This window comes from Ranitomeya variabilis, chromosome 1 (genome assembly GCF_051348905.1).
Source record: "Ranitomeya variabilis isolate aRanVar5 chromosome 1, aRanVar5.hap1, whole genome shotgun sequence".
Taxonomy (NCBI): Eukaryota; Metazoa; Chordata; class Amphibia; order Anura; family Dendrobatidae; genus Ranitomeya; species Ranitomeya variabilis.
The window spans coordinates 235,953,504-236,025,592 of NC_135232.1; the positions used below are offsets into that span (position 1 = coordinate 235,953,504).

A 72,089-nucleotide genomic window follows, 5' to 3' on the forward strand; every position below is an offset into this window, starting at 1 on the left:
CACACACAGCTGGGGAACAGCTGACGTTACTGAACCCCAATAACAGAGGAGGGACTGTTGACTGTGCGCACAGCACTACCAGGCAACAACTAGCGGTGTTGGAGCCCAGGGACAGGAGGGGGAGGTGGAGGTGGAGGAGATAGGAGGGATTGCCACACACACAGCAGGGGAACAGCTGACGTTACTGAACCCCAATAACAGAGGAGCGACTGTTGGGACTGTGTGGACAGCACTTCTGGACGGCAACTAGCGGTGTTGGAGCCCAGGGACAGGTGGAGGAGGAGGAGGTAGGAGGAGGTAGGAGGGTGTCATGGTTCCCAATGGCAAGGGAACGTCAGAGAACATAAATAACAGAACAGCTCTTGGGTGATGGAATCTCGAGCTGACCGTGAGCTAAACCTACCACACAACTAACAGTGGCCGGGTGGCGTACCTACGTTTTATGCCTAGACGCCTAGCGCCAGCCAGAGGACTAACTAACCCTAATAGAGGAAAAGACAGACCTGGCTTACCTCTAGGGAAATTCCCCCAAAAAGGAGACAGAAGCCCCCCACATATATTGACGGTGAGTTCAGAGGAAAAGACATAAGCAGTATGAAGGTAGGTTCAGCAAAGCGAGGTCCGCTTACTAGATAGCAAGAAGATACAATAGGGAACTTCACGGTCAGCTGAAAACCCTATTAAAATACCATCCCGAAATTACTTTAAGACTCATGTGTCAACTCATGACACCAGAGTGGCAATTTCGGCCCACAAGAGCTTCCAGCTACAGAAAAATAACATAACTGTGAACTGGAACAAAAATGCAAAACAAACTTAGGACTAAGAGTCCAACTTAGCTGATAGTAGTCTAGAAGCAGGAACATGCAACAGAAAGGCTCTGGTTACATTGATGGCCGGCACTAGAATAACTGAGCAGCAAGGCTAAATAGGATACACCCATATCCTGATGGAAACAGGTGAACAGAGAAAGTGAAGCACACAAGTCCAGTACCACCAGTGACCACTGGGGGAGCCCAAAAACCAAACTCACAACAGTACCCCCCCCCCTCAAGGAGGGGGCACCGAACCCTCACAAGAACCACCAGGGCGATCAGGACGAGCCCTATGAAAGGCACGGACCAAATCAGAGGCATGAACATCAGAGGCTGTCACCCAAGAATTATCCTCTTGACCGTAGCCCTTCCACTTGACCAGATACTGAAGTTTCCATCTGGAAACACGGGAGTCCAAGATCTTCTCCACAACGTACTCCAATTCACCCTCAACCAACACTGGAGCGGGAGGCTCAACGGAAGGCACAACCGGTACCTCATACCTGCGCAATAATGACCGATGGAAGACATTATGGATAGAAAAAGATGCTGGGAGGTCCAATCGAAAGGACACGGGGTTAAGAATCTCCAAAATCTTATACGGGCCGATGAACCGAGGCTTAAACTTAGGAGAAGAAACCCTCATAGGGACAAAACGAGAAGACAACCACACCAAGTCCCCAACACGAAGACGAGGACCAACACGACGACGGCGGTTAGCAAAATGCCGAGTCTTCTCCTGGGACAACTCCAAATTGTCCACCACCTGTCCCCAAATCCGATGCAACCTATCCACCACAGTATCCACTCCAGGACAATCTGAAGACTCCACCTGACCGGAAGAAAAACGAGGATGAAACTCCGAATTGCAAAAGAAAGGAGAAACCAAAGTGGCAGAACTAGCCCGATTATTGAGGGCAAACTCCGCCAACGGCAAAAAGGCAACCCAGTCATCCTGATCCGCAGACACAAAACACCTCAAATAAGTCTCCAAGGTCTGATTAGTTCGCTCAGTCTGGCCATTAGTCTGAGGATGGAACGCAGACGAAAAAGACAAATCAATGCCCATCCTAGCACAGAACGCCCGCCAAAATCTAGACACGAACTGGGTCCCCCTGTCAGAAACGATATTCTCCGGAATACCATGCAAGCGAACCACATTTTGAAAAAACAGAGGAACCAACTCGGATGAGGAAGGCAACTTAGGCAAGGGCACCAAATGAACCATCTTTGAAAAACGGTCACACACCACCCAGATGACAGACATTTTCTGAGAAACAGGGAGATCAGAAATAAAATCCATAGAGATGTGAGTCCAAGGCCTCTTCGGAATAGGCAAAGATAACAACAATCCGCTAGCCCGAGAACAACAAGGTTTGGCCCGAGCACAAACATCACAAGACTGCACAAAAACTCGTACATCTCGAGACAGGGAAGGCCACCAGAAGGACCTAGCCACCAAATCCCTGGTACCAAAGATCCCGGGATGACCTGCCAACACAGAAGAATGAACCTCCGAGATGACTCTACTGGTCCAATCATCAGGAACAAACAGTCTACCAGGCGGGCAACGATCAGGTCTATCCGCCTGAAACTCCTGCAAAGCCCGTCGCAAGTCTGGGGAAACAGCAGATAATATCACCCCATCCTTAAGGATACCTGTAGGTTCAGAATCACCAGGGGAATCAGGCTCAAAACTCCTAGAAAGGGCATCCGCCTTCACATTTTTAGAACCTGGTAAGTATGAGACCACAAAATTAAACCGAGAGAAAAACAACGACCAGCGCGCCTGTCTAGGATTCAGGCGCCTGGCAGACTCAAGATAAATCAAATTCTTGTGATCGGTCAATACCACCACCTGATGTCTAGCCCCCTCAAGCCAATGACGCCACTCCTCAAAAGCCCACTTCATAGCCAAAAGCTCCCGATTACCAATATCATAATTTCGCTCGGCGGGCGAAAATTTTCGAGAAAAGAACGCACAAGGTCTCATCACGGAGCAGTCGGAACTTTTCTGCGACAAGACCGCCCCAGCTCCGATCTCGGAAGCATCGACCTCAACCTGAAAAGGAAGAGTAACATCAGGCTGACGCAACACAGGGGCGGAAGAAAAGCAGCGCTTAAGCTCCCGAAAGGCCTCCACAGCAGCAGGGGACCAATCAGCAACATCAGCACCCTTTTTGGTCAAATCAGTCAAAGGTTTAGCAACATCAGAAAAACCAGTTATAAATCGACGATAAAAATTAGCAAAGCCCAAAAATTTCTGAAGGCTCTTTAGAGAAGAAGGTTGCGTCCAATCACAAATAGCCCGAACCTTGACAGGATCCATCTCAATGGAAGAAGGGGAAAAAATGTACCCCAAAAAAGAAATCTTTTGAACCCCAAAAATACACTTAGAACCCTTCACACACAAGGAATTAGCCCGCAAAACCTGAAAAACCCTCCTGACCTGTTGGACATGAGAATCCCAGTCATCCGAAAAAATCTAAATATCATCCAGATACACGATCATAAATTTATCCAAATATTCACGGAAAATGTCATGCATAAAGGACTGAAAGACTGAAGGGGCATTTGAAAGACCAAAAGGCATTACTAAATACTCAAAATGGCCCTCGGGCGTATTAAATGCGGTTTTCCACTCATCCCCCTGCTTAATTCGCACCAAATTATACGCCCCACGGAGATCAATCTTAGAGAACCACTTAGCCCCTTTTATTCGAGCAAACAAATCAGTCAGCAGTGGCAGAGGATACTGATATTTGACTGTAATTTTATTCAAGAGTCGATAATCAATACACGGCCTCAAAGAGCCATCTTTTTTAGATACAAAGAAAAAACCGGCTCCTAAGGGAGATGAAGAAGGACGAATATGTCCCTTTTCCAGGGACTCCTTAATATATTCTCACATAGCAGCATGTTCAGGTACAGATAGATTAAATAAACGACCCTTTGGAAATTTACTGCCCGGAATCAGATCTATGGTACAATCGCAATCTCTGTGAGGAGGTAGTGAACCAAGCTTAGGCTCCTCAAAAACATCACGATAATCAGATAAAAATTCCGGAATCTCAGAGGGAATAGATGACGAAATGGAAACCAAAGGTACGTCCCCATGAGCCCCCTGACATCCCCAGCTTAACACAGACATTGCTTTCCAGTCAAGGACTGGGTTATGAGATTGTAACCATGGTAATCCGAGCACCAAAACGTCATGTAGATTGTACAACACAAGGAAGCGAATCATCTCCTGATGGTCTGGATTCATACGCATAGTCACTTGTGTCCAGTATTGTGGTTTATTACTAGCCAATGGTGTAGAGTCAATACCCTTCAGAGGTATAGGAACTTCCAGAGGCTCTAGATCAAACCCACAGCGCCTGGCAAAGGACCAATCCATTAGACTCAAAGCGGCGCCAGAGTCGACATAGGCATCCGCGGTAATTGACGATAATGAACAAATCAAGGTCACAGACAGAATAAACTTAGACTGTAAAGTGCCAATTGAAATAGACTTATCAACCTTTTTTGTACATTTAGAGCATGCTGATATAACATGAGTTGAATCACCACAATAGAAGCACAACCCATTTTTTCGCCTAAAATTCTGCCGTTCGCTTCTGGACAGAATTCTATCACATTGCATATTTTCTGGAGCCTTCTCAGAAGACACCGCCAAATGGTGCACAGGTTTGCGCTCCCGCAAACGCCGATCAATCTGAATAGCCATTGTCATGGACTCATTCAGACCTGTAGGTGCAGGGAACCCCACCATAACATCTTTAATGGCATCAGAGAGACCCTCTCTGAAATTTGCCGCCAGGGCGCACTCATTCCACTGAGTAAGCACAGACCATTTACGAAATTTTTGGCAGTATATTTCAGCTTCATCTTGCCCTTGAGATAGGGCCATCAAGGCTTTTTCAACCTGAATCTCTAAGTTAGGTTCCTCATAAAGCAACCCCAAAGCCAGAAAAAACGCATCCACATTGAGCAACGCAGGATCCCCGGGTGCCAATGCAAATGCCCAGTCTTGAGGGTCACCCCGCAGCAAGGAAATTACTATACCTAACCTGCTGTGCGGGATCTCCAACGGAGCGAGATCTCAGGGAAAGAAATAATTTACAATTATTTTTGAAATTCAGGAAACGAGATCTATCCCCGGAGAAAAATTCTGGTATAGGAATTCTAGGTTCAGATATAGGAGCATGAATAACAAAATCCTGTAAATTTTGAACCTTCGTAGCAAGATTATTCAAACCTGTAGCCAAACTCTGAGGATCCATTTTAATCAGGTGAGATCAGAGCCATTCAAGGATTAGAAGGAGACAGAGAGACAAAGGCTGCAATTAGAGCAGAAATGCAACTAAGTCAACTATAGAGCAAGCTCAGAGGAAAAAAAAAAAAAAAAATTTGCAGACTTCTTTTTCTCTCCTTTCTTCTGCCAACGGTTTTAACACTGGGCCGGCCATACTGTCATGGTTCCCAATGGCAAGGGAACGTCAGAGAACATAAATAACAGAACAGCTCTTGGGTGATGGAATCTCGAGCTGACCGTGAGCTAAACCTACCACACAACTAACAGTGGCCGGGTGGCGTACCTACGTTTTATCCCTAGACGCCTAGCGCCAGCCGGAGGACTAACTAACCCTAATAGAGGAAAAGACAGACCTGGCTTACCTCTAGGGAAATTCCCCCAAAAAGGAGACAGAAGCCCCCCACATATATTGACGGTGAGTTCAGAGGAAAAGACATACGCAGTATGAAGGTAGGTTCAGCAAAGCGAGGTCCGCTTACTAGATAGCAAGAAGATACAATAGTGAACTTCACGGTCAGCTGAAAACCCTATTAAAATACCATCCCGAAATTACTTTAAGACTCATGTGTCAACTCATGACACCGGAGTGGCAATTTCGGCCCACAAGAGCTTCCAGCTACGGAAAAATAACATAACTGTGAACTGGAACAAAAATGCAAAACAAACTTAGGACTAAGAGTCCAACTTAGCTGATAGTAGTCTAGAAGCAGGAACATGCAACAGAAAGGCTCTGGTTACATTGATGGCCGGCACTAGAATAACTGAGCAGCAAGGCTAAATAGGATACACCCATATCCTGATGGAAACAGGTGAACAGAGAAAGTGAAGCACACAAGTCCAGTACCACCAGTGACCACCGGGGGAGCCCAAAAACCAAACTCACAACAGGAGGGATTGCTACACACACAGCAGGGGAACAGCTGATGTTACTGAACCCCAATAACAGAGGAGGGACTGCTGGGACTGTGCGTACAGCACTACCAGGCAACAACTAGCGGTGTTCGAGCCCAGGGACAGGTGGAGGAGGAGGAGGTAGGAGGAGGTAGGAGGGATTGCCACACACACAGCTGGGGAACAGCTGACGTTACTGAACCCCAATAACAGAGGAGGGACTGTTGACTGTGCGCACAGCACTACCAGGCAACAACTAGCGGTGTTGGAGCCCAGGGACAGGAGGGGGAGGTGGAGGTGGAGGAGATAGGAGGGATTGCCACACACACAGCAGGGGAACAGCTGACGTTACTGAACCCCAATAACAGAGGAGGGACTGTTGGGACTGTGCGTACAGCACTACCAGGCAACAACTAGCGGTGTTGGAGCCCAGGGACAGGTGGAGGAGGAGGAGGTAGGAGGAGGTAGGAGGGATTGCCACACACACAGCTGGGGAACAGCTGACGTTACTGAACCCCAATAACAGAGGAGGGACTGTTGACTGTGCGCACAGCACTACCAGGCAACAACTAGCGGTGTTGGAGCCCAGGGACAGGAGGGGGAGGTGGAGGTGGAGGAGATAGGAGGGATTGCCACACACACAGCAGGGGAACAACTGACGTTACTGAACCCCAATAACAGAGGAGGGACTGTTGGGACTGTGCGTACAGCACTACCAGGCAACAACTAGCGGTGTTGGAGCCCAGGGACAGGTGGAGGAGGAGGAGGTGGAGGAGGTAGGAGGGATTGCCACACACACAGCAGGGGAACAGCTGACGTTACTGAACCCCAATAACAGAGGAGGGACTGTTGGGACTGTGCGTACAGCACTACCAGGCAACAACTAGCGATGTTGGAGCCCAGGGACAGGTGGAGGAGGAGGAGGTAGGAGGGATTGCCACACACACAGCAGGGGAACAGCTGACGTTACTGAACCCCAATAACAGAGGAGGGACTGTTGGGACTGTGCGTACAGCACTACCAGGCAACAACTAGCGGTGTTGGAGCCCAGGGACAGGTGGAGGAGGAGGAGGTGGAGGAGGTAGGAGGGATTGCCACACACACAGCAGGGGAACAGCTGACGCTACTGAACCCCAATAACAGAGGAGGGACTGTTGGGACTGTGCGTACAGCACTACCAGGCAACAACTAGCGGTGTTGGAGCCCAGGGACAGGTGGAGGAGGAGGAGGTAGGAGGAGGTAGGAGGGATTGCCACACACACAGCTGGGGAACAGCTGACGTTACTGAACCCCAATAACAGAGGAGCGACTGTTGGGACTGTGCGGACAGCACTTCTGGACGGCAACTAGCGGTGTTGGAGCCCAGGGACAGGTGGAAAAGCAGAGGAACACAATGTAGGCGAAGCCTGAGAAAGTCGAAAGGGAACCTTTAACCCCCCCCAAGGCGTTTGTAGCTGAAAGAGCCAGCTTGTGCAGCACAAAAGATGCAAAAGGAAAAGGTGGCTCTTTTCATCATGCTCCTTGCAAACACAGAACTAAACACTTATAAAATGTGTCCCCTGAAACCGTGAAACCGTCCCGGAGGTGGGACTTTCCTTCGTAATATGACGCAGCACAGCCGTCATTCCTCCCCCCCGGGCGCCGTGCCCCGGCTCCTCAGCGTAGTTTGATTCCGTCCCGGAGCCTGCACTGTTATGTTATCCCTTGGCCAGGCACACTTAGCGCTGCCCATCTTCAGACATCATTTGGTGTCAGGCTGGCTGCGCCTGTGCGGCCGCGCTGGCCGAGAGCCCGCCTCGCAGTGTCTTCTGATTTTATCCCACTGGGGGCCTCGCATCGGTGGTGAGGTGGACCTTGCTACTGACGGCGTTCAGTAGCGCGTGTTTTATGTGTCCCTCCACATGCTTGTGCAGGGCAGGGACGGCTTGCCTGCTGAAGTAAAAGCGGCTGGGCACATTGTACTGTGGGACTGCCAATGACATCAAGTCACGGAAGCTGTCAGTCTCCACCAGCCTGAATGACAGCATTTCCAGTGACAGAAGTTTGGCAATGCCTGCAGTCAGAGCCTGTGCTCGTGGGTGGTTTGACGAGAAAGGCCGCCTTTTCTCCCATGCCTGTACTACCGATGGCTGTAGACTGGGCTGGGAGTGTGTGGATGACTGGGAAAGTGGTGCTGCGGGTGGAATTACAGCGGGTCTCTGGACAACAGGGCCAGAGGTTCTTCCACGGCGATCCTGGGAGGAAGCCGAACCAGCTGCGTGTGAGCTAGAGGAAGAGGCAACACGAGCTGAAGAGGTGGTAGCTGCCGCTGTTGGTTGGCCTAGCTCTTCAGTGTGTTTTTCTAACTCCGCCGGGTGCCTGTTGCGCACATGTTTCCACATGTTGGAGGTATTGAGGTTGCTGACATTTCAACCTCTTTTGACTTTTTGATGACACACCTTGCATCTGACATAGCAAATGTCATCTGCAACTGTGTCAAAAAAGGACCAGGCACTGCAAGTCTTGGGAGCGCCCTTTTTGGCTTTTGGAAGAGACATGCTCCTAACGGGTGCCAAAGCGGAGGCTGCAGGATCCGCAGTCTTCCCCCTCCCTCTCCCTCTTTGGGCCGTACGGGGAATCTCTTCCTCAGAGCTGCTCCCACCACTTTCCTGTCCCTCACGCCAAGATGGGTCAAGGACCTCATCATCTACACTACCCTCTGCCCCCAACTGCTCCTCCTGGGTAGTCTCAGCAGCAGAGCACGCACCAGTAAGTGGCACCTGAGTGTCATCATCAGCTGATGTGGCCTGCGATGTGGTGACCGGAGCCACTGGCCCACCCGCCTCTTCAGAGGAAGAGAGAAAAAGCTGTTGGGCATCACTGCACCCTGCCTCTTCTTCCATTTCTCCAATGCTGCTTGGCTGGCCCCCTGTTTCCAAGCCAAGAGATTCAGAGAACAGAAGTAGAGACGGCTCCTGTCCTGGGCTCTCTGTCTGCCTGGGCAATTTGGCAGGTGGTGAAGAGACAGATGGCTGCTCTCCAGTGCTCTGTGTCTGAGAGGATGTGGCACTAATTGAAGTTGATGCATTAGCTGCCATCCATCCGACAACGGCTTCAATTTGTTCTTCACGCAGCAGCGGTGTACGGCGCTCTGACACAAAGCTGCGCATGAATGACTGTTGCCTGGTGAAAGTGGGTGCTGATGAGTCACCGGTGCCCGCAGCAGGCACAGAATCCCCACGTCCCCTCCCTGCTCCGCACCCACGCCCACGCCCACGTGCCTTACTCACTGCCTTCTTCATCTTGGTTGACTGATAAAGATAAGCAGAAAAGTACTAACGGCTTTGTGTGCTTATTCCTGAGCAACTCCTCCTAACAGGTATAAGAAACACTAATTTTCTAAAGTGTGGACTAGACTTTAATATGAGCTAATGTGGCCTACACAAATGTAAAGTGGTGTAACTGGTGTGTTTGGTGAACTTTATTATTTATTTATTTTTTGGGGTCTGAACTGACAACGGATAGAGCTGCAGTCACACGGAGACCGTGCAGACAGACGTAAACGGCGCTGCAAGGCCCAAAAACCCTCCTCTACGTTATCCTATGTAGTGTTTTTCCACAAGTTAGCTGGAGACGGGTGGAAAGACACTAATAGGATTTTTTTGAAAAAATGTGCAGCAGCCTGCACTACTTAAAACAAAATGAAAATTGATTTGGCGGTATGACGCAGTGAACAACCCTGAGCTGGAGACAACCAGGCTATGGCTGCTCACAGACTACAGGGCAAGCTGCAGTCACACGGAGACCGTGCAGACAGACATAAACGGCGCTGCAAGGCCCAAAAACCCTCCTCTACGTTATCCTATGTAGTGTTTTTCCACAAATTAGCTGGAGACGGGTGGAAAGACACTAATAGGAATTTTTTGAAAAAATGTGCAGCAGCCTGCACTACTTAAAACAAAATGAAAATTGATTTGGCGGTATGACGCAGTGAACAACCCTGAGCTGGAGACAACCAGGCTATGGCTGCTCACAGACTACAGGGCGAGCTGAAATCACACGGAGACCGTGCAGACAGCCGTAAACGGCGCTGCAAGGCCCAAAAACCCTCCTCTACGTTATCCTATGTAGTGTTTTTCCACAAATTAGCTGGAGACGGGTGGAAAGACACTAATAGGATTTTTTTGAATAAATTAGCAGCAGACTACACTACTTGAAAAAAAAAAAAAAAAAGAACAGTATGAGGCAATGAACCACCCTCCCTGAACTGAATACAACCAGCTATGGATGGCCTATGTGGCTGCACTCAGACTAGAGAGTGGGCTGCACTCACACACACACACACACAGACCTTGCAGATCGCTGTGAAAACAGCGCTACAAGGCAAAAGCAAGGTGAATAGTAGGTGAACACAGCGGTTGCAAAATTAGCCTTTGGAAAGCACAAAGAAGCAAATCGCTATCTCTAAACTGTCCCTCAGTCAGCAAACAGAGTCCTGTCACTAACTGAATTCACAGCAGAGTGATCGCAAAATGGCGCCAGCGACTTTTAAACTGCATCATGACATCATTTCAGCAGCCAATCACAGCCTTGCCAGTAGTTTCATGCCCTCCATGCTAAACAGGATGTGCCCACACTTGGAATCATTCTCATTGGCTGAATTTCTGCATTTTGAGTCTTGGAACTTCCGATTCCGGTATCCGATACGCGGCAAGTATCGGAATCCCGGTATCGGAATTCCGATACCGCAAGTATCGGCCGATACCCGATACTTGCGGTATCGGAATGCTCAACACTAGTTGTGGAGTCACCCCTATTATTTACAACCAGTCAATTTAAAATACATAGCTGGAGGCTGGTATTTTCAGACTGAGAAGGTGAGAAGGGGACACAGATATTGGCAATCCAGTCTATAAATAGCAGCTGTCAATGTAAGTTAAAAATTCACTGCACACTCTAAAGTATATGTTGCAGAAAATATGTATACATTTATACATACATGAAAAGATTGGGAGCAGATGGTAGCTGGTACAAAAAAGCGACTATTTATTATATTATGACGTTTTGACCCGTCCCTGGTCTTAATCATTTAGTCGCTGAAAGAAAGAAGAAGACATATGAAAATCCAATCCAATTACATGAAAAATAAAAATAAATATTAAAAAATATACAATGCTCAAACTAGAAATGAACAATAAAAGAATGCTGGAAGCAGGATGAATTAGACACAAAAATATAAAGAAAGGACAATACAGAACAATGGTGTTAATAGAATATGATTAGAAACTAAAAAGTATGTTCTTGAAATGTTAAAGGAAATTGGTCGCCCCAAAAATGGTCTATAAACTAAGGCCACTGGCATCAGGGGCTTATCTACAGAATGCTGTAGATAAGCCCCTGATGCCGGTGGCTTTACTTTATAGGCCATTTTTGGGGTGACAGATTGCCTTTAAGGGGTGGCATATAAAGCCGACCGTTATAATGGAGTCTGTGGACAAAGGCTTACATGGCGTTAGTAACAATTTACCTGTTTTGACAGTAAGGTGTTATGTAGAAGGAGGGAAATCCCTTAAAGGTTTCAAATTTGTGGTACTGTGGAGAAAAAAAGTATTAAGATCAATTTCCAACATCATGTCCACTCTCTATCTGAAACTCAACCTCTCCAAAACTGAACTTCTTCTGCTCCCGCCATTTACTAACCTCCCTAAATCTGACATTTCCCTCTCCTTAGGGGGCACCATAATAACACCCCAGCAGCAGGCGCGCTGTCTGGGTGTTATGTTTGACTCCGATCTCTCCTTTGCCTCCCATATACAATCTCTTGCCCACTCTTGCCACTTACACCTAAAGAGCATCTCTAGAATCCGTCCTTTTCTCACCATGGAAACAACAAAAACCCTCACTGTCGCCTTGATCCACTCCCGCCTGGACTACTGCAATGCTCTACTAATTGGCCTCCCCCTCACTCGACTTTCCCCTCTCCAGTCTATCCTTAATGCAGCAGCCAGGGTTGCCCATCTAGCTAATCATTACTCGGATGCGTCCGCTCTTTGCCAATCGTTACACTGGCTGCCTATTCATTACACGATACAATTCAAAGTACTTGTTCTCACCCACAAAGCTCTTCACAGTGCGGCACCCCCTTACATCTCCTCCCTCATTTCGGTCTATCAGCCTAACCGACCTCTGCGCTCTGCAAATGACTTTCGACTAACCTCTGCAATAATCCGTACCTCCCACTCCCGACTCCAAGACTTCTCCCGCGCTGTGCCAATCCTCTGGAATGCTCTACCCCAAGATATTAGGACCATCCACAATTTACATAGTTTTAGGCGCTCCCTCAAAGCACATTTGTTCAAAGCAGCCTACCATGTTCCCTAATCAGTCATTTTTTGTTTGTGTGTGTGTGTATCCCATTAAATATCCCCATCTATCCCCCACCCCCTGAAGATGGCTGGACCATCATTGTAGATACATCATTGTAAATACACACCTGTACTTTGTATTTCCCCCACCTCATTGTAGATTGTAAGCTCTCATGAGTAGGGTCATCTTATTTTGCTTTAATTATTGTGTTGCTAACGTTATTACTTATGACTGTTGTGTTTGAAAATGTTAAGCTGTAAAGCGCTGCGGAATATATTGGCGCTATATAAATAAAGATTATTATTATTATTATTTATATCATCAAAGAAAGGTGGGGCACACCTATAGGCAGTTGGGGTACCTGTGACTTTGTTAGGTGAGGAGTGGTAGCGTATCCTACGGTAGAGATAGAGGGTTGCAGTTAATGAGGATACAGTAAATAAATGCAGCACGCTTCCTGCTGTGCAGGGCTTGTTAGAGGGGTGGAGCAAGTCTCCTGCTACTCTAAGGCTGCTTTCACACATCCGTCGTAGATTGTGAAAAACAAAGGAGAAGGATCCATCGCATCAGTTTTTCATCCGTTTTGTCCGCTTTTTTATCTGTTTTACAACGGACTACGACAGATCCGTTTTTTAAAAACGCCCATGGGAGGCTCCCAAAAGTGATTGGCTACTGAAAACTTATAAATTCAGTGTTTCTACAGCCCATCTTTGACAGGTTGTAGAGCAAGTGGCGAATATGGAAGGCATGATGGCAAACATTCTGAAGATTTCTGTGGATTTCACTTTTGAGGCGAATCGTTTGAAAGTGATTGCTATGGAGAAGGAGCGAGAAAGACAGCGCATCATGCGTCTGTGCAGACAATGTTTTTGGATCCACCCAATCACAGCACAGAGAATGACATGTGGGGTGTATTCAACATTATACTGTACATGGAGTTAAGAGGAAACCTCAAGACATTTTTCAGCTACGTGAGTATGCAAACGGAAAACTTCGATTTTTTTGTGGAATGGATTGAACACCTCATCCAAAGAAGTGACACATATTGCCACTTCTTCGTTTCACCGGCAGAGCGTCTGATGGTGACTCTTCGGTAAGCCATTTTTATTGTATCTCCTATTGTTAAAGCACACTTATAACTGAAATGTTTTTGCTTGTATTTTGTACTAATTATTACTTTGCCTTTTTTCACAGATTGCAACTGGAGAATCACTTTCCTCGCTCCATTATCAATTTAGACTCGGGATTTCCACCATATTGGGGATTGCTAAGCACACCTGCCGTGCATTGTGGGACTGTTTGCATGGAGAATTCATCCCACATCCCACAACGGAGAGTTCGCTGGATATTGCATTAAAATTCCAACAAATTTGTCAGTTTCCCAATTGCTTGGGTGCAGTGGATGGGAAACATATCCGCATCATCAAACCTGCTGCATCTGGCTCAGAAAATTTTAACTACAAGAAATATTTCTCCATTGTGCTCATGGCCATCGCAGATGCAGAATGCAAGTTTATAGCGGTCGATATTGGGGCCTATGGCCGCTCCAATGATTCACAGGTTTTTAAAGTGTCTGCAATGGGGCGTCATCTCTATGGAAACACCTTCCAATTTTCACCCCCAAGACCGCTGCCTCAAACCTCTGGACCACCAATGCCATTTGTATGTGTTGGAGATGAAGCGTTCCAACTTTTGGAACACCTTCTGATGCCATACTCAAGTAGTGGATTGACGCCAACTAAAAGAGTTTTTTATTACCGCCTAACACAAACACAAAGAATGGTGGAGTGCACTTTAGGGATTCTAACAGCCAAATGGCGAGTTCTGTTGACCGCAATAAACCTGAAGACTGACACAGTGGACCAGGTTGTGAAAGCTTGTGTGGTCCTGCACAATTTCATAATAATATGCAAGGAACAGATTGCCATTGATAACCACTTTGAAGAAACCACCTTGAATAATTACCATAACATTACTTTTAGAAGCTCTGTGTCAGTTTCTAGAATAAGGGACAAATTTGCAGAATACTTTATTTCATCTCAAGGATGAGTACACTGGTAGGATGTGATAGTTTGAAAGCTTCGTCTTGGACCTTGGACCTTGTTAACCAAAGTATTGGACCTTCTTTTACTCAAAGTATCAGACCTTGTTGGGTTTTAACCAAAGTATGGTACCTGGTTGGGTTTTACCCAACGTATTGTACCTGTTTTACCCAAACTATTGTACCTGGCTGGGTTTTACCAAAAGTATTGTACCCGTTTTACCCAAAGTATTGTACCTGGTTGGGTTTTACCCAAAGTATTGTACCTGTTTTACCCAAAGTATTGTATCTGGTTGGGTTTTACCCAAAGTATTTAACCTTATACTTAAATAAATGAAAGACAAAAATGTTTAAACCAAAAAATTATTTTTTTATTTACAAATTTTATACAAAAAATTGTAAGTTTAAGTAGTGTGGGGAGGAGATAATACTGGAGGGGTTGTCAGATTGGACCACTTCGACAGTGGGAGTGTGGAGAGAGGATTGTGGTGGTGACAGATCAGAAGGTAAAAAGGAAGGTGAAAGGTTGGAGAAAGAAAGAGACCGGGTGGACATAAAACCGGGAGTAGGGATGGGAATTTGGAGGGTTTGAGGGGTGGAGTAGAGGGCACATTGCTCTTTTCCTGACCCCTCTGGTGCTGCCACCCAGAACCCACAGGTGTTTTACAGGTGGCAGCAGTGACAGAGGGGTGGGGTAAAGGAAAAGCTACATCCTCACCAGCAGCTTCATGTAATGAAGTCTGCCACGATGCTCCAGCACTGGTGGATGGGACCACATGTGAGGGAAGGCGGGGAAGGTGCAGGTGGGTTGGGTCTGTCGAAGTGGCCCGTGATGGCGGACTCCTGTGGGATCTCTTCAGAAGGGTTCAGTGCTGCAGACTCCAGAGTGCTACAGACGGTGCTGTGGAACAAAGGAAAAAAAATGTAATTAATATATTGTTATTGCTTGGCCCTGGCTGAAACAAAAAAAAAGGTTACACATGTAAACATTTTTACTTAATAAATGGGGTGAGGAATATTTACCTTCTGCTTACCATGCTTACCATCGTTGACCAGAGGCATGATAGGGCTCTTGCATAATTGTACTTGCTCCTGCATCCACCCGATCCAGTCAGGGCCTGCATCTCCTTGTTGAACTCCTTGAAGTGATCCCTGAGTGACCACCACCATTTAAAAACTCTTTCACCTGTAAAGTGAAAGCACAAATTGGTTAGTATACAACACAATACATCCAGCAACATAACTTACTGAATTGTGAATACTTACGCGCTTGATTCTGGGCCCGAACATCATAGTCCTCTCAATGGTCCACAACTTCTTGGCATACTTCCTCCCAGAGCCAAGGGGTCACACCAAGATCTGCATGGTGGCGGTCCCCCATATTCCACAGTAGCTCACACTCTCAGATTAGATTGATGAGGAGGTCGATATCTAGACCGGGCTCCTCACCGTCGGAGTCCAGAGCATGCTGTGAAGCCTGTTAAAAAAGACAAAAAGCAAAAACATTACACTAAAATCCTCAACATGAAGTGGGAAAAAAAATATATATAAAAAGGTACTTACTCAATGGCAACCACCCCGATGCTCACGCCGATGACCCTGGGAGGCGCTTTGAGCCCCAGAATCGGAAGACTAAAAAAAAACAAAACAAAAAAACATTATGTGCTTGGATGTAGGCTTATGTGTTGTGTGTGCTGTGATGCCTAATGATCTGTTTTTATGTGTTGTGCGTACTGTAATGTCTGTGATGATGTGGTTCTGCGATGCATGTAAGATACTTACCAATTGTGAGCCCACTCCGGGTATTTCTCCACCCCATCCATCTCCGTCTGGAAGCACCTCAGATGCTGCAGCTTCCTGTTATACAAAAATTATATATTAACAATAACCAGTATATATATTACGTGAACATCACCACAAAGAAAACATTTATTTACCTCACAGTGCTGATGATGCAGGGAAGGGCTCCCAGAAGAACACATGCTGCTGCTGGCTGTAGGCAGTGGCTGGCTGCGGTTGGCTGCTGGCCTGGTAGGCTGTGGCTGGCTGCGGCTGGCTGCTGGCCTGGTAGGCTGTGGCTGGCTGCAGTTGACTGCTGGCAGGCTGTGACTGGCTGCTGGCAGGCTGTGGCTGACTGGCCTGGGGCAGGTTTCAGCTCTGGCAGCATATTTCAGCTCTGGCGGCAGGTTTCAGCTCTGGTGGCAGGTTTCAGCTCTGGTGGCAAGTCTGTCTCTTGCTTGCTTGCTGGCTGGTAAATGGATGAGTGAAGCCCTACCTGGCAGGCTTTGTCACTCCCCTAATTGGGGGCTGGCCAATTGTATCTGAGCATGCGCAGTTAAAAAACGAAATCTGGTGCCGGAATCCTTCATATGAGGGATCCGGCACCTTCCAGCGCCCATAAGCTTCCATTCTAGCAAACGCCGGAGAGCGCCGGATCTGGCGCTGTCCGGCTTTTCAATGGAGACAAAAAAGTTACTTTGTCCGTTTTTTCCCCACCGACGGATCAACAACTTTCTACAAATCCAGCGAATGACGGATGAAACGTGAGGCCATTCGTCGCAATCAGTCGCTAGCACAAGTCTATGAGAAGAAAACGGATCCGGCAGCAAAATTTGCCGGATCCATTTTTTCAAAATTCGCCGGATTGAGCCTGACGGTAAAAAATAGATGTGTGAAAGCAGCCTAAGGGTGCTCAACAAAGTAAATGTGCTGGAAGCACTGATGTTATCAAGTGTGTAGGGCTGGAAGGAGGGGCGGAGCAGATCTCCTGCTATTCAGAGAGAATGACCTAAAGTGTATGCATTAGTTGCTAAATAATTGCTGATGTGAGTATTGGTCTGAGAATTGTGAAACCAGGCTAAGAAGTTATGAGAAAGCTATTGGGGGCAAACTCACTTGTTCATTACAAGGTTTGGCAGCTTACCTGGGATCGAGTTGTCATTCTTTCTCCTCGATCTTCGGGTTGGTCTGTATGATAATGGCCTCTCCTGTGGCCTTTCAGGAAAACAAACATTGTCTGCTTGGTACCATAGAGGTGTCACTTCCAGAACTGAAGGATCTATTTCTGTATGGGCCTTGTTGTCGACTCCATGGATGTGTATTGGTAGACTCGGTCCATCTGTAGACACGGTTACTGGTATAATCTTCTTGTCTCGTTGAAATTTAAGACGTTTCTTCTCCTGGAGGAACTTGCTTCCTATATGCTGGAGAAATGACACAGCACGTTAGAGACTGAATTGCAAGCCACAAGTTGACCATACGTTGCGGAAAGACCTGGCTACCATTACCGGACCACTTCTCCAGAGCCAGACACAACATGGCTCAATTGAGATTTCATGTAATAGAACAGATTCCTAGGCCAAGATGTTGTGAATTTGGATTCTGGGCTCCCCCGGTGGCTACTGGTGGAATTGAACTATGTCTTCATCTTCTCTGTTCACCTGTTCCCATCAAGATGTGGGAGTCGCTATATAACCTTGCTGCTCTGTTAGTTGCTTGCCGGTCAACAATGTTATCAGAAGCCTCTCTGTGCTTGTTCCTGCTCCTAGACAACTACTAGATAAGTTGGACTCTTGTCCATGTTTGTTTTTGCATTTTTGTTCCAGTTCACAGCTGTAGTTTCGTTACTGTGTCTGGAAAGCTCTTGTGAACAGGAATTGCCACTCTGGTGTTATGAGTTAATGCCAGAGTTTTAAAGTAATTTCTGGATGGTATTTTGATAGGGTTTTCAGCTGACCATGAAAGTGTCCTTTCTGTCTTCTGCTATGTAGTAAGTGGACCTCAAATTTGCTAAACCTATTTTCATACTACGTTTGTTATTTCATCTTAATTCACCGCCAATACATGTGGGGGGCCTCTGTCTCCTTTCGGGGTATTTCTCTAGAGGTGAGCTAGGACTAATATTTTCCTCTGCTAGCATTATTTAGTCCTCCGGCTGGTGCTGGGCATCTAGAATCAACGTAGGCATGCTACCCGGCCACTGCTAGTTGTGTGTTAGGTTTAGTTCATGGTCAGCTCAGTTCCCATCTTCCAAGAGCTAGTTCCTATATATGCTGATGCTATGTTCTCTTGCCATTGAGAACATGACAGTTTGACCGGCCCACTAAAGGGTTAAAATCCTTGGCTGAGCAAGGAGAGAAATAAGAAGTCTGCTGAAATTTTTTTTTTTTTTTTTTTTTTCTCCTTCTAATCTTTGAATGGCTCTGTGTCCACCTGTTTGTAATGGATCTTCAGAGTGTTTCTGCAGGTTTGAATAATCTCGCCACGAAGGTACAAAATTTGCAAGACTTTGTTTGTCATGCACCTGTATCTGAGCCGAGAATTCCTTTGCCGGAATTTTTCTCGGGGAATAGATCTGGGTTTCAGAATTTTCGAAATAATTGCAAATTATTTTTGTCCCTGAAATTTCGCTCTGCCGGAGATCCTGCACAGCAGGTCAGGATTGTGATTTCCTTGCTCCGGGGCGACCCTCAAGACTGGGCTTTCTCATTGACACCAGGGGATCCTGCGTTGCTCAATGTGGATGCGTTTTTTCTGGCCTTGGGGTTGCTTTATGACGAACCTCATTTGGAGCTTCAGGCAGAAAAAACTTTGATGTCCCTATCTCAGGGGCAAGATGAAGCGGAAGTTTACTGCCAAAGATTCCGTAAATGGTCTGTGCTTACTCAGTGGAATGAGTGCGCCCTGGCGGCGACTTTCAGAGAGGGTCTCTCTGATGCCATTAAGGATGTTATGGTGGGGTTCCCTGTGCCTGCGGGTCTGAATGAGTCCATGACAATGGCTATTCAGATCGATAGGCGTTTGCGGGAGCGCAAACCAGTGCACCATCCGGCGGTGTCCACTGAGAAGTCGCCAGAGAGTATGCAGTGTGATAGAATTCTGTCCCGAAGCGAGCGGCAGAATTTTAGACGGAAAAATGGGTTGTGTTTCTATTGTGGTGATTCTACTCATGTTATATCAGCATGCTCTAAGCGCACTAAAAAGCTTGATAAATCTGTTTCCATTTGCACCTTACCGTCTAAGTTTATTCTATCTGTGACCCTGATTTGCTCTTTGTCATCTATTACCACGGACGCCTATGTCGACTCTGGCGCCGCTTTGAGTCTTATGGATTGGTCCTTTGCCAAACGCTGTGGGTATGATTTAGAGCCTTTGGAGACTCCTATTCCTCTGAAGGGGATTGACTCCACCCCATTGGCTAATAATAAACCACAATACTGGACACAAGTAACTATGCGTATTAATCCGGATCACCAAGAGATTATTCGCTTTCTGGTGCTGTATAATCTACATGATGATTTGGTGCTAGGATTGCCTTGGCTGCAATCTCACAACCCAGTCCTCGACTGGAGAGCTATGTCTGTGTTGAGCTGGGGATGTAAGGGGGCTCATGGGGATGTACCTGTGGTTTCCATTTCATCATCTATTCCCTCTGAAATTCCTGAGTTCCTGTCTGACTATCGTGACGTCTTTGAAGAATCCAAGCTTGGTTCGTTACCTCCGCACCGAGAGTGCGATTGTGCCATAGATTTAATCCCGGGTAGTAAATACCCAAAGGGTCGTTTGTTTAATCTGTCTGTGCCTGAACATGCTGCTATGCGAGAATATATAAGGGAGTCCTTGGAAAAGGGACATATTCGTCCATCGTCATCTCCCTTAGGAGCCGGTTTTTTCTTTGTGTCAAAAAAAGACGGCTCTTTGAGACCATGTATCGATTATCGGCTTTTGAACAAAATCACTGTTAAATATCAATACCCATTGCCGTTGCTGACTGATTTGTTTGCTCGCATAAAGGGGGCCAAGTGGTTCTCTAAGATTGACCTTCGTGGGGCGTATAATTTGGTGCGAATCAGGCAGGGGGATGAGTGGAAGACCGCATTTAATACGCCCGAGGGCCACTTTGAGTATTTAGTGATGCCTTTTGGTCTTTCAAATGCTCCGTCAGTTTTCCAGTCCTTTATGCATGATATTTTTCGCGATTATTTGGATAAATTTATGATTGTGTATCTGGATGATATTCTGATTTTTTCGGATGACTGGGACTCTCATGTCCAGCAAGTCAGGAGGGTTTTCCAGGTTTTGCGGTCTAATTCTTTGTGTGTGAAGGGTTCTAAGTGTGTTTTTGGGGTACAGAGGATTTCCTTTTTGGGATATATTTTTTCTCCCTCTTCCATTGAAATGGATCCTGTCAAGGTTCAAGCTATTTGTGATTGGACGCAGCCCTCTTCTCTTAAGAGTCTGCAGAAATTTTTGGGCTTTGCTAACTTTTATCGTCGATTTATTGCTGGTTTCTCGGATATTGCTAAGCCATTGACCGATTTGACTAAGAAGGGTGCTGATGTTGCTAATTGGTCCCCTGATGCTGTGGAGGCCTTTCGGGAGCTTAAGCGCCGTTTTTCCTCTGCCCCTGTGTTGCGTCAGCCTGATGTTGCTCTACCTTTTCAGGTTGAGGTCGACGCTTCTGAGATCGGAGCTGGGGCAGTGTTGTCGCAGAAAAGTTCTGACTGCTCCGTGATGAGGCCTTGTGCCTTCTTTTCCCGTAAATTTTCGCCCGCTGAGCGGAATTATGATGTTGGGAATCGGGAGCTTTTGGCCATGAAGTGGGCTTTTGAGGAGTGGCGCCATTGGCTGGAGGGGGCCAGACATCAGGTGGTGGTATTGACTGACCACAAAAATTTGATTTATCTTGAGACTGCCAGGCGCCTGAATCCTAGACAGGCGCGCTGGTCATTATTTTTCTCTCGGTTTAATTTTGTGGTGTCATACCTACCGGGTTCTAAGAATGTTAAGGCGGATGCCCTTTCTAGGAGTTTTGAGCCTGACTCGCCTGGTAACTCTGAGCCCACAGGTATCCTTAAGGATGGAGTGGTATTGTCAGCCGTTTCTCCAGACCTGCGGCGGGCCTTGCAGGAGTTTCAGGCGGATAGACCGGATCGTTGCCCACCTGATAAACTGTTTGTTCCTGATGATTGGACCAGTAGAGTCATCTCCGAGGTTCATTCTTCTGCGTTGGCAGGTCATCCTGGCATTTTTGGTACCAGGGATTTGGTGGCAAGGTCCTTCTGGTGGCCTTCCCTGTCACGAGATGTGCGAGGCTTTGTGCAGTCTTGTGACGTTTGTGCTCGGGCCAAGCCTTGTTGTTCTCGGGCTAGTGGATTATTGTTGCCCTTGCCTATTCCTAAGAGGCCTTGGACGCACATCTCGATGGATTTTATTTCAGATCTGCCTGTTTCTCAGAAGATGTCTGTCATCTGGGTGGTGTGTGACCGTTTCTCTAAGATGGTCCATTTGGTTCCTCTGCCCAAGTTGCCTTCTTCTTCCGAGTTGGTTCCTCTGTTTTTTCAAAATGTTGTTCGTTTGCATGGTATTCCTGAGAATATCATTTCTGACAGAGGGACCCAATTCGTGTCTAGATTTTGGCGGGCATTCTGTGCTAGGATGGGCATAGATTTATCTTTTTCGTCCGCTTTCCATCCTCAGACGAATGGCCAGACCGAGCGGACTAATCAGACCCTGGAGACATATCTGAGGTGTTTTGTGTCTGCTGACCAGGATGATTGGGTTGCTTTTTTGCCATTGGCAGAGTTCGCTCTCAATAATCGGGCCAGCTCTGCCACTTTGGTGTCCCCGTTTTTCTGTAATTCGGGGTTTCATCCTCGATTTTCCTCTGGTCAGGTGGAATCTTCGGATTGTCCTGGAGTGGATGCTGTGGTGGAGAGATTGCATCAGATCTGGGAGCAGGTGGTGGACAATTTGAGGTTGTCCCAGGAGAAGACTCAGCTTTTTGCCAACCGCCACCGTCGTGTTGGTCCTCGGCTTTGTGTTGGGGACTTGGTGTGGTTGTCTTCTCGTTTTGTCCCTATGAGGGTCTCTTCTCCTAAGTTTAAGCCTCGGTTCATCGGCCCGTATAAGATATTGGAGATTCTTAACCCTGTTTCCTTCCGTTTGGACCTCCCTGCATCCTTTTCTATTCATAACGTTTTTCATCGGTCATTATTGCGCAGGTATGAGGTACCGGTTGTGCCTTCCGTTGAGCCTCCTGCTCCGGTGTTGGTTGAGGGTGAGTTGGAGTACGTTGTGGAGAAAATCTTAGACTCTCGTGTTTCCAGACGGAGACTCCAGTATCTGGTCAAGTGGAAGGGATACGGCCAGGAGGATAATTCTTGGGTGAATGCATCTGATGTTCATGCCTCTGATTTGGTTCGTGCCTTTCATAGGGCCCATCCTGATCGTCCTGGTGGTTCGGGTGAGGGTTCGGTGCCCCCTCCTTGAGGGGGGGGTACTGTTGTGAATTTGGATTCTGGGCTCCCCCGGTGGCTACTGGTGGAATTGAACTATGTCTTCATCTTCTCTGTTCACCTGTTCCCATCAAGATGTGGGAGTCGCTATATAACCTTGCTGCTCTGTTAGTTGCTTGCCGGTCAACAATGTTATCAGAAGCCTCTCTGTGCTTGTTCCTGCTCCTAGACAACTACTAGATAAGTTGGACTCTTGTCCATGTTTGTTTTTGCATTTTTGTTCCAGTTCACAGCTGTAGTTTCGTTACTGTGTCTGGAAAGCTCTTGTGAACAGGAATTGCCACTCTGGTGTTATGAGTTAATGCCAGAGTTTTAAAGTAATTTCTGGATGGTGTTTTGATAGGGTTTTCAGCTGACCATGAAAGTGTCCTTTCTGTCTTCTGCTATGTAGTAAGTGGACCTCAAATTTGCTAAACCTATTTTCATACTACGTTTGTTATTTCATCTTAATTCACCGCCAATACATGTGGGGGGCCTCTGTCTCCTTTCGGGGTATTTCTCTAGAGGTGAGCTAGGACTAATATTTTCCTCTGCTAGCATTATTTAGTCCTCCGGCTGGTGCTGGGCATCTAGAATCAACGTAGGCATGCTACCCGGCCACTGCTAGTTGTGTGTTAGGTTTAGTTCATGGTCAGCTCAGTTCCCATCTTCCAAGAGCTAGTTCCTATATATGCTGATGCTATGTTCTCTTGCCATTGAGAACATGACACCAAGAAGAGCGGGTAATCACATTAAAATCCTAAAATCCATGCAGACTTATTGGATTTACACACTCCACACTTTAACACCCAAAGGCGTGAAAAGAGAAATTGAGTGGCACTTATAATTGACATGAAATAACTATTATCTCTTTCCCATACAGACAGGGTGATTATTCCTCTCTCTGAAAAGCAGGAGATCTGCTCCACCCCTCCTTATAGCCCTACACACTTGATAACATTAGTGCTTCCAGCACAGATGCTTTGTTCAGCACCCTTAGGGTACCGTTACACTCTGCAACTTTCCAACGATCACGACCAGCGATATGACCTGGCCGTGATCGTTGGAAAGTCGTTTTGTGGTCGCTGGAGAGCTGTCACACAGACCGCTCTCCAGTGACCAACGATGCCGAAGGCCCCGGGTAACCAGGGTAAACATCGGGTTACTAAGCGCAGGGCCGCGCTTAGTAACCCGATGTTTACCCTGGTTACCGTCGTAAAAGTAAAAAAAACCAGTACATACTCACATTCCGGTGTCCATCAGGTCCCTTGCCGTCTGCTTCCCGCTCTGACTGAGTGCCGCCATAAAGTGAAAGCAGATCACAGCGGTGACGTCACCGCTGTGCTCTGCTCTCACTTTACGGCCGGCCCTGCGCTTAGTAACCCGATGTTTACCCTGGTTACAAGCGAAGGCATCGTTGGATCGGTGACACACACACCGATCCAACGATGACAGCGGGAGATCCAGCGACGAAAGAAAGTTCCAAACGATCTGCTACGACGTACGATTCTCAGCAGGGTCCCTGATCGCTGCTGCGTGTCAGACACAGCGATATCGTATGGATATCGCTGGAACGTCACGGATCGTACCATCGTAGCGACAAAAGTGCCACTGTGTGACAGTACCCTTAGAGTAGCAGGAGATTCGATCCACCACCCTCTAACAAGCCCTGCACAACAGGAAGCTTTGGCGCTTCCATGGTAACCAATGCAGACACACAGTGAAAATGCCTGTCAGGAGCACAAATGTCACTTCCGGTTCTGAGGTCCATGATATACTTCATGCCCAGTGGTGCACATGGCTATATAAAGTCTCCCCAGCCCTCTACCAGCATGCTACCATCACCAGAAAGGTGCGGAAGCACAGCTAATCCTCTGCAGCAATTCAAGTATTTATCCACTGTACACCACTAGTGACGGACGGCAACTAGCGGTGTTGGAGCCCAGGGACAGGAGGAGGAGGAGGAGGTGGAGGAGATAGGAGGGATTGCCACACACACAGCTGGGGAACAGCTGACGTTACTGAACCCCAATAACAGAGGAGCGACTGTTGGGACTGTGCGGACAGCACTTCTGGATGGCAACTAGCGGTGTTGGAGCCCAGGGACAGGAGGAGGAGGAGGAGGTGGAGGAGATAGGAGGGATTGCCACACACACAGCTGGGGAACAGCTGACGTTACTGAACCCCAATAACAGAGGAGGGACTGTTGGGACTGTGCGGACAGCACTTCTGGACGGCAACTAGCGGTGTTGGAGCCCAGGGACAGGAGGAGGAGGAGGAGGTGGAGGAGATAGGAGGGATTGCCACACACACAGCTGGGGAACAGCTGACGTTACTGAACCCCAATAACAGAGGAGCGACTGTTGGGACTGTGCGGACAGCACTTCTGGACGGCAACTAGCGGTGTTGGAGCCCAGGGACAGGAGGAGGAGGAGGAGGTGGAGGAGATAGGAGGGATTGCCACACACACAGCTGGGGAACAGCTGACGTTACTGAACCCCAATAACAGAGGAGCGACTGTTGGGACTGTGCGGACAGCACTTCTGGACGGCAACTAGCGGTGTTGGAGCCCAGGGACAGGAGGAGGAGGAGGTGGATGAGATAGGAGGGATTGCCACACACACAGCTGGGGAACAGCTGACGTTACTGAACCCCAATAACAGAGGAGCGACTGTTGACTGTGCGTACAGCACTACCAGGCAACAACTAGCGGTGTTGGAGCCCAGGGACAGGAGGAGGAGGAGAGGAACACAGTGTAGGCCGAAGCCTGATTGGAGAAAGTCGAAAGGGAACCTTTAACCCCCCCCAAGGCGTTTGTAGCTGAAAGAGCCAGCTTGTGCAGCACAAAGGATGCAAAAGGAAAAGGTGGCTCTTTTCATTATGCTCCTTGCAAACACAGAACTGAACACTTATAAAATGTGTCCCCTGATACCGTGAGACCGTCCCGGAGGTGGGACTTTCCTTCGTAATATGACGCAGCACAGCCGTCATTCCTACCCCCTTGGCGCCGTGCCCCGGCTCCTCAGCGTTGTTTGATTCCTTCCCGGAGCCTGCGCTGTTATGTTATCCCTTGGCCAGGCACACTTAGCGCTGCCCATCTTCTGGCATCATTTGGTGTCAGGCTGGCTGCGCCTGTGCGGACGTGCTGGCCGAGAGCCCGCCTTGCAGTGTCGTCTAATGTAATCCCACCGCGGGCCTGGGATCCATGGCCATGCGCAGTGCATATCCTCGCCTCTCACTCCCCTCCCTACGGCTTCTTCAGACTGTGCGGTGTCACTGCCGTGGCATGCTATTAGGGACCAGCTGACACCGCACAGTCTGAAGAAGCCGTAGGGAGATGAGTGAGAGGTGGAGGTTCAGATATGCACTGCGCATGTCCATGGATCTCAGGCCCCCAGTGGGATTAAATCAGAAGAAACTGCGAGGCGGGCTCTCGGCCAGCGCGGCCGCACAGGCGCAGCCAGCCTGACACAAATGATGTCAGAAGATGGGCAGCGCTAAGTGTTCCTGGCCAAGGGATAACATAACAGCGCAGGCTCTGGGACGGAATCAAACAACGCTGAGCAGCCGGCGCACCGCGCCGGGGGGGTAAGAATGACGGCTGTGCTGCGTCACATTACGAAGGAAAGTCCCACCTCCGGGACGGTTTTACGGTATCAGTGGACACATTTTATAAGTGTTAAGTTCTGCGTGTGCAAGGAGCTAAACAAAAATAGCTACCTTTTCCTTGTGCAGCATTACTGCTGCACAAGGTGGCTCCTTCAGTAACAAACGCCTTGGGGGGGGGACAGGTTCCCTTACATTTCAGTTGTTGTGTCAGCGTGGCGGTCGCAGGACACATTGCCGGCTACACAGCTGGGGATCAGCTGACGTTACTGAAACCCAATAACACTGGGTCGTATGTTTTGACTGTGCAGACGGCACTTCTGAGCCTCAACTGGCGGTGTTGGAGCCCAGGAATTTAAGTTCAGGTGGTAGAAAGATGAACACAACAGGAGACCTGGATAACGTAGACAGTCACCTAATTATTTAATCAGGAAGAGGAGTGGCAAATTCCTGCGAGATCCAGGCCTTGTTCATTTTCAGGAAAGTAAGCCGGTCAACGTTATCGGAGGATAGTCGCATGCGACGGTCAGTTAGTACACCACCTGCAGCACTAAAGACGCGTTCCAATAATACACTAGCCGCAGGGCAAGCCAGCACCTCCAATGCATACTGGCTTAGCTCTGGCCATGTATCCAGCTTTGAGACCCAAAACTTGAAAGGGGAAGAGCCGTCTGGGAGTACAGCAAGAGGGCAAGACATGTAGTCTGTCACCATCTGACGGAACCGTTGCCTCCTGCTGACTGGAGCCGTCTGTGATGGTGTAGACTTTTGTGGCGGGCACAGAAAACTGTGCCACAGTTCGGCCATACTGGTCTTGCCTTGGGCAGAGGCACTGCTTCTGATCCCTCTTTGTGCAGAGCCTCCACCACTGCCTGGACGCACTGAGCTGCTTTGTAATGCACTAGCAGCACTTCTCTCAGTTGGAATGGAGAAGATGATGGAATTCACCAGTGTGTCTTGGTACTCCCGCATTTTTCGCTCCCGGTTCAACGGTGTGATGAGGCTTTCTACGTTGTCCCGGTAGCGAGGATCGAGGAGGGTGAACACCCAATAATCAGACATGTTGAGAATGTGGGCGATGCGGCGGTCGTTTCTCAGGCACTGCAGCATGTAATCCACCATGTGCTGCAGACTGCCAACTGCCCAAGAAACGCTGTCCCCTGCTGGAGGCGTGATCTCTGCCCGCTCGTCATCACCCCACCCTCGCTGTACACACTGAGTACTGGACAATTGTGTAACTCCCTCATCTGGATGGATGTCTTCCTCCTCCATTGACTCCTCCTCATCCTCCTCACAAACTGTCCCCTGCCTACGCGTTTGTGAGGAACCACGTGGCGCTGACTGTCCAGAAGATGATGGAAATGGTGAATCCTCATCCTCCACCTCTTCCACAACATCATCCCTTAGCGCTTGCAGTGATTTTTCAAGCAGGCAGATAAGGGGGACAGTCATGCTGACTAGTGCATCATCTGCACTCGCCATCCGCGTGGAATAATCAAAGGGACGCAAAACCTGGCAGACGTCCTTCATAGTGGCCCACTCTGTGGTTGTGAAGTCAGAACGGCGCGGAGTGCGACTTCTTTGCGCCTGATGCAGCTGGTACTCCATTACAGCTTGCTGCTGCTCACACAACTGCTCCAACATATGTAACGTGGAATTCCACCTGGTAGGTAGGTCACATATGATGCGATGTTCCGGCAGGCGGTGTCGGCGCTGCAGAGCCGCAATGCGCGCTTTTGCCGTGCTGGAACGCCGCAAGTGAGCACACTCTAGGCGGACCTTGTGCAGCAGTGCATCAAGATCCGGATAGTCCCTCAAAAAACTCTGCACGACCAAATTGAGCATATGTGCCAGACATGGGATGTGAGTGAGGTTGCCGAGGCCCAGAGCTGCCACCAGATTTCGGCCATTATCACACACTACCATGCCTGGCTGGAGATTCGCTGGCACAAACCACACATCGCTCTCCTGCTTGATGGCATTCCAGAGCTCCTGCGCTGTGTGGCTTCGATTCCCCAAAGAAATTAATTTCAAGACGGCCTGTTGACGTTTGGCCACGGCTGTGCTCATGTCGGTCGTAACAGGTAAACGTTCATCACGGGTCCATGTGGAGGTGGACTGTGACGGCTCCTGCAGTGATGATTCTGAGGAACTGGTGTAAGAGGAGGAGTCAATGCGTACAGAATGGATTCCTGCAATCCTTGGAGTGGGCAGGACACGTCCTGCGCCACTCGCACGATCTGTACCCGGCTCCACGACATTAACCCAATGGGCGGTGAGGGAAAGGTATCGCCCCTGTCCATGTTGACTGGTCCACGCATCGGTGGTGAGGTGGACCTTGCTACTGACGGCATTCAGTAGCGCGTGTTTTATGTGTCCCTCCACATGCTTGTGCAGGGCAGGGACGGCTTGCCTGCTGAAGTAAAAGCGGTTGGGCACATTGTACTGTGGGACTGCCAATGACATCAAGTCACGGAAGCTGTCAGTCTCCACCAGCCTGAATGACAGCATTTCCAGTGACAGAAGTTTGGCAATGCCTGCAGTCAGAGCCTGTGCTCGTGGGTGGTTTGACGAGAAAGGCCGCCTTTTCTCCCATGCCTGTACTACCGATGGCTGTACACTGGGCTGGGAGTGTGTGGATGACTGGGAACGTGGTGCTGCGGGTGGAATTACAGTGGGTCTCTGGACAACAGGGCCAGAGGTTCTTCCACGGCGATCCTGGGAGGAAGCCGAACCAGCTGCGTGTGAGCTGGAGGAAGAGGCAACACGAGCTGAAGAGGTGGTAGCTGCCGCTGTTGTTTGGCCTAGCTCTTCAGTGTGTTTTTGTAACTCCGCCGCGTGCCTGTTGCGCACATGTTTCCACATGTTGGAGGTATTGAGGTTGCTGACATTTCGACCTCTTTTTACTTTGTGATGACACACCTTGCATTTGACATAGCAAATGTCATCTGCAACTGTGTCAAAAAAGGACCAGGCACTGCAAGTCTTGGGAGCGCCCTTTTTGGCTTTTGGAAGAGACATGCTCCTAACGGGTGCCAAAGCGGAGGCTGCAGGATCTGCAGTCTTCCCCCTCCCTCTCCCTCTTTGGGCCGTACGGGGAATCTCTTCCGCAGAGCTGCTCCCACCACCTTCCTGTCCCTCACGCCAAGATGGGTCAAGGACCTCATCATCTACACTACCCTCTGCCCCCAACTGCTCCTCCTGGGTAGTCTCAGCAGCAGAGCACGCACCAGAAAGTGGCACCTGAGAGTCATCATCAGCGGATGCGGCCTGCGATGTGGTGACCGGAAGCACTGGCCCACCCGCCTCTTCAGAGGAAGAGAGAAAAAGCTGTTGGGCATCACTGCACCCTGCCTCTTCTTCCATTTCTCCAATGCTGCTTGGCTGGCCCCCTGTTTCCAAGCCAAGAGATTCAGAGAACAGAAGTAGAGACGGCTCCTGTCCTGGGCTCTCTGTCTGCCTGGGCAATTTGGCAGGTGGTGAAGAGACAGATGGCTGCTCTCCAGTGCTCTGTGTCTGAGAGGATGTGGCACTAATTGAAGTTGATGCATTAGCTGCCATCCATCCGACAACGGCTTCAATTTGTTCTTCACGCAGCAGCGGTGTACGGCGCTCTGCGACAAAGCTGCGCATGAAGGACTGTTCCCTGGTGAAAGTGGGTGCTGATGAGTCACCGGTGCCCGCAGCAGGCACAGAATCCCCACGTCCTCTCCCTGCTCCGCGCCCACGCCCACGTGCCTTACTCACTGCCTTCTTCATCTTGGTTGACTGATAAAGATAAGCAGAAAAGTACTAAAGGCTTTGTGTGCTTATTCCTGAACAACTCCTAACAGGTATAAGAAACACTAATTTTCTAAAGTGTGGACTAGACTTTAATATGAGCTAATGTGGCCTACACAAATGTTAAGTGGTGTCACTGGTGTGTTTGGTGAACTTTATTATTTATTTATTTTTTGGGGACTGAACTGACAACAGAGAGAGCTGCAGTCACACGGAGACCGTGCAGACAGCCGTAAACAGCGCTGCAAGGCCCAAAAACCCTCCTCTACGTTATCCTATGTAGTGTTTTTCCACAAGTTAGCTGGAGACGGGTGGAAAGACACTAATAGGAATTTTTTGAAAAAATGTGCAGCAGCCTGCACTACTTAAAATAAAAGGAAAATTGATTTTGCGGTATGACGCAGTGAAGAACCCTGAGCAGGAGACAACCAGACTATGGCTGCTCACAGACTACAGGGCGAGCTGCAGTCACACGGAGACCGTGCAGACAGCCGTAAACGGCGCTGCAAGGCCCAAAAACCCTCCTCTACGTTATCCTATGTAGTGTTTTTCCACAAATTAGCTGGAGACGGGTGGAAAGACACTAATAGGAATTTTTTGAAAAAATTAGCAGCAGACTACACTACTTGGAAAAAAAAAAAAAAAAGAACAGTATGAGGCAATGAACCACCCTCCCTGAACTGAATACAACCAGCTATGGATGGCCTATGTGGCTGCACTCAGACTAGAGAGTGGGCTGCACTCACACACACACACACACACAGACCTTGCAGATCGCTGTGAAAACAGCGCTACAAGGCAAAAGCAAGGTGAATAGTAGGTGAACACAGCGGTTGCTAAATTAGCCTTTGAAAAGCACAAAGAAGCAAATCGCTATCTCTAAACTGGCCCTCAGTCAGCAAACAGCGTCCTGTCACTAACTGAATTAACAGCAGAGTGAGCGCAAAATGGCGCCAGCGACTTTTAAACTGCATCATGACATCATTTCAGCAGCCAATCACAGCCATGCCAGTAGTTTCATGCCCTCCATGCTGAACAGGATGTGCCCACACTTGGAATCATTCTCATTGGCTGAATTTGTGCAGTTTGAATCTGGGAACTTCCGATTCCGGTATCCGATACGCGGCAAGTATCGGAATCCCGGTATCGGAATTCCGATACCGCAAGTATCGGCTGATACCCGATACTTGCGGTATCGGAATGCTCAACACTACTTTTCACCAATCGATGCCCCTTTCTCCTGTAAAAGATGAAAGAAATAATGAAACACCATATTCTTCACCTGCCGGCGATAATCCATTGATGCCCATGTCCACTGCAAAAGACAATAAATAATAAAACACCATATTCCTCACCTGTCCAATGAGAAAATAATCAATTGATGCTCATGTCCCATGTAAAAGACAAAAATAATGTAATAAAACACCATATTCTTCACCTGTCCGACGAGAAGATAATCTATATATGTCCCATGATGATCCAGATGATTTTTAGAGCGGTCACATCTCTCCATGCCAGCCGGAAAACACTGAGATAAGAGAGTGTTTACTCTCCTGCAGTGTGTAGCGCTGATCTGCTCACTTACGGCAACACTCGCATAGTAGGAAAATTCTCATGCAGCGATCTGTGACGTCAATCAGGTGACCTGGGTTCATCATCTATCAACTCCGGTGACCTTTCTCACAGCAATGCTACACACTGTAGGATCATTCTCACGTACCTGTCTTGTCATGCTGCTGCAATGCAGTTAGGTGCAGGCTTCACTAGATGGCAGTAGAGAGGAAGCGGGTCTGTACCTAAGCAGAGCTGACCTGCAGTGCAGCAGGGAGGCCACCACAGATGGCAAAAGAATAGTCAAACAAGCAGGTTCTATATAATCAGTAGCACAGTACCAAAGGAAAAGACAAAACACAGTCAGAGACAAGCCAAGAGGTCAGTAACAGTCAGGAGCGGATAAGCCAAAGACAAAAAGAGGTTAGGATACAAGCCAAGTCAAAACTAGGGGGGTCTGCACACTAAAGGGAAACACTGAGTCAAGAAGGGAACAGGGAAAACAGAGACATGGGTTCAGGCAGCTAAAGCAGCAGGACAAATCAGGATATACCAGAGTCAGCTACACACGGTGTAGGCAGAACAATAACTGACATGATTTGCAAGACACAGGGGGGATAAATAGCAAACCTGAGACCAGACTGAGGCTGAGAAAAGTTAACCCCTGACAAGATCAGACTGGGAAAAGGGAAAACAGGACTCAAAACCTGGATCATGACAGTCTCTGTGTTTTCTGGCTGGCTTGCTGAGTGCTGAACAAACCACCCAGATGTAGCAGAGCTGGATTTTTTCAAAAGACAGATATGGATTATCTTTTCGTCGGTCAGGTGAGGAATATGGTGTTTATTACAATCTTACTATGGAGTTAGTAATGGGGGCATCTTATAGACCAGGGGTCCCCAAACTGTAGCTCGGGAGCCACACGTGGCTCGCGGTCCCATGAATTGTGGCTCGCGGCTGTCTGTCAGCTTGGTGCATTAGCTCCAGTTCTAGCAAACAGGTATGAAGAGCACATCTGAAAATGGTGAATTTTGTGAGCAGCCCTGCACAGAAGAGCAGATCTGGATGCACATATACTGGTGTTAGGGGTTTTGAGATGAATTAAGTATGGTACACTGGAGACAAGATGACACCACCTGTCAGAGGAGGTGTTTGAAGCTGGATGTGACAGTGGCTTGATAAGAGAATACTGAATTGGGGGTATTGTAGAAACTCCTGGATCTTTGTATACTGCTTTGGAGTGATTGATTTTTGGGAAAAGCTTTGATTACCATTATGCCTATAATGGGGGCTTTGGTTGCCACTGTTGTGAGGGGGGACGGGAGCTGAATGTGGCTCGCGACCCTCTCTCAAAGCTGAATGTGGCTCTCAAGGTCAGAAAAGTTGGGGACCTCTGTTATAGACCCTAGTGATGAGAGATGTTACGGAGACGCGGGGTCAGTGGGTGCTCTCATCCGCTGTCCCGGCTGTCTTTAGCAAGACTGCATGGACCACGGCTCATACCACTCAACGCCCGCTCTATCTCCCAGTGGGCAATGCACTACACAGACAACACAGGGTTAAGGTAAAACAGGGTGGCAATACTTTATTGAACCACAGCACACAATAGCAAACAGAACATTCCCAACATGCTTGGAATTGTATGGGTACATGGGCGCATATAAAATATCACTGCGTCTCCACGTATTTCCAGTATGACACGATGTCAGAGCTCCCAGGGTCGCTACTCCATCTGTGGATGAACTCACAAAGAAGGGGTAACGACAAGCATAGGGAGATGACCAAGAACTGTCCATAGAGTCAATACAAGGTCCAAAGCCAGTTGACACGATGTCAGAGCTCCCAGGGTCGCTACTCCATCTGTGGATGAACGCACAGAGAAAGGGTAACGACATGCATAGGGAGATGACCAAGAACTGTCCATTGAGTCCATACAAGGTCCAAAGCCAGTTGACACAATGTCAGAGCTCCCAGGGTCGCTACTCCATCTGTGGATGAACGCACAGAGAAGGGGTAACGACAAGCATAGGGAGATGACCAAGAACTGTCCATAGAGTCCATACAAGGTCCAAAGCCAGTTGACACAAGAGTCACCACCTGGCTTATCTGACCATCTCCATGGAACCAGGCGACCAGCGGGTCCCAACCCTGGCTTTCTCCAAACAGATGCATGGTTCAGAGATGGTCACTGGATTAGATCTGTGTCCCAACCGGAGCCGAAAACCCCTAGGTTGTATCCTATAGAATCCTAGATCAGTGTTCCTCATGATGGTGCCATGATGAATTGGCTGCAGTCCTTTCTCTTGTCTGTTGGGTGGTTTTCAGAATGTCTGGCTCCTAGCTCTGTGTAAGGGTACCGTCACACATTGAAATTTCCATCGCTACGACGTTACGATTCGTGACGTTCTAGCGATATCGTTACGATATCGCTGTGTCTGACACGCTACTGCGATCAGACACCCTGCTGAGAATCGTACGTCGTAGCAGATCGTATGGAACTTTCTTTTGTCGCTTGATCACCCGCTGACATCGCTGGATCGTTGTGTGTGACAGCGATCGGTGCTGCGCTCTGCTCTCACTGTACGGCTGCACTCAGAGCAGGAAGCAGACGGCAAGGGACCTGAAGGACACCGACGGGTGAGTATGTACGGTTTGTTTTTTTACGTTTACGCTGGTAACCAGGGTAAACATCGGGTTACTAAGCGCGGCCCTGCGCTTAGTTACCCGATGTTTACCCTGGTTACCCAGGGACTTCGGCATCGCTCCAGCGCCGTGATTGCAACGTGTGACCGCAGTCTACGACGCTGGAGCGATGATTAGGTGAAACCAGCCTTATTAAGTATTTTGTTTGAGATATCTCTGTGGTTTAAGGGTATTAAAGTTGAAAGTTGGAAAATTGTGAAATTTACCAAATTTTAGCCAAATTTCTATTATTTTCACAAATAAATGCAAGTCATACCAAAGAAATTTGACCACTATCGTGAAGTGCAATGTGTCACAAAAAAAATTCTCAGAATCACCAGGATTGGTTGAAGCATTCCAGAGTTATTACCTCATAAATTGACAATGATCAGAATTGTAAAAATTGGCCTGGTCATTAACCACCTTCAGGGTAAGTGGGGGGTAAGGGGGTTAATCTCCATTTCACCCATGCACATCATGCAACAAAAATTAATTTTTGGGATGTTTACTTGCAGTGTGATATAAACAGTGGCATAGTCAGTGTTTCATCATATAGAAAATCCACAGACTATAATTTTATACTCCATTCTGCTTCCTGTCATCCACCCCACATTATCAGAAATATTCGATACGCACAAGGCACAACTTTACTAGCAACCATGAATTTAATAATGAGACCAATAACACCTGCCACAAATTAAAAAATAGGGGTTACAATAGTGTCATCCTGGACAAAGCAATTAGAGAAGTCTCATACATTGACAGAGATGATCTACTACTGTATATCCCCTGTATGATATCTCTCATCATAAGGACCGCAAGGTCCTATCCAATGATAATATCACCAAAAATGTGATGACCTTTTCTTCACAATTCAGTGCGTAATATTACAATGTCATACATATTATTAAGAAATATATCCCTATGTTGAACCAGGACAGTAAATTACATAACATCATAGAAAATATGGATATAAGATATGTGGTCAGAAAAGCACCAACCTTATGTTTCATTTTGTCACCCAGTCTGTATATACATAATCAACACTATCCTTCGGACACCTGGCGGACAATGAAAGTTTTTTTAAACGCGGGAGCTCCAAGTGCTTATCATGCAGCTATGAACCCAAATTCCAGACCTTCTCATCATCAGTGACAGGTAAAACATCTAACAAAACAAACTTTCTGAACTGTTACGGTAAAGTAGTTACTTATATTATTGATTGCACTTTGTGCAAAACACAATATGTGGGATGTACTATAGGTGAACTGAAAAAACATATCCGAAGACATCTGTCGGATTCGATCAGCACAACCGCACTTAACATGTCTGCGGTGTCCAAACATTTTGCACATGTACACGATGGAGATTTGACCTGATTAAAATTTAAAGCCATTGAACCAGTACATAATTGCACTAGAGGTGACCATTTCAGAAGAAAGGTTCTCAACAGGGAATTATTTTGGATTTTTGTATTAGATACTAGATTTCCAACAGATCTTAATATTCAACATGATTTCATCTTGCAGTATATGCAATGTTCCTCATCATCATTTTTTCAACTCCCTTGCAATTTGTTTGTTTAATTTTTAAAACTGTGCTACATGTTTAAGCAGTGTTCACATTATCTGTTCACCAGATTTTCTTCATGTTTTTGCATACACTTTTTTGTTCATGTTTGTGCCAGGTAATGGGTTAACAATCCAACAATTGGCTAATTTGAGCCATGTGCTAATTAACCCACGTGAGTGATGAAAGTGTTAGTGCTACTCTTTAGCAGTCTATTTAAGACATGCTAATTTACACTTGTCTATAGCCATGATTAAGGCTCTTATGAGCTGAAACGCGTAGGTCTTCATTCACACTGGCTTGAGCCGCCTATGACTATGTTTTTATACTGATGTTTCCTCAAATACTGGATTTTATTCTACATACCTGCTACCATGCTGGCTTTTTTCTGACCCTTTATACACAGCCGGATCCTGAGCTTCTCTGTATTTTCTTCCAGCAGGATCGATGCTGCAACTTTGTGGTGAGCTGACTCTCCTTCCCTGTCTCCCCAATTGATTTTTGAGTTATGCAATGGCATCAGTGTGCCAAACATGGTGGTGTCTGTTCTTTTATAATCTTTGGTGAAATAGTGTGGCCAGCCAATCACAGTAATGCCACTACCAAGATGGCTATGGTAAAAGTGACTGGCAGGCAATCCCCACATGTTTATTGGATGTGTAACAAGCGCTAAACATCCGGAGATTCAAGTTTCAAATCTGAGTACCAGCCAATGCTCGTCAAGTGCCAAGCACGATCGCTCATCCCTAGTCACAAGTCATTTTAATGGCTGGAACGTAACACTACATAACCTTTGCAGCAAAATTGTCTAGTCAACCTTTGCTTCTCTCTACAATAACAGCTTATTGCTTCTCATTAGAAGGGTGGAACTGTTTTCTTTTGAAAATGCATTGTCTCCTTAAAAAATTGAGAAATGTTATTAAAGGAAATCTGTAATTGATTAATATAGCAAAAAGGGGCAGCAGTGTTTGCTGTATTAATTCTTGATTTTTTTGGAGGATTTCAGTCCTTTTTTGTGGCTTTGCTATTAAGTTTAGTTTTAAGACTCACAAGCGTGACGACCCTTGACATGGGTTGCAAGCTTGCATATCTTGGCCAAAATATCAACCAAATACCTAATGCATTAAGTTTATATATTTTTTTTTTTTGCAATTCATTTTTCAAGGTGCAGCCAAGCCCAGAATTTTTGGTATTGTAAACTAGGGTATCTGTTCTCATGGGATGCACTTAGATAGTGCTGGGCAGCCTGCCTAATCTAATAGTATGGGTGTCACTAATAGGCTGTAAGCCAGATACTGTGCATTACCTGTTTGCTACCAGGGCCCTATGCAAATCCCTTTTGTGCAATCATATATTAAGCAATCACCCCCTCCATGAATTGGTAGGTCGTGACCGAGTGGTTGTCTCATCAGTATTTTGCACCCTTGTTGCCCTTAAATCAGAGAGTCCTATCACACAAAATAGTTGATAAATAACATTTTCCACATGTCTACTTTACATCAGCACAATTTTGGAAGCATAATTTTTTTTGTTAGGAAGTTATAAGGGTTAAAAGTTGACCAGCGATTTCTCATTTTTACAGCAACATTTGCAAAACCATTTTTTTAGGGACCACCTCACACTTGAAGTGACTTTGAGAGGCCTATATGACAGAAAATACTCAAAATGACACCATTCTAAAAACTGTACCCCTCATGGTACTCAAAACCACATTCAAGAAGTTTATTAACCCTTCAGGTGCTTCATTGGAATTTTTGGAATGTGGAAGAAAAAATAAACATTCACTTTTCTTTCACAAAAATTTTCCTTTAGACCTATTTGTTTTTACTTTTGCAAGGGTAAAATAAGAAAATGGATGATACATTTTGTTGTGTAATTTCTCCTGAGCATGCTGATACCCCATATGTGGGGGAAATACTGTTTGGGCATATGGCAGGGCTTGGAATGGAAGGAGTGCCATTTGACTTTTTGAATGTAAATATGCTGGAATAATTAGCAGTTGCTATGTTGCGTTTAGAGAGCCCCTGATGTGCCTAAACAGTGGAAACCTCCAACAAGTGACAGCATTTTGGAAACTAGACCCCTTATGGAACTTATCTAGATGTGTATTGAGTGCTTGGAACTCAAAGGTGCTTCATAGAAATGTATAACGTTAGGCCATGAAAATAAAAAAAATCACATTTTCCCATAAAAACCTTTTTTAGCTACAAATTTTGTATTTTCACAAGGGCAAAAAGAGAAAGTAGACCCCAAAGTTTATTGTGCAATTTCTCCTGAGTTTACCAATACCTGTGGTCAAAAACTAATTTGAGGCACAGTTGAAAGCTCAGAAGGGAAGTAGCGGTATATTACAGTGCAGCTGCACTTGTTTGAGGCTGCCATGTTACATTGACAGAGCCCCTGAGGTGCCAGAACAGCAGAACCCCCAATAAGTGACCCCATTTTACCAATTAAACCTCTCAATGAATTCATCTAGGGGTGCAGTGAATATATTGACACCAAAGGTGTGTCATAAACTTTTATACCATTGGAAGTGAAGAAAAAATAATTTACATTTTTGCCACCAAAATGACACCAGAATTTGTCCCACAATTTCTGCTGAATGTAGAAATACCCAATATGTGGCTGTACAGTACTGCTTTGCCTTACGGAGGGTCTCGGAAGGGAGAGAGCGCTATTTGCCTCCTGGAACGCAGATTTTCCTAGACTAGTTTGTGAATTCGATATAAAGAGCCCCTAAGTACTAGAAAAGCAGAATCCCCCTCAATGTACCCCATTTTGAAAATTATAACCCTTTGGGAATTTATCTACAGATGTAGTGACGATTTTGACTCCATGTGTGTTTTCCAGAAACAGGGAGCAATGTATGTTGCTGAGTGAAAATTGCAAACTGCCGTTGTAGTTACCAGTACACCGTAGTGACCAGTACGCTGTAGTGACCAGTACTTTATGCCCATCTCATGCTCCTGGAGACACACACCTGTAAATTAGGCAGGTTCTCATCACTACAGAAATGCCAAACATGTGGGTGCTACATGTTGTTTAGGCTCACTGGGGCTCAGAAGGGAGGGGGCATTTGGATTTGGGAGTGAATTTCCTGACATTTTTTTGGCGGGTGAGGAGCCATTTATCTTTTCCAGGGCTTTTGTACTACCAGTAATATGGAAGCAAAAAGAAAAAAAAGGAGCATGAACCGCACATCCCAAAATCATACGTTGATCTAAAGCCGCTAGGCAAAAATTTATATACTGAACATGAGGTTTTCAGTTTAACATTCTGATCAGACTGTATGAAGCCCACTGCCACTTCACGGCAAACCTCGTAGTGGGTCCTAACGCCCTAACGGAGCGGAGCCATGCGGCGACCACCGCCACAGCGGCCATGCACCAGCAGGGCGGACGGCCTGTTGCCCCACAGCACCCTTGCTGCGAGACTGAGCCCTCATGACTCCAGACCGCGCCGCCCCACCAGCACAAAGCCACAGCAACAATGGCCGCCACACAGCACCAGCACCAAAATGAAAGGAGCATTTAAACTCACCTTCCTCCAGCTCTTCAGTGAGAGCCAAAATGGGCTAGACCCCTTACTTTGCAGTCTCCCGCTAATTAAAACCAGCTGTGCCAAATGGGAGGAGTGCTGGTCCAAGAAAGAGACAAGAACATGCTTTGTACAAAAAGAAAAAAAAGGAGCATGAACCGCACATCCCAAAATCATACGTTGATCTAAAGCCGCTAGGCAAAAATTTATATACTGAACATGAGGTTTTCAGTTTAACATTCTGATCAGACTGTATGAAGCCCACTGCCACTTCACGGCAAACCTCATAGTGGGTCCTAACGCCCTAACGGAGTGGAGTCATGCGGCGACCACCGCCACAGCGGCCATGCACCAGCAGGGCGGACGGCCTGTTGCCCCACAGCACCCATGCTGCGAGACTGAGCCCCTATGACTCCAGACCACGCAGCCCCACCAGCACAAAGCCACAGCAACAATGGCCGCCACACAGCACCAACACCAAAATGAAAGGAGCATTTAAACTCACCTTCCTCCAGCTCTTCAGTGAGAGCCAAAATGGGCTAGACCCCTTACTTTGCAGTCTCCTGCTAATTAAAACCACCTGTGCCAAATGAGAGGAGTGCTGGTCCAAGAAAGAGACAAGAACATGCTTTGTACAAAAAGAAAAAAAAGGAGCATGAACCGCACATCCCAAAATCATACGTTGATCTAAAGCCGCTAGGCAAAAATTTATACACTGAACATGAGGTTTTCAGTTTAACATTCTGATCAGACTGTATGAAGCCCACTGCCACTTCACGGCAGTGAACTTTTGTACTACCAGTAATATGGAAGCACCCTATATTTCCATTAAAAGATGACAAATCTGAGTGGGGACTTGCTTTTTTGTGGACTGAGCGGAAGGTTTTATTGGGAACATTTTAGATAACGTGTGGGATCACAATTATCCTGACACCCAAGATGGTGCACCACCACATTATGGGTGTTGTGTCCAGTTTCCTGGAAAGTGGATTGGTCATCGTAGTCCAGTTGAATGGCCACTAAGGTCTCCCGATCTGACCCGGTACCGTTACACAGTGCCATTTTCATCGCTACGACGGCACGATTCGTGACGTTGCAGCGTCGTATAAGTATCGCTCCAGCGTCGTATACTGCGGTCACACGTTGCAATACATGGCGCTGGAGCGATAATTTCATGACGTATTTGCGATGTAGAAGCCGTTGGTTACTGTGCGCACATCGTATACAACCTGTGTCACACAATGCAATCATGCCGCCACAGCGGGACACTAGACGACGAAAGAAAGTTTCAAACGATCTGCTACGACGTACGATTCTCAGCGGGGATCCGGATCGAAGTAGCGTGTCAGACACAGCGATATCGTAAATGCATCGCTGGAACGTCACGAATCGTGCCGTTGTAGCGATCAAAATTGCACTGTGTGACGGTACCTTAGACTTTACCATTTGGGGTCATCTGAAGGCAGTTGTCTAAGCTGTGAAGATATGAGATGTCCAGCATCTGAAACAATGGATACTGGAAGCCTGTGCTAGCATTTCATCTGCAGTGTTGCTATCAGTGTGTCAATAGTGGGAGAAGAGGGTTGCATTGACAATAGAACACAATGGGCAGCACTTTTATAAGTAGTCATAAACTGGTAAATAACTCATGGAAGAATAAAGTTATGTTAAAATTAAGCACACCATTGTTTTTCTTGTGAAATTCTGAATAAGTTAGATGTGTCACATGACCGTCTCCCCATTGAAAAAAATAAAGTTGGATCTAAAATGGCCGACTTCAAAATGGCGCCATTGTCACCACCCATCTTAAAAAGTTTTCCTCCCCCCATATACTAATGTGCAACAAACAGGAAGTTGATATCACCATCCATTCCAATTTTATTTAGGCCAATTTTATTTAGGTATATTCATATAAATGGCCAATCCTGTACTTAAAGTAGATTTGTCACTAGATTTCACAATAAAAAATGCATATAATATTAAGTAAATCTCTATCACCTGATGCAGATGGTGAACATGCTTGAAAATAAATAATGCTGCAAAAAATTATAATCACTCCACTTCAATGTACCCTAATTGAAAAATTCCTCTGTGTCCTCCTTAATATCTCTGCAGAAACATCACAGTGCTTACTATGTGCTGGCAGCAGTTTAAATATACTTGGTCCCATAAGCTCTCTCACTCTTCAGCTAAAATACCAAAACAAAAAATCAAAATTGAGTCCCTGCTGTTGCATCTTTAAACTACCATATAATAACATTGTTTTTACCCTTCTTGCTCCTTAAATGGTTACGTCTGACACTGAAATTAGTCAGATATCCATGTGTGATAACTTGCTGATCACTTGGGGTTGATCCTGTGGATATGTCGTAATGTTTATATTTATTAATAACAATTTACCGTATTTTCCGGCGTATAAGACGACTGGGCATATAAGACGACCCCCCAACTTTTCCAGTTAAAATATAATATCTTCTTAAAAGTTGAGGGTCTTCTTATACGCCATATGTCGTCTTATAGGGCCGGTGACTAATGTGCCTTTTGGGGGGGAAATGTGGTCCTGATGACGAAGAGGAGGTGTCTCACAGGAAAGTGTGAGTGGAGTATCCCCCATTACCTCATTGTAACTGCAGTGTGGGGTCTCTGTGCTGGGGAGAGGCGGCGGCGGCTGCTCCTCTTTGTGCCGCGTGGGTGCTGTGCTGTGGGGTGGTGGCTCCTCTTCATGTAGCATTGGGGCTCTGTGCGGTGGGGCGGCGTATCTTCGTGCAGAGTCAGTCGGGGCTCCTCTGGCATTTCCTCAAAGCCCGGAGGCCCCGGCAGCTCCATTGCTGTGATGCGGTGGCCTCTGGGAAAATGGCCGCTGGGGGCGGTGCATGCTCAGATTCAGATCTCGTCTCCCGAGATCTCGGGACGAGATCTGAATCTGAGCATGCGCCGCCCCAGCGGCCATTTTCCCGGAGGCAACCGCATCGCAGCAATGGAGCTGCTGGGGCCTCCGGGCTTTGAGGAAATGCCGGAGGAGCCCCGACAGACTCTGCATGAAGATATGTAGGATAGCTGCGGAGACACCATCACGTGTTTCTCAATGCAAGCAGTGAATAACCAGGCCTTTCCCCGGGAAGGAACAACCACGGGAAGGGCAGCATCCAATAAAGGAAAACCACCTATGCCAAGCATGGTATCCATCCACAGACAGCTGTTTCGGGGTGTTTGCCCCTCATCAGTGTGGAGTAGGAATCTGGCTATTAGGAGCAGTGCCTAGTAAAAACACCCCGAAACAGCTGTCTGTGGATGGATACCATGCTTGGCATAGGTGGTTTTCCTTTATTGGATGTTTTCCTTTATTGGATGCTGCCCTTCCCGTGGTTGTTCCTTCCCGGGGAAAGGCCTGGTTATTCACTGATTGCGTTGAGAAACACGTGATGGTGTCTCCGCAGCTATCCTACATGCATTTGCATATTTCCCATAAGGGATGGGGGCAGTGTTCTGGATCACTGCGTTGAGAAACACGTGATGGTGTCTTCGCGGTGTTGGATGTTTTGGTCTCCCCGAGGCCAATCATCTGTTCTTTCACAGCCTTTCTCTGCATGAAGATACGCCGCCGCCACCCCACAGCACAGAGCCCCGACACTGCACGAAGAGGAGCCGCCACCCCACAGCACAGCACCCATGCGGCACAAAGAGGAGCAGCCGCCGCCTCCTCCCAGCACAGAGCCCTGACGCTGCACGAAGAGGAGCCGCCACCCCACAGCACAGCACCCATGCGGCACAAAGAGGAGCAACCGCCGCCTCAACCCAGCACAGAGACCCCAAGCTGCAGCTACAATGAGGTAATGGGGGATACTCCACTCACACTTTCCTGTGAGATGCCCCTTCTTCATCATCGGGACCACTCCTCCCCCACCCACCATATATGCATTGGTGTCTGCGCTCGGCGTACAAGATGACACCCGGCGTATAAGACGACCCCCGACTTTTAAGAAGATTTTCAGGGGTTAAAAAGTCATCTTATACGCCGGAAAATACGGTAAATCTTTTTTAGTAGACTTGTTTGCAAAAATTATTGTTGTGATTGTAAAATATTTAGAATTGAGAGTCCTCAGTGGTTGATGCCTTTTAATGGCTAACTGAAAAGATGGAAACAAATTGCAAGCTTTCTAGACTACACAGGTCTCTTCATCAGGCAAAGACTAAAAGAAATTCTGAAGAATCACATATTTATGCACAACATAGCAAAGAAAATAAAAATTGTGATTGTGTCATGAAAACCCCTGTAGGTCTCATAGTCCATTGCAGAGGAGAGTGCTGAATAGCCTATGTGGAGGGTCGAACTGCCTCTATGGTATGTACAGTACTAAAACATTGGTAAGTAAGGGGTTTTGCATTTGAGGCCAGTCAATTTAAAAAAAAGAAAATGCATGACATTTTTTTTATGCCTGATTATCCCACTGTCCCATACGCTTTCTTCAAGGGGCCAATATTGATTTCTGTTTGAGTGCTACAATTTCAGAGAAAGAAGATTCTCAGAATTCCTTCTTCTGATCCTCCAAAGAGAATTGAGTTTGATTGTCTCAAAATTAGTTCTGCGTATATACTGTATAAATTTCTTTTTGCACGTAAAAAAGAACTAAAATCAACAAAAACAATTAGTTATAATGTTAGCATCACACAAATGATGTTAGCTTTTTTTTCTTGCAATTGTAGATTGAGGAATTTAAGGATGAAGCCTTACTTACTCTCTTTAAATTTCATGGTTCTGTATAAATTGCTTTTCTTTTTGGTTGTCATCCTGGTCACGTATTTCATCCCAGTAATCCCGGTGGTTTACTGCTTAAGAGAAATAGTCACATCATTTGTTTCACTTTCTTTTTTTTTCTGAATAACTCTTAAATAATCCATATTATTTTGTCTGATGTTTGTGTTAGGGATATCTGAGAAAAGTTTTCCAAATCTTAATTTACTCTTAGTCAGACTCATCATAAACTGCAATATAAGAACACAAATTTGTTTGTTAGGTCAACATTTTTTATATCTGCCTTTTAAAGTTAAACATTAAATAAATTCATTGCTTTTGCTGTACTATATAAACGTATGTTGGCAGACTCTACAGCATAGAAGTTTATTCGCTGCCAAAAGGAAAAATAAAACAATAATATCAACAAATTTACTACTGGTAGATTTGTCTGTTTTGTGACTTGTCTAATAAATTTTGAAAACCAGCAGACCCATTCCTAGAAATTTTAAATACCTGCTGACGCCTGATAAAGGCTCATCTCATTTTAATCTCTCATTTATATCATCCTTGTTACTAAAGATTTTGCATATAAATAGGTGTTAAAACACTGTTACAGTAAGCAAACGTGAAAATAAGTCGATTTACAGAGAATATTCAGATTAGGCAAATAAATCTTTAATCATATTTAGTGTTTTTATCATTTTTTTCAGCATCAGTTTCTTACAAGATCTCTACTTGTAGTATATGTATCTCAACTGTTAAATTCAAGCTAATGAAATTTTGTGCTGGTCTTTAATGCTATCACTTACCAGAGAGAGAGACATACCTATACTGTAAAGAGCCAAGTACATTTTATTACATTACAATTGTGTTTTTATTCATAGGCTGCAAGAGGAGATCCATCCAATTGTGAATGAATTAAAGGTTTGTCCAGCAAACATTTTACTGGATTGAATATGATTGTCATCCATATACTTTTTCGTTCTTTCTGGTACATAGCGGAGGTATTAAACTCCCCAAAAAATGCTGTGACTGCTGCAGGAGACCAATTTTTGGTTTCAAGAGACCTAACAATTACAAAATGTGTAAGGAGTGTGTAAGGGACATAGAAGTGGAAGTGCTGATGAGGGTGTACACAGATGCCGAGGACGTGGGGCAGGTACGCCTGTTGCTGAAGCACAAGATACACGCTCATCCATGACACATTGGTTCCTGTCCCACTTTGCAGGGAAGCAAGGGTCACCACTTATGAAGCCAGAACAGTGCAAACAGGTGGTCAGTTGGATAGCAGAGAGATAATGCTTCCAGCAGGCTTGGAAGCACTACCCAGTATTTCACACGGTCCTGTCTCACCAGCATACAGTCTGGATCACTTAATTATCACCCTATTCCTCCTTCTTCCCACCATGTTGAGTCCCAGAAGACTAGTGATTCTACACTAGGATACGCAGAGGAGCTCTTTACAACAACATTTCTTGAGTGTGGACTCTCAACCTGCCTGCTCCAAGAGGGACAGGAGGGCATGCTGTTTAGTGATGCACAAAACTTAGAGCAGCCACTGGCCATGGTGGGGATGGAAAATTTTGGTTAAGGAGGAAGATGATGATGAGACACAGTTTACGCTAAGTCTTGTTATTAAGTAACAAAGTCAGGAGGACCAGGGTGTCAATGTGGATGATGAGATGGTGGATGTTGAAGCCTCCAACCCAAATTGGGAAGCTAGCATGAGAAGAAATGCCAGCAGCTCCGAGGGGGAAGGTTCAGCAGCAAAAAAACAGACAGGGAGCGGCAGTGGGATGACCAGAGGGAGAACGCAGGCACCTGTTCTGCAGAGCACAGACACTCCTGAATTTCTCCATCATAGAGTTAGATTTTCCCCAGTCTAGGAATTTTTTAAAGAGAGTTCTGAGACAAACAAAATGTTCACTGACTGCCTGTACCATTCCAAAATCATCAGGGTCCTGAACACTAAGAACCTAACCACCACTAGCATGATCAAGCACATTTCATTTAAGTATCTGACTCGGTTGGTCGAACACCTGGGTCCACGATTGGTTCCTTCGGGTGACAACACTGCCTCTTTCTCTGTGTTAGGTTCTTCCCAATACCCTGGTGCAGATGCCTCCTGCCTTGTACCTATCCTTGCACATTCTGACTTACTATCATCTGACAATTCCAAATCCTTGTCAAAGCACAGCGTTCAGCTGTTTCTAACGTAGCCCTTGGAGCAAAAGAGAAAGTTTTCAGCCGACCACCCACAGGCCAACAGGCTAAATGAACACTTTTCCAGGCTGCTTGCTGTTGAAATTTTGCCATTTCGGCTTATTGAAACTGAGGAATTCCGCCGAATCATAGCGGCAGCAATCCCTCGGTATTCTGACCCCAGCCCCACCACTTTTTGTCCCGATGTGACATTATTATTATTATTATACATTTTTATAACACCATTTATTCCATGGTGCTTTACATGTGAATGGGGCAAATATAGACAAATACAGTAAACATGAGTAAATCAAGGCACACACAAGTACAGGAGGAGAGAGTACCCTGCACACGAGGGCTCACAGTCTACAGGGGATGGATGAGGATACACTAGGAGAAGATAGAGCTGGTCATGAGGCGGTTCAGTAGACTGGGGATCACTGCAGGTTGTAGGCTTGTCGGAAGAGGTGAGTCTTCAGGTTCCTTTTGAAGGTTTCTGTGGTAGGCGAGAGCCTGATGTGTTGGGGTAGAAAGTTCCAGAGTATAGGGGAAGCACGGGAGAAGTCTTGGATGTGGTTGTGGGAGGAAGAGATGAGAGAGGTGTAGAGGAGGAGAACATGAGACGATTGAAGGTTGCGAGTAGGTCGGTACCGGGAGACCATGTCACAGATGTATGGAGGAGTCAGGTTGTGAATGGCCTTGTATGTCATTGCTAGTGTTTTGAACTGTAGCCTCTGGGCAATAGGAAGCCAGTGAAGGGCCTGGTAGAGAGGAGAGGCTGGGGAATAATGGGGAGACAGGTGGATTAGTCGGGCAGCAGAGTTTAGGATGGATTGGAGTGGTGCCAGAGTGCTAGAGGGGAGGCCAAAGAGTAGGAGGTTGCAGTAGTCAAGGCGAGAGATGATGAGGGCATGGACTAGGGTTTTTGCAGATTCTTGGTTGAGGAATGTACGGATTCGTGAAATATTTTTGAGTTGAAGTCGGCAGGAAGTGGAAAGGGCTTGGATATGTGGTTTGAATTGGATTACCCCGAGGCAGCGAGCTTGTGGGACTGGGGAGAGTGGGCAGCCATTAACTGTAACTGTTTAAGATTATTGTACTTGTTTTTATTATGTATACCCCTCCTCCCATGTAAAGCGCCATGGAATAAATGGCGCTATAACAATAAATAATAATAATAATAATATCAACATAAGCGTGGGCATGAATGTCTGACATTTGTGCGGTTCTCCAATAATTTGAGGACTCCATAAAGATGCTTAAGGGAGATGATGCCATAGTCAGCGCAACGATCCCGCTTCTCTGTCTACTTAAACAGTCACTGCTCACAATTAAGCATGAAGCTTTGCATGTGGACCAGATGAGGATGTAGGAAGACATAACGCAGAGAGATTCTAATGAGCCCAGCCTCATCTCACCTGCTCAGCAATGATTGGGTAACAATGAGGAGGTGGATGCTGAGGAGGAGGAAGAGGAAGAACAGGAACTGGTGGCTAGCACAACAGAGGCTAGTAGCCACACAACCTTTGTCCCATCTCTCCTACGTGGATGGACTGAGGATGGGAATGAGGAGGAAGAGAGGGAGGAAGAGGAGATGGAGAGTCCTCATCATGGTAGAGACAGGAAAGTGTTGGCTATATGGAGCTTGGTACACAGCTTTATGTACCGCTGCCTTTCCCATGATCCTCGTGTTACATTCATTTTGGCCAAAAACCAGTACAGTTTGTTCACCCTGCGAGACCCATGCTACAAAGAGAACTTTTCATCTCTTCTTCCTGAGGTGGAGAGGTATTCTAAAATGGTGTTATACCATAAGCTCATTGTGGAAAATACGATGAAAAAATTCCTATCAGATAAATCTAGTAGCCAGATGCAAGCTTCCTTGCCCAACCAAGGAGGAGAGGCCAGGGAGACACACAGAAGAGGCAGGGGTACACTTTTAAAGGCATGGTCCAATTTCATGACACTAGCCAGCGTCCATGGCTTGATGGCTGGGTTTTTTGTCAGGGAGGGAAACGTTTTTAAAGATGGTCAAGCAATACCAGGCCATTCAAACCAGCATATTCCCTACTTCCTATGCAACTTTAAACTATTGGGTCTATAAGCTGGACATCTGGTATGAACTGTTCCTCTATGCATTGGAGGTGTTGTGCTGCCATTCCCCTAGTGTCTTGTCTGAGCTGGTTTTTAATGCAACCGGGGCACTATATTGCTCACCCATACACTACTCCGTGGTCTGGAGTACATTTTGTTTGTATACACAAGTGCTTCTCACAAAATTAGAATATCATCGAAAATTTAATTTAAAGCAGTTCTTCAATACAAAAAGTGATCTATTTTAAGTGTTTATTTCTGTTAATGTTGATGATTATGGCTTGCAACCAATGAAAACCCAAAAGTCATTACCTCAGTAAAATAGAATATTTTATAACACCAGCTTGAAAAATGATTTTAAAATAAGAAATGTTGGCCTACTGAAATGTATGTTCAGTAAGTGCACTCAATACTTGGTCGGGGCTCCTTCTGCATCAATTACTGCTTCAATGCGGAGTGGCATGGAGTCAATCAGCCTGTGGCACTGCTGAGGTGTTAAGGCAGCCCAAGTTGCTTTGATAGCAGCCTTCAGCTCATCTGCATTGGTGGGTCTTGTGTCTCTCATCTTCCTTTTGACAATACCCCATAGATTCTCTATTGGGTTAAGGTCAGGCAAGTTTGCTGGCCAATCATGCACAGTGATACTGTTGTTTTTTAACCAGGTATTGCTACTTTTGGCAGTGTGGACAGGTGCCAAGTATTGCTGGAAAATGAAATTTCGATCTCCAAAAAGCAGAGCGAAGCATGAAGTGCTCTAAAATTTCCTGGTAGATGGCTGCGCTGACTTTGGTCTTGATAAAACACACTGGACCTACACTATCAGATGACATGGCTCTCTAAACCATCATTGATTGTGGAAACTTAACACTAGATGTCAAGTAGCTTGGATTGTGTGCCTCACCACTCTTCCTCCAGACTCTGGGACCTTGAATCCAAATGAAATGCAAAAATTGCTTACATCTGAAAACAGCACCTTGGACTACTTTTCTCCTTAGCCCAGGTAAGATGTTTCTGCTGTTGTCTATTGGTCATGAGTGGCTTGACACTAGGAATGCAACACTTGTAGCCCATGTCCTGGATATGCCTGTGTGGTAGCTCTTGAAGCAATGACTCCAGCAGCAGTCCACTCCTTGTGAATCTCCCCCAAATTTTTGAGTGGCCTTTTCTTAACAATCCTTTCAGGCTGTGCCTATCCCGGTTGCTCGTGCACCTTTTTCTACCATACTTTTTCCTTCCACTCAACTTTCCATTAATATGCTTGGATACAACACTTTGTGAACAGCCAGATTCTTTAGAAATGACCTTTTGTGCCTTACCCTCCTTGTGGAGTGTGTCAATGACTGCCTTCTGGACATCTGTCAAGTCAGCAGTCTTCCCAATGATTGTGAAGCCTACTGAAACAGACTAAGGGACCTTTTTAAACACTTAAGAAGCCCTTGCACTTTTTTGTTAATTATTCTAATTTACTGGGATAATGACTTTTAGGTTTTCATTGGCTGTAAGCCATAATCATCAACATTAACAGAAATAAACACTTTAAATAGATCACTCTGTTTGTAATGACTCTATATAAAACAGTGGGAACAGAAAGTATTTAGACCCCTTCCAATTTTTTACTCTTAGGGTGATTGTCTTGTTGGAAGATGAACCTTATGCCAAGTCTGAGGTCCAGAGCACTCTGAAGAGGTTTTATCCAGGATATCTCTGTACTTGGCCGCATTCATGTTTCCTTCAATGACAACCAGTGGACCTGAAACAGCTGAAAAACACCTCCATAGTATGCTGCTACCCCCATGTTTCACTTTTGGGATTGTATTGAGTAGGTGATGAACAGTGCCTAGTTTTCTCCTCACATACTGCTTAGCAGGTACAGACTGGGATTGAAATTCAGCCCTGACATTTGAAATCACACAGACCCATATTTTCCTTGTCCCCAAGAACCAGATGGGATATATTACTAATATTACCCTGGATGGAGGAATGGAAGATTTTCTACAAGACCGATATTTCTAATGATACCCATGGTCTGCTGGTGTAAGTGAGTCAGCGACTTTGTGCTCTACGTCAAAACTCTTAATGGTATGGATGTCTTGAGAACACCAATTCTGTTAACAATGTAGCAGACAACGCAGCCCATGACCAGACAGGCCCTTCTGGCATTTGCCAGTATTGCCAGATGGCCAGTCCTGCCCTGCCGCTTAGAATCATCACCAAAAAGTTCTATCTGAATCTCATCAAGCCAGAGAATCTTGTTTCTCATAGTCTGGGAGTCCTTCATGTGTTTTTTAGAAAACTCTATGTGGGCTTTCATATGTCTTGCACTGTAGAGAGGCGTCCGTCAGGCCACTCTGTCATAAAGTCCCGACTGGTGGAGGGCTGCAGGGATAGTTGACTTTGTGGAACTTTCTCGCATCTCCCTACTGCATCTGTGGAACTCAGCCACAGTGATCTTTTGGTTCTTCTTTACCTCTCTCACCAAGGCTCTTCTCCCATGATTACTCAGTTTTGCTGGATGGCCAGGTCTAGCAAGACTTCAGGAGGTCCCACACTTCTTCCATTTAAGGATTATGGAGGTCACTGTGCTCTTAGGAACCTTGAGTACTGCATAATTTTTTTGTGCCCTTGGCCAGATGTGTGCCTTGCCACAGTTTTGTCTCTGAGCTCCTTGGCCAATTACTTTGACCTCATGATTCTCATTTGGTTTGACATGCACTGTGAGCTGTGAGGTCTTATATAGACAGGTGTGTGCCTTTCCAAATCAAATCCAATCAGTTTAATTTAACACAGCTGGACTCCAATGAAGGAGTAGAACCATCTCAAGGAGGATCACAAGGAAATGTACAGCATTTGACTTAAATATGAGTGTCTGAGTAAAGGGTCTGAATACTTATGACCATGTGATATTTCAGTTTTTCTTTTTTAATAAATTTGCAAAAATTTCTACTTTTCAGTTTTTTTCAGTGAAGATTTGGTGCAGAGTATATATTAATGAGAAAAAAATGAATTTTTTTTGAATTTATCAAATGGCTGCAATGAAACAGAGTGAAAATTTTAAAGGGGTCTGAATACTTTCCGTACCCACTGTATATAAGTTTCACTTCTTTATTGAAGAACTGAAATAAATTAACTTTTTGGTGATATTCTAATTTTGTGAGAAGCGCCTCTATGTTCACACATGTCATTTTATTCCCTTGTTGTATAAATCTAATTCTAAAAATTGCTTTACAGACATTGTCATCAATGTCTTCATGGAATCTCACAATCTAAATTTCCTATTGGTATGTTTTGAGAGAGTGGGAGAAAACCCGGAGAAAACTGACGCAAACAAGGAGAGTATATACAACCTCCTTGAAGATGTTGTACTTGCTGTGATTTGAACCCAGAGCCCCAAGCCAAGTTGTTAATCACTATTAGGCTGGGGTCACACTAGAGAGGAATACGGACGTACAGTACAGACCAAAAGTTTGGACACACCTTCTCATTTAAAGATTTTTCTGTATTTTCATGACTATGAAAATTGTACATTCATACTTAACATAAAAGTGAGAAACAACTGAAATTATGTCTTATATTCTTGGTTCGTCAAAGTATCCATCTTTTGCTTTGATGACTGCTTTGCACACTCTTGGCATTCTCTTGATGAGCTTCAAGAGGTAGTCACCGGGAATGGTCTTCCAACAATCTTGAAGGAGTTCCCAGAGATTATTAGCACTTGTTGGCCCTTTTGTGGTAGCCATGCTGGTTCAGTATGCCTTCAATTTTGAATAAATCCCATCAGTGTCACCAGCAAAGCACCCCCACACCATCACACCTCCTCCTCCATGCTTCACGGTGGGAACCAGGCATGTAGAGTTTATCCATTCACCTTTTCTGCGTCGCACAAAGACACGGTGGTTGGAACCAAAGATCTAAAATTTGGACTCATCAGACCAAAGCACAGATTTCAACTGGTCTAATGTCCATTCCTTGTGTTCTTGAGCCCAATCAAGTCTCTTCTGCTTGTTGCCTGTCCTTAGCAGTGGTTTCCTAGCAGCTATTTTACCTTGAAGACTTGCTGTACAAAGTCTCCTCTTAACAGTTGTTGTAGAGATGTGTCTGCTGCTAGAACTCTATGTGGCATTGACCTGGTCTCTAATCAGAGCTGCTGTTAACCTGCGATTTCTGTGGCTGGTGACTCGGATAAACTTATCCTCAGAAGCAGAGGTGGCTCTTGGTCTTTCGTTCATGGGGCGGTCCTCATGTGAGCCAGTTTCTTTGCAGCCCTTGATGGTTTTTGCCACTGCACTTGGGGACACTTTCAAAGTTTTCCCAATTTTTTTAGACTGACTGACCTTCATTTCTTAAAGTAATGATGGCCACTCATTTTTCTTTACTTAGCTGCTTTTTTCTTGTAATAATACACATTCTAATAGTCTATTCACTAGGACTATCAGCTGTGTATCCACCAGACTTCTGCACAGCACAACTGATGATCCCAAAACCATTTATAAGGCCAGAAATCCCACTTATTAAACCTGACAGGGCACACCTGTGAAGTGAAAACCATTCAAAGTGACTACCTCTTGAAGCTCATCAAGAGAATGCCAAGAGTGTGCAAAGCAGTCATCAAAGCAAAAGGTGGCTACTTTGAAGAACCTAGAATATAAGACATAATTTCAGTTGTTTCACACTTTTTTGTTAAGTATATAATTCCACATGTGTTATTTAATAGTTTTGATGCCTTCAGTGTGAATGTACAATTTTTATAGTCATGAAAATACAGAAAAATCTTTAAATGAGAAGGTGTGTCGAAACTTTTGGTCTGTGCGATATGTGTCTCACTGACATATATAGACTGTATATATGTTTTCACGAATATTTGAGCCCATGGATCCAATCTATGTCCATTTTGCAAGCCGGCGAGAAAATCTCACCATACGGATGCCATACGGAGGTTTACATGCGCAAAATACACAGCCACACCTTGCCTACGGATGACATACAGATCACTGTTCAGGGAACATTCAGGGAACATTTCTGCGAATTTGGTCTGTAAAAAACAGACCTTATTTTTATAAGTTGTATGTGACTCCAGCCTTAGAGTTGGGTAAATGGAGGACCACTATCCCATACTGCAATGCATCTATATATATAAAGTTGAGTGTATGTATGTATGTGTGTGTGTGTGTGTGTATATATCAAGCCACGCCCACTCCACATAGCCGGCACAGACCACATCTAGCTCCATCATGTCTAGAATGGAGTTGCCCCTGTGAGGCATGATGTCAAGAGAAAGGGAGGAGCCTCATTGAAAGAGATGCGAGGGGGAAAATGAGAGATGTTAGACGGAAAATGAGAGAAGTGAGGTGCTGTTGCATTATGAGGCTGTGTAAGGAGAAGTGTGAGGTACTGCAGGCGGAGGCTGTGTATGAGGCCACATTCACACGTTCAGTATTTGGTCATTTGATCAGTATTTTACCTCAGTATTTATAAGTCAAAACCACGAGTGAAAGAAAAATACATAAGTGGCGACTTGTTTATAATACATTTTTCCTCTGATTGTTTTACTCCAAGTTTTAGCTTACAAATAATGAGGTAAAATACTTACCAAATAATGGCAGCCCCCCCATAAGAATTAGGGAATAAGGGGGGGTCACATGGCCACACAGGCTATGAATTTTATTGATGCCATAGTTATATTAAGGGTTAATTCTGAGGCAAACTGCTGGTCAAGTTTGTGCTATTTTTAGATGTTCTGGTTTAGACCAGCTTGTTTTTGCACCCTTTTAACGGCTGTTCATTGGTGGATAGTGCATTGCTGGGCTGTTGCTGGATTATTTAAAGCCAGTTTCTGGCAGATTTTGGTCATTCTGAGGCGATTGCTGAAGAAAGAAGATATCCGCACCATGGAGAATCTACTGCAGCAGATCCTGTCAAGAGCCGGGGAAGAAGACGGAGTGGAATGGCTGAGGAGCTGCCTTGCTGTAAAACCTATAACGGCAGCTCCGGAAGCCTTCCCTCCTCTTTCTGAACTGTGCTTACCACAGCTCCAGCCGACTCCCCCTCTGGTATCTCCGCCGAGATCGTTCAGCAGCGGCAGAAGACGGAAGCCCAGGACGGCATACACCCCTTCGTCGGTGTCCTCACACTCCAGCCGGCAGCCGGAGATGACCAGGAAGTCCCGCTGCCTTCTTCTAGGAAGTCTTGCAGTCTGGCACAAGACTTCCTTCAGCAGCAAGAGGACGTGATGGCGGCATCATCAGGAGTCGCCGCCAGGGCAGCTGCGCACCGCGGCCGTAAAAGCGCCGTGGCTGCAGTGCCAGATTTGAATACCTGGACGGCTCCTTCATCCGCAGCCAGAGCCTGTACAGAAGCGCCTTCAAGACAATGATCCAGCTATGACGGGGATACTGACGACAGGCCTGCTACCTGTGCACAGTAACATGGAAGGCTTGAGTGTGGACTGCACTCCTGACGGACCTCCGGATGACAGACGTCCTGGAAGGGGTGAGAGCTCTTCTGTACCAGTACCTCTATGTAATTCAGATCTTAGACACATCCTAAAGAATGTTCTTACTGAGGCTTTAGGTGAAGCCTTTAAATCTACCTCCCCTTTAAGCCCCACTATAGACTTATTTAATGATTCTCCTTTAGTTTCTCTTCCTCCGAAGAACACATTTAAAGAGGCCCTCATATGTGATCTCTCTACCCTGGGCTTCCACCTAAGTTCTTCCACGAAAGAACTTATATGGAGCAATCAATATGTTGATTTATTCTCCCTTCTCCCTCGCAGGGAACAGCTGGGTAAACTGGATAAAAAAGATGATAATATGGAACCGGATGACACTAAGCATGGTTCTATTAAATCATTTCATAATTGGATCCAGGCTTTCTCTATTTATTCAGCGGTTCTTGGCGAGAAATCCCCTCATTTATGTAGTAAACTATTTCAGCATGTAGACATTATTCTTGAAGCATACCGGCATTTTGGCGGATTTGCTTGGTTGAATTATGACGAAGCTTTCCGCCAAAAATTACCGGTACATCCTGAGGTGATTTGGGGTAGCAAAGATGTGGGATTGTGGCTCAATTTAATGCTTCCTCAGAGACAATTTTCTAACAGATCAGCACCCACATCCCAGCAAAAAAAAAGGGTTTTGCTTTGCATTTAATGAATCCGTGTGTAAATGGGGTAGTAGTTGCAGGTTCTGTCATGAGTGTTCCTTTTGCGGAAACTCACACCCCGTCTTCAAATGTTTTAAAAAACAAGCCCAGTCTTTATCTAGAGATGCTAACGCAAAAAGCACAGACCCCGGTGATGGTGGAAAGAATGGCTTCGTGGCTAAACCGTTACCCAGATCAGGCGATCAGTGATCTCCTTTTCAACTGTTTTTTAAACATTTTTTTCATTCCTCCATTTAAAGGGTCTCGCTGCAAAATTGTTAAAAATTTACATTCAGTTTTTATACATCCTGAGGTAGTCAGAGATAAAATTTCGGGCAAATTGTCACTAGGCAGGGTAGCCGGTCCTTTTTCTTCTCCCCCTTTCAGAATTTCAGAATTTCCCCATTGGGCGTAGTCCCTAAGAAGGAAGCTAGTTCTTTTCGCCTCATTCATCACTTGTCACAGTGGGTTTTGGACTCGCATTCTTCAGAGGTTGGTATATTACACTATCTTGATTACTTCCTTTTTATAGGTCTACCTTCCTCTCTAAAGTGCCTGCAGATGCTGAATAATTTTATTGGCATGTGCAGGTACTTTGGTGTCCCAATCGCTGACGAAAAAACTGTTCTGCCTTCTGGAGTTATCAAATTTTTGGGAATCACTTTAGATTCCTCTACTATGGAATGTAGGCTTCCTGAGGAGAAAATTATTAAATTACGTTCTGCTTTGATTAATTTTCTCTCTAAACAGAAAATTACCCTAAAGGACCTACAGTCCTTATTGGGCTTATTGAATTTTGCCCTAAGGATTATACCAATTGGCCGGGCATTCTCTCTGTGCCTTTATGATTCTACAAGAGGTTTTTCATCCCCAAACTCACATATTAGAATCAGTTCGGATTTCAAAGAAGATGCCAAAATTTGGCTTTCTTTCCTTTCTAATTTTAATGGCAGAGCGTGCTGGCAATCCCCTTTTGTTTCCTCTGATTCTTTTCCGATCGTTTTTTCAGTACACAGTCTGTCCAGTTGTGGTATTCTTTTTTCAACACATTGGATTTCTCAGCTTTGGCCTATTTCATGGGTTGTCAATGGGATAACCAAGAATACAATGGTTTTGGAAATTTTTTCCATTTTTGTAGCCGTTTCCCTGTGGGGGTCGTTTATACAAAACTCGAGAATAAGTATCCTATCTATGGACCCGGGTGTTATTTTTTCCATTAACACATTATCATCAAAAAACACATGGGTTTCTATCATTTTAAGACAACTGGTCTTGGTTTGTCTTAAATTCAACATCTGGCTAAAAGCATATTCTGGCAAAAGCAAATGGAGCTTGGCAGCTGATGCCTTGTGTGAACGTCATTGGTCAATTTTTCGTTCGCAGGTGCCCGACGCGGATCCGGAAGAGACGCCCTGCCCCCAGTCTATTTGGGATGTGATTCCAATTTGATTCCTCATTTTATTAATAATTCCTTATCTGTACGATCATGGGCCAGTTATTCGGCCGCATGGAAATTGTGGATTGAATTCTGTAGTTTAAATGGTTTCAATCCTAAGGTAGCCAGCCCTATTTCCGGTTTAAAATTTGTGGAGTCTTTAATTATTCAAGGCCTTTCGTATTCTGCAGTAACCAAATACTTGGCTGGTGTTTCATTTTTCCTTAGACTCGGTGGCGAATTATCTTTAGCTCCCCTTTTTCCAATTAAGCAACTTCTGAAAGGCTACAAAACAGGTAGCTTTCAGCCTGACAGCAGACACCCAATCTCTTTTTCACTGTTAAAGGATCTTTGCTCGACCCTAAGCCAAGTTTGTTTCGATTCGGACGAGGTTTCTTTATTTTATGCAGCATTTTGCTTGTCATTTTTTGGGGCCCTCCGCATAGGAGAGGTGGTATCTGCTAAAAAATCTCAGCCTTCAGGATTGATGTTTTCAGATTTAAAAGGTTGTGACAATTTTATTATTTTATCGATTAGAAGGTCTAAAATGGATCAATTGGCTAGGGTTGCACGTTTGAAAATTGTTTCTTTTCCTGACCCTGTTATTTGTCCTGTGTTAAACATTAAAAGGTGGTTACTCATTAGACCAAAAACATAGGGCCCTTTATTTTTGCATAAGGATGGTTCTCCAGCTACAGTTTTTCAGTTTAATTTTATTTTGAAGGGCTGTTTTAGAGTATTAGGTAAACAACATCTTAGAATAACATCTCATTCCTTTAGGATTGGAGCTGCTACGGAAGCTTCTAGGGCCAGCCTTTGTGATTCCCAAATCAGGCAAATTGGACGATGGGAGTCTGGGAGGTTTAAACTTTATATTTGGCATGATTTGTATGATGACTAATCTATATTTCAATTTCAGGTCCATTTATAATTTGGGTCATCGGACACTCTTTCATTTATTGGGCCCAGAAGAGAGAGTTTCAACGATGCTAATCTGAAAATTTGTTGTTCGATGTTTCTAAGGTGCAGATCTTCTGGCATAGAGTTCGTGGTTTAAGATGGTTCAACTTGGTTTTAGAGTTTAAAAAATGTTTTGATAAATTTGCATTCCCGGATTTGGTAGTGTTTCATACAGGCGGGAATGATCTTGGGAAATAAAAAACCCTGGACTTACTGACCATTATGCGTTCTGATATTGTTAATTTCAGGCAATCTTTGCCTTATCTGAGTTTTGTTTTTTCTGAGAGTATCCCCAGGCTGATGTGGAATATGCCGGAATTTAGATTTATGGATAAAATTCGTAGGAGGGTTAATAAAAGCATGGAGAAATTCTTGCCTCTTGTTCAGGGATTTTCCTTTATGCACAGTGACCTCGAGGGTTTTTTACTGGTCTTTATCGTCAGGATATGATTCATTTATCTAACATTGGCCTCGATATTTTTAACCTGAATTTACAAAATATTGTGGAAAAGTGGCTGTGTATGTTTGGGGGGTCCTCAACTCTTTGAGTAGAGGCTTTTGGGAAAATCACCCAGTCTCTGGGTGGATTGTTTAATGGAGTCTTGAAGTGTTTGTTATTTAGACGAATCGTTTAATTGGTATTTTGCTGTTTTTGATATAAAGTTACCCAAAAATAAACATCACGGCCTATTTTTATTCCACAAAATGTTGTGTCTTTATCATAGTATGAATGAGACTTGTGTTGCCATGGCAGCCCCTCCCATAAGAATTAGGGAATAAGGAGGGGTCACATGGCCACACAGGCTATGAATTTTATTGATGTCATAGTTATATTAAGGGTTAATTCTGAGGCAAACTGCTGGTCAAGTTTGTGCTATTTTTAGATGTTCTGGTTTAGACCAGCTTGTTTTTGCACCCTTTTAATGGCTGTTCATTGGTGGACAGTGCGTTGCTGGGCTGTTGCTGGATTATTTAAAGCCAGTTTCTGGCAGATTTTGGTCATTCTGAGGCGATTGCTGAAGAAATAAGATCCCACCCTCCCTCCCTTGAGCTATTCTCTTTGTCGTGATGTTTATATTGTGGGAAAATCACCCAGTCTCTGGGTGGATTGTTTAATGGAGTCTTGGAGTGTTTGTTATTTAGACGAATCATCTAATTGGTATTTTGCTGTTTTTGATATAAAGTTACCCAAGAATAAACGTCACGGCCAATTTTTATTCCACAAAATTTTGTTGTGTCTTTATTATAGTATGAATGAGACTTGTGTTGCCATGTGTGAACGAGGTCTAAAGGAGAAAAGTGTGGTGCTGCAGAAGATACAGTAGGCTGTGTATACGATACGCTTTATTGCAATTATTGCAATTTCTCTCGTGATCAAGTGTTTACAATTGTGCATAGAAAAGGAATGTGAGGTGCTGCCAGAGGAGGCGACTATAAAGGAGAAAAGTTGTGCTGCAGAAAAATGCTGTGTATAAAGGAGGAGTGTGAGGTGCAGGAGTAGGCTATGTAAAAAGAAGGAGCATGAGGTGTAAGAGGAATAAGGCCCCTTAACTGCTGCCATTAAAAGTCATACTGACAGTGGTTAAGGGGTTAATATTGTGTTAAAAGAACACTTTTGCTTTAACAAAATGGCGCTGATAAACCTGCAAGATGCGACACAAACCGCAGAGCAGGACATACTATATACAGGTGGAGATGACATACAGGTATATACTATATACAGGAGATGACATAAAGGTATATACTATATACAGGAGGAGATGACACACAGATATATACTATATACAGGATGAGATGACATACAGGTATATACTACATACAGGAGGAGATGACATACAGGTATATACTATATACAGGGGGAGATGACATAAAGGTATATAGTGTATACAATAGGAAATGATGCAGAGGTATATACAATATACAGGGGTGATGACATACAGATATATACTATATACAGGGGAGATGACATGCAGGTATATATTATATACAGGAGGAGACTATATACAGGAGATGACATAAAGGTATATAGTGTATACAGGAGGAGATGATGCAGAGGTATATACTATATACAGGAGGAGATGACATACAGGTATATACTATATACAGGAGGAGATGACATACAGAAATATACTATATACAGGGGGAGATTACATACAGGTATATACTATATACAGAGGGAGATGACATACAGGTACATACTATATACAGGAGGAGATGACACACAGATATATTCTATATACAGGAAGTGATGACATACAGGTATATACTATATACGGGAGGAGATGACATACAGGTATATACTATATACAGGGGAGATGACATAAAGGTATATAGTGTATACAAGAGGAAATGATGCAGAGGTATATACAATATACAGGGGTGATGACATACAGATATATACTATATACAGGGGAGATGACATGCAGGTATATATTATATACAGGAGGAGACTATATACAGGAGATGACATAAAGGTATATAGTGTATACAGGAGGAGATGATGCAGAGGTATATACTATATACAGGAGGAGATGACATACAGGTATATACTATATACAGGAGGAGATGACATACAGAAATATACTATATACAGGGGGAGATTACATACAGGTATATACTATATACAGAGGGAGATGACATACAGGTACATACTATATACAGGAGGAGATGACACACAGATATATTCTATATACAGGAAGTGATGACATACAGGTATATACTATATACGGGAGGAGATGACATACAGGTATATACTATATACAGTGGGAGATGACATACAGGTATATAGTGTATACAGGAGGAGAGAATGCAGATGTATATACTATATACAGGAGGAGATGATATACAGGTATATACAATATACAGGAGGAGATGACATACAGGTATATACTATATACAGGAGACGACATAAAGGTATATACTATATACAGGGGAGATAACATACAGGTATGTACTATATACAGGTGGAGATGACATACAGGTTTATACTATATAGAGGGGGAGATGACATACAGGTATATAGTGTATACAGGGAGGAGATGATGCAGAGGTATATACTATATACAGGGGAGATGACATACAGATATATACTATATACAGGGGAGATGACATGCAGGTATATACAGGGGAGATGATATACAGGTATATACTGAGGGAAAAATGAGAAGTGTGTGGTGATAATGAAGAGTTGTGAGTGCAAAATGAGGAGTGAGGGGAAAATAGTGGAGTGATCAGAAAATGACAGCTGTGAGGTCAAAATGACAGGTGTTAGGGGGGAAATTAGAGGAGTGAGGGGAAAATGAGAGGAGTGAGGGGGAAAATGAGAGGTGTGAGGGGGAAAATGAGAGGTGTGAGGAGGAAAATGAGTGGCATGTTGGGAAAATGAGAGAAGCAATGTGCTATAACTAACCACACTTATTTACCATGCCCAGGCAATGCCGGGCTCTTCAGCTAGTATTACATAAAATAATGACCGGTGTCTGTGCGGCGCCCCAGGGTCCTGTTTGTTGCAGTGGTATTGCTTTCCTCTCGGGGAGAGTGTTGCTACATTTGGAGGCAAAGAAGGATAACTGCATCCAGGTATCACAAACATGCAATGCATTTCACACTCCAGGCCACCAGGGGGAGCTCTTGCTCCTATTTATTAGGTCACTCCCCACAAAGGTAAAACTGGTCACCTGTAGGGAAAGTTAGTTAGTTGCTGGCTGAGCTCTGCCCAGGTAGTTGGTCCCTGACAGGTGTGGGATCCTGTCAAAGTACGAAGAAGAACATGGAGCTGTGCATGCCCTCAGAGCTGTAGCTCCCAGAAAGAGACATAGAAGGCAGAACTGTATTGCAGAGAGTGTGCAAGGAAGTCATAGCAAAGGAGAGGATACCAGAAGAGGATACCAGCAGGACAGCTAATTTCACATTATCTGTCCGCCCTACACCCAGGAGGCACGGTGGCACCCCTTAGAGGCTGGGGCATGATAGAGTCCCTATAAACCGCCTCAAGCCACCAGTCATACAGGTTTGTCCTATCCTGTATGGGGGACAGAGAGAGAGACATTACATCTGTGAGGACCTTATGTGAAGCCTTAGGCAGTAAGGAACTACAACACTGCAGTGCAAGGGAAGGCTACTGATTTCCACCTGGACAAGGGGACTCTGGACTTGCCTCCAAACCGGCCGAACTCTGCCTGCCCTGTGATCTGGTGCTCTGGACTGTGGATGCTGAAGTCTTCAGTAAAGGTAAAGAGACTGCAACCTTGTGTCCTCGTTCTTCACTGCACCATTCACCATCCACCATCTACACACCGGGAATATACTTCACCTGTGGGAAGGTATACCATCTAGCTACCATAACATCACCCCAGTGGACCCCTTAAAGCAGCGTGACCGAACACCACAGGTGGCGTCACGAACACAAACTCTATCCCTTTAAAGACCCTTCCCTTTTAAACGGACATCCCAGGGCCACGGACTGGGTCAGCCACCGTGACATCCCCCTGTGAACCGAAGTACCCAGTACCGAGTACCCCACAGCCCCATGGGGGCGCTCCAAACTTTGGCATCACGAACAGGATTTACTAAAGCCTAAAAATCGGGTCATGTGCGCCTAGAGACTGTGCCAGAACTGTGCCTAACCGTGATTTGTGCAGATTCGTTCCATGTACATTTTGATCACTGTGATAAAACCTATCACAGTGATCAAAATAAAAAAAAAGTAAAAGAACCCCCCCTTTATCACCCCCATAGGTAGGGACAATAATAAAATGAAGAAAATATATTTACTTTTATTTTTCCACTAGGGTTAGGGTTAGAACTAGGGTTAGAACTAGGGTTAGGTTTAGGGTTAGGGTTAGGGTTAGGGCTAGGGCTAGGATTAGGGTTAGGGCTAGGATAAGGGTTAGGGTTAGGGCTAGGGTTGAAATTAGGGTTTGGGTAAGGCTAGGTGCACACGTATTCTGGTCCTCTGCAGATTTGATAAATCCACAGTGCAAAACCGATGCGGATTTATTGCGGATTTACCACGGTTTTTCTGCGGTTTTTCTGCGGATTTCACTGCAGTTTTACAACTGCGGTTTTCTATAGGAACAGCTGTAAAACCGCTGCGGAATCCGCAGAAAGAAGTGACATGCTGCGGAATGTAAACCGCTGCGTTTCTGCGCAATTTTTTCCGCAGCATGTGCACAGCGTTTTTTGTTTCCCATAGGTTTACATTGAACTGTAAACTCATGGGAAACTGCTGCGGACCCGCAGCTGTGGAAACGCTGCGGATCCACAGCGTTTTCCGCAGCATGTGCACATACCCTTAGAATTAAGCTATGTGCACACGGTGCAGATTTGGCTGCGGATCCACAGTGGACTGGCCACTGCGGATTCGTAGCAGTTTTCCATCAGGTTTACAGTACCATGTAAACCTATGGAAAACCAAATTCGCTGTGCCCATGGTGCTAAAAATACTGTGCGGAAACGCTGCCTTGTATTTTCTGCAGCATGTCAATTCTTTGTGCGGATTCCGCAGCATTTTTCACCTGTTCCTCAATAGCATTCCGCAGGTGAAATTCACACAAAAAACACTGGAAATCCACGGTAAATCCACAGGTAAAATGCAGTGCCTTTTACCTTCAGATTTTTCAAAAATGCTGCGGAAAAATCTCACACGAATCCGCAATGTGGGCACATAGCCTTAGGGTTAGGGTTGGAATTAGAGTTAGGGTTGGATTTAGGGCTAGGGTTGGAAATAGGGTTAAGATTATGCTTGTGGTTAGGGTTATGGTTAGGGTTAGGGGGGTCTTGGGGTTAGGGTTGTGGTTAGGGGTGTGTTGGGGTTAGGGTTGTGGTTAGGGTTGGGTTAGGGTTGGGATTAGGGTTAGGGGTGTGTTGGGGTTAGGGTTGTGGTTAGGTGTTATGATCTGGTGGCCTAAGAGCAGCATGAGACGTACTCTGGAGAAGGTGGTACCTGTACTGACCGCAGACCCTGAACTTAACACCGCAACTAGAAGTAGCCGTGGAATGTACCTAGCACTCCCTAGACATCTCGACACAGCCGGAGGACCAATTACCCCTAGAGATAGAAAAGGGAAAACTATCTTGCCTCAGAGAAAATCCCCAAAGGATAGACAGCCCCCCACAAATATTGACTGTGAGAGGAGAGGGAAAAGACATACACAGACTGAAAAGAGAATTTAGCAAAAGAGGCCACTTCTAGCTAAATAGAAAGGATAGGACAGAGTACTATGCGGTCAGTATTAAAACACTAGAAAATATCCACAACAGAAAATACAAAATCTCCACAGCTAACTAAAGATATGGAGGGTATATCTGCATCTCCAGAGATACCAGCTTGGCTAAACAAATCCTTATACAGACCAAGCTGGACAAGACAAAAACATGGAAAAGAACTGAACAATAAGGCAACAGCATGTGGACAGCAAAAATCAAGGCCAGAACTTATCTTTGTTGAAATGAACTGCAAAGCAGAAGAGACCAGGCAGGGATGTGAATCCTCCAGGAACAATGGACAACTGGCACTGACTAAAGGGTGAAGCAAGACTAAATAGCCCAGTCAAAATTGCAAAAAGTGAACACACCTGATAAATGCTGCGATTCAGAGACAGCAGCGCTACCACTTACTACCACTGGAGGAAGCCCAAGAGCAGAATTCACAACAGTTAGGGGTGTGTTTGGGTTAGGGTTGTGATAAGGGTTATGGCTAGAGTTGGGATTAGGGTTAGGGTGTGTTTGGGTTGGTGTTGGAGTTAGAATTGAGGGGTTCCCACTGTTTAGGCACATCAGGGGTCTCCAAACGCAACATGGTGCCACCATTGATTCCAGGCAATCTTGCGTTCAAAAAGTCAAATGGTGCTCCCTCCCTTCCGAGCCCCGATGTGCGCCCAAACAGTGGTTTACCCCCACATATCGGGTACCAGCATACTCAGGACAAACTGGGCAACAACTATTGGGGTCCAATTTCTCCTGTTACCCTTGCAAAAATAAAAAATTGCTTCCTAAAACATAATTTTTGAGGAAAAAAAAATATTTTTTTATTTTCACGGCTCTGCATTGTAAACTTCTCTGAAGCACTTTGGGGTTCAAAGTGCTCACCACATATCTAGATAAGTTCCTTGGGGGGTCTAGTTTCCAAAATGGGGTCATGTGTGGGGGGTTTCTACTGTTTAGGCACATCAGGGGCTCTGCAAAAGCAACGTGACGCCCGCAGACCATTCCATCAAAGTCTGCATTTCAAAACGCCACTACTTCCCTTTCAAGCCCCGACGTGTGCCCAAACAGTAGTCCCCCCCCCACATATGGGGTGCCAGCATACTCAGGACTAACTGGGCAACAACTATTGGGGTCCAATTTCTCCTATTACCCTTGAGAAAATAAAAAATTGCTTGCTAAAACATAATTTTTGAGGAAAGGAAAATGATTTTTTATTTTCACGGGTCTGCGTTATAAACTTCTGTGAAGCACTTGGGGGTTCAAAGTGCTCACCACATATCTAGAAAAGTTCCTTGGGGGGTCTAGTTTCCAAAATGAGGTCACTTGTGGGGGTTTCTACTGTTTAGGCACATCAGGGGCCCTGCAAATGTAACATGATGCCTGCAGACCATTCCATCAAAGTCTGCATTCCATAATGTCACTACTTCCCTTCCAACCCCCGACGTGTACCCAAACAGTGGTTCCCCCCAACATGTGGGGTATCAGCGTACTCAGGACAAACTGGACAACAACTTTTCTGGTCCAATTTCTCCAGTTACCCTTGTGAAAATAAAAAATAGCAAACTAAAAAATCATTTTTGAGGAAAGAAAAATGATTTTTTATTTTCACAGCTCTGCGTTATAAACTTCTGTGAAGCACTTGGGGGTTTAAAGTGGTCACCACACATCTAGATTAGTTCCATGGGAGGTCTAGTTTCCAAAATGGGGTCACATGTGAGGGAGCTCTAATGTTTAGGCACACAGGGGCTCTCCAAACGCGGCATGGTGTCCGCTAACGATTGGAGCTAATTTTTCATTCAAAAAGTCAAATGACGCTCCTTCCCTTCCGAGCCCTGCCGTGTGCCCAAACAGTGGTTTACCCCCACATGTGAGGTATCAGTGTACTCAGGAGAAATTTCCCAATACATTTTAGGATCCATTTTATCCTGTTGCTCATGTGGAAATGAACAAATTGAGGCTAAAAGAAATTTGTTGCAAAAAAAAGTACTTTTTCATTTTTATGGATCAATTTGTGAAGCACCTGGGGGTTCAAAGTGCTCACTATACATCTAGATAAGCTCCTTGGGGGGTCTAGTTTCCAAAGTGGGGTCACATGTGCTGGAGCTCTAATGTTTAGGCACACAGGGGCTCTCCAAACACGATATGGTGTCCGCTAACGATTGGAGCTAATTTTTCATTCAAAAGTCAAATGGCGCTCCTTCCCTTCTGAGCCCTGCCATGTGCACAACCAGTGGTTTACCCCCACATGTGAGGTATCGTGTGCTCAGGAGAAATTTCCCAACACATTGTAGGATCCATTTTATCCTTTTACCCGTGTGGAAATGAACAAATTGAGGCTAAAATAAATTTTTTGTGGACAAAAAGTACTTTTTCATTTTTACGGATCAATTTGTGAAGCACCTGGGGGTTAAAAGTGCTCACTATGCATCTAGATAAGTTCCTTGGTGGGTCTAGTTTCCAAAATGGGGTCACTTGTGGGGGAGCTCCAATGTTTCGGCACACAAGGGCTCTCCAAACGCGACATGGTGTCTGCTAAAGATTGGAGCCAATTTTTCATTGAAAAAGTCAAATGGCGCTCCTTCCCTTCCGAGCCCTGTCGTGCGCACAAACAGTGTTTTTCCCCCACATATGAGGTATCGGCGTACTCACGACAAATTGTACAATAACGTTTGGGGTCCAGTTTTTCCTTTTACCCTTGGGAAAATAAAAAAATTGTTGCTAAAAGATCATTTTTGTGACTAAAAAGTTAAATGTTCATTTTTTCCTTCCATGTTGTTTCTGCTGCTGTGAAGCACCTAAAGGGTTAATAAACTTCAATGTGGTTTTGAGTACCTTGAGGGGTGCAGTTTTCAGAATGGTGTAACTTTTGGGTATTTTCAGCCATATAGACCCCTCAAACTGAATTCAAATGTGAGGTGGTCCCTAAAAAAATGGTTTTGTAAATTTCGTTGTAAAAATGAGAAATCGCTGGTCAAATTTTAACCCTTATAACTTCCTAGCAAAAAAATTTTGTTTCCAAAATTGTGCTGATGTAAAGTAGACATGTGGGTAATGTTATTTATTAACTAATTTGTGTCACATAACTCTCTCGTTTAACAGAATAAAAATTCAAAATTTGAAAATTGCTAAATTTTCAAAATTTTTGCCAAATTTCCATTTTTTTCACAAATAAATGCAAAAATTATCGACCTAAATTTACCACTAACGTGAAGTCCAATATGTCACGAAAAAAGAATCTCAGAACTGCTAGGATCCGTTGAAGCCTTCCTGAGTTATTACCTCATAAAGGGACACTGGTCATAATTGCAAAAAACGGCCAGGTCATTAAGGTCAAAATAGGCTGGGTCACGAAGGGGTTAATAATGGGTCCCTCGCATCATTCCTGCTGTTACAGCATTATTGACTTGAGTATTAATACTTTGCACTACCTCATTAAGAAATACTTGAATATTGTTTATATCCTTAAAGGGAATGTTTGCTAGTTACACTTTGACAGAGTATATTGAAGAGTTAATTTAGGAGATAGTATTGAAAGCTGAAACTTGAATCTAGTTAGAATGGTGTTTCAATATAGCCGATAATGAGTATTGATGTCCTGATGTACTGTTGATAGAAGAAGGAGAATGAAGTAACCCGCGGGGGTTGGATAGAAACTTTGCACTTGAAAAAGAATAAAAGTAATCAGATGTTGATTTGCAGTTGAATAAAGATTGAACGTTTGCCTTTGCACTTAACAGATAGTATACCCGTTCGGGTAATTGTATTTCATAGTTAGTAACTGTTCTCCACTCTTATTAAAAGTGTGCACACACAGTAAATATGTTTTTATTATGCAACGTTCAAGAGTCCTCACCTCCCATAAAGGGAAGCATCAGTTACATTAATTTGTTTCATTGCATTTCAAAAATTTGTATGTCTTTTGCTAACCTGTAAACTGTTGTTTTCTTTTCCTTTCTGGGAATACTGGATTTAATGGTGGCGGAATGCGGCGCCCTGTTGTGAATTCCGTTCTTGAACTCCCTCCTGTGGTCATGAATGATACTTCGGCGAGTTCTGTCCATGGACTCCCTCTGGTGGCTGTGAGTGGAACTGCTGGTTCTGAGGTTGCTTCCTCAGCTGCCCTCGTTTGCGGCTGGGTTGGCTTCTCTATTTAACTCCACTCAGATCGTTACTCCATGCCAGCTGTCAATGTATTAGCACTGGTTCAGATCTCTCTCGGATTTTTCTGATGACCTGTCTACTCCAGCAGAAGCTAAGTCCCTGCTAGTTCATTTGTTGTTCATTGTGTACTGAATATATTTCTTAGTACTTGCTAAGTTCTAGTCCAGCTTGCTAACATGATATTGCCTTGCTAGCTGGAAGCTCTGGGTTGCAGAGTGGCACCTCCGCACTGTGAGTCGGTGCAGGGGTCTTTTTGCACACTCTGCGTGGCTTTTTGTAGTTTTTTGTGCTGACCGCAAAGATCCCTTTCCTATCCTCAGTCTATCTAGTAAGTCTGGCCTCCTTTGCTGAAACCTGTTTCATCCCTGTGTTTGTGACTTTCCTCTTAACTCACAGTTAATATATGTGGGGGGCTGCCTTTACCTTTGGGGAATTTTCCCTGAGGCAAGGTAAGGCTTATTTTCCTATCTTTAGGGGTAGTTAGCTCTTAGGCTGTGAAGAGGCGTCTAGGGAGAGTTAGGTACGCTCCACAGCTATTTCTAGTGTGTGTGTTATAGGATTAGGATTTGCGGTCAGCAGAGTTCCCACTTCCCAGAGCTCGTCCTGCCTTCTAGTTTAACCATCAGGTCATTCCAGGTGCACCTAACCACCAGGTCCATAACAGCGCCCCAGGGTCCTAGCCATTGCAGTGGTATTGCTTTCCTCTTGGGAAGAGTGATGCTACGTTTTGAGGCAAAGAAGGATAACTGCATCCAGGTATCACAAACATGCAACACATTTTACACTCCAGGCCACCAGGGGGAGCTCTAGCACCTATTTATTAGGTCACTCCCCACATAGGTAAAACTGGTCGCCTGTAGGGAAAGTTAGTTAGCGGCTGGCTTGGCTGGGCTCTGCTCAGGTAGTTGGTCCCTGACAGGGGTGGCATCCTGTCAGAGAACGAAGAAGGACACGGAGCTGTGCATGCCCCCAGAGCTGCAGCTCCCAGAAAGAGACATAGAAGGCAGAAATGTATTGCAGCGAGCGTTCAAGGAAGTAATAGCAAAGGAGAGGATACCAGAAGGGGACCTGTTATGATCCCAATGGCAGGGGACCTCAGAGATTACAGCAAGTCTGCAAAACATAAATACCAGCTCATAGGGAAGTGGTAGCTAGGCTGACCATATACCTGATCCTAGCGCAAACACTAACAGCAGCCGGGGAACGTGCCTACGTTGATCCTAGACATCTCACGCCAGCCGGAGAACTAACTAACCCTATCAGGGAAAATAAGACCTCTCTTGCCTCCAGAGATAAGACCCCAAAGTAATACAAGCCCCCAACAAATAATAACGGTGAGGTAAGAAGAAAAGACAAACGTAAGAATGAACTAGATTTAGCAAAGAGAGGCCCACTGACTAATAGCAGAATATAGTAAGAAGACTTATATGGTCAGCAAAAAACCCTGCAAAATATCCACGCTGAATATCCAAGAACCCCCAAACCGACTAACGGTGTGGGGGGAGAATATCAGCCCCCTAGAGCTTCCAGCGATATCAGGAATCACATTTTGTAAAAGCTGGACAAAAAATAAGAACAATGCAAATGATCAAAAGAACGAAAGCAGGACTTAGCTTATCTTGCAAAGAACCAGGACCTGAAGACAGGAGCAAACAGAAGTAACTGATTACAACGATGCCAGGCACTGGACTGAGAATCCAGGAAGTTTAAATAGCAACACCCCAGGCCTAACGAAGCAGGTGAGTACCAACCTGGTAAAAGACAATCCAACAGCCAAATCACTAGTGACCACAAGAGGGAGCCAAAAAGTATAGTTCACAACAGTACCCCCCCTTTAAGGAGGGGTCACCGAACCCTCACCAAGACCACCAGGGCGACCAGGATGAGCAGCGTGGAAGGCACGAACCAAATCGGCCGCATGAACATCAGAGGCGGCCACCCAGGAATTATCCTCCTGACCATAGCCCTTCCATTTGACCAAATACTGGAGCCTCCGTCTAGAGAGACGAGAATCCAAGATCTTCTCCACCACGTACTCCAGCTCGCCCTCAACCAACACCGGAGCAGGAGGCTCAACAGCAGGAACCACAGGCACAATGTACCGCCGTAACAAAGACCTATGGAACACGTTGTGAATGGCAAACGACACCGGAAGATCCAAACGAAAAGAAACCGGGTTAAGAACTTCCAAAATTTTATAAGGACCAATAAAGCGAGGCTTAAACTTAGGAGAGGAAACCTTCAGAGGGACATACCGAGAAGACAACCAAACCAAATCCCCAACACGAAGTCGGGGGCCCACACCGCGGCAGCGGTTGGCAAAACGCTGAGCCTTGTCCTGTGACAACTTCAAGTTGTCCACCACATGATTCCAAATCCGCTGCAACCTATCCACCACGGAATCCACCCCAGGACAGTCAGAAGACTCAACATGACCCGAGGAGAAACGAGGATGAAAACCGGAGTTGCAGAAGAATGGCGAAACCAAAGTAGCGGAACTAGCCCGATTATTAAGGGCAAACTCCGCCAATGGCAAGAAGGTCACCCAATCATCCTGGTCCGCAGAAACAAAACATCTCAAATAAGCCTCCAGTGTCTGATTAGTTCGCTCCGTTTGACCATTAGTCTGAGGATGGAAGGCAGATGAAAACGACAATTCAATGCCTATCTTAGCACAAAAAGATCGCCAGAATCTGGACACAAACTGGGATCCTCTGTCAGACACGATATTCTCCGGAATGCCGTGTAAACGAACCACATTCTGAAAAAACAAAGGAACCAGATCGGAAGAGGAAGGCAACTTAGGCAAGGGTACCAAATGGACCATCTTGGAAAAACGATCACACACCACCCAGATGACAGACATTCCCTGAGACACCGGAAGATCAGAAATGAAATCCATGGAAATGTGTGTCCAAGGCCTCTTCGGGACGGGCAAGGGCAAAAGCAACCCGCTAGCACGAGAACAACAAGGCTTAGCCCGAGCACAAGTCCCACAGGACTGCACAAATGACCGCACATCCCGTGACAAGGAAGGCCACCAAAAGGACCTAGCCACCAAATCTCGGGTACCAAAAATCCCCGGATGCCCTGCCAACACCGAGGAATGAACCTCGGAAATAACTCTGCTGGTCCATTTATCAGGAACAAACAGTCTGTCGGGTGGACACGAATCAAGTCTACCAGCCTGAAATCTCTGCAACACCCGTCGCAAATCCGGAGATATGGCCGACACGATCACTCCCTCTTTAAGAATACCAGATGGCTCCGAGACTCCAGGAGAGTCAGGCACAAGGCTCCTAGAGAGAGCATCAGCCTTAATATTCTTCGAACCAGGCAGGTATGAGACCACAAAGTCAAAACGAGAGAAAAACAATGACCAGCGAGCCTGTCTAGGATTCAGGCGCTTAGCAGACTCGAGATACATCAGATTTTTGTGATCAGTCAAGACCACCACACGATGCTTAGCACCCTCGAGCCAATGATGCCACTCCTCAAATGCCCTCTTCATGGCCAACAACTCCCGATTACCAACATCATAGTTCTGCTCAGCAGGCGAAAACTTCCCAGAGAAAAAGGCACATGGTCTCATCACAGAACAACCAGAGCCTCTCTGCGACAAAACAGCCCCAGCACCGATCTCAGAAGCATCCACTTCAACCTGAAAGGGAAGTGAGACATCAGGCTGGCACAAAACAGGTGCCGAAGTAAACCGGCGCTTCAGCTCCTGGAAGGCCTCCA

The 72,089-nt window shown here is 45.5% G+C and overlaps 1 long non-coding RNA gene across 1 annotated transcript; it reads right to left on the reverse strand.

Annotated features, from left to right (window-relative positions):
- Positions 1-11,001: 11,001 nt before the first annotated feature.
- LOC143793888 (uncharacterized) lies at positions 11,002-44,239 on the reverse strand. Its single transcript, XR_013220318.1, has 4 exons — positions 44,148-44,239; positions 17,334-17,613; positions 11,531-11,595; positions 11,002-11,099 (listed from the first exon to the last, which is right to left on the reverse strand). It is a non-coding gene; the product is annotated as an uncharacterized LOC143793888 (long non-coding RNA).
- Positions 44,240-72,089: the final 27,850 nt, after the last annotated feature.